The sequence below is a fragment of the Ranitomeya imitator genome, chromosome 4, assembly GCF_032444005.1.
Source record: "Ranitomeya imitator isolate aRanImi1 chromosome 4, aRanImi1.pri, whole genome shotgun sequence".
Taxonomy (NCBI): domain Eukaryota; kingdom Metazoa; phylum Chordata; class Amphibia; order Anura; family Dendrobatidae; genus Ranitomeya; species Ranitomeya imitator.
This window is the reverse complement of record NC_091285.1, coordinates 530,808,492-530,880,580: the sequence shown is the minus strand read 5'-3', so window position 1 is coordinate 530,880,580 and position 72,089 is coordinate 530,808,492. Positions and strand designations below refer to the sequence as shown.

Below are 72,089 nucleotides of genomic sequence, written 5' to 3'. Positions count from 1 at the left end.
TCACCGCTGTACTTTACGGCCGGCGCTCAGTCAGTGCGGGATGTTGAATGCGAGGGACCTGACCAGACATCGGGAATGTAAGTATGTAGTGTTTGTTTTTTTACATTTACAACGGTAGCCAGGGTAAATATCAGGTTACTAAGCGCGGCCCTGCGCTTAGTAACCCGATGTTTACCCTGGTTACCCGGGGACTTCGGGATCGTTGGTCGCTGGAGAGCTGTCTGTGTGACAGCTCTCCAGCGACCAAACAGCGATGCTGCAGCGATCGACATCGTTGTCGGTATCACTGCAGCGTCGCTTAGTGTGATGGTACCTTTAAGGTACCGTCACACTCAGCAACTTTGCAATGAGAATGACAACAATCCGTGACATTGCAGTGTCCTGGATAGCGATCTCTTTGTGTTTGACACGCAGCAGCGATCTAGATCCCGCTGTGACATCGCTGGTCTGAGCTAATAGTCCAGAACTTTATTTGGTCGTCAGGTCGGCATGTATCGTCATGTTTGACATCAAAAGCAACGATGCCAGCAATGTTTTACATGGAGCTAACAACCTGGGAGAACAATAAGTGAGTCGCCGTTACGTCACTGGATCGCTCCTGCATCGTTCTGGTGTTGCTGTGTTTGACGTCTCTACAGCAACCTAAACAGCGATGCTCCAGCGATCGGCTCGTTGTCTATATTGCTGCAGCGTCGCTGAGTGTGACGGTACCTTTATGCAGCCTCACGGACCCCACTGCTATGAATGATGTCTGGATTTCTCGTGTGGTGAATTGATCCCCTTTATGACTTACATATTCATGTTCCTTATGAACTGCTGTATAACCGTCATGTATTATATTTAAAATCACAGCAGGGAGTCGTCACCACAGGAATGTTTCCTTACCATTTGATATAACCCAGGGCCGGTCTGGCCATCCGGCAATTCTGGCAAATGCCAGAAGGGCCTGTCTGGTTGTGGGCCGCCTTGTCTGCAACGTTGTTAACAGAATCTGTGTTCTCAAGACACTCATACTGTTAAGACTTCTGACGGAGCACAAAGTCACTTACTCCGTCACTTTCCCCAGCAGGCCACGGGTATCATTAGAAATATTGGTCTTGTAGTAAATCTTCCTTTCCTCCATCCAGGGTAATATTAGTCATATATCCCATCTAGTGCTTGGGGACAGGGACAACATGGGCCTGTGTGATTTCAAATGCCAGAACTGAATTTCAGCCCCAGTCCGTACCTGATATAACCATATGTAGGTTACTGACTCTGTGAATATTCAATATCATTTGTATGTATGAGCATATACAGGGTGGGCCATTTATATGGATACACGTAAATAAAATGGGAATGGTTGGTGATATCAAATTCCTATTTGTGCCACATTAGTATATGGGAGGGGGAAAACTTTCATGATGGGTGGTGACCATGGTGGCCATTTTGAAGATGGACATTTATTTATTTTTTTAATGGGAAGAGGGTCATGTGACACATCAAACTTATTGAGAATTTCACAAGAAAAACAATGGTGTGCTTGGTTTTAACGTATCTTTATTCTTTCATGATTATTTACAAGCTTATGACCACTTATAAAATGTGTTCAATGTGCTGCCCATTGTGTTGGATTGTCAATGAAACCCTCTTCTCCCACTCTTGACACACTGTTAGCAACACCGCAGAAGAAATGCTAGCACAGGCTTCCAGTATCCGTTGTTTCAGATGCTGCACATCTCATATCTTCACAGCATAGACAATTGCCTTCAGATGACCCCAACGATAACAGTCTAAGGGGGTCAGATCAGGAGACCTTGGTGGCCATTCAACTGGCCCACAACAACCAATCCACTTTCCTGGAAACTGTTCATGTAGGAATACTTGGACCTGACACCCAAGATGGTGCACCACCACATTATGGGTGTCAGGTCCGAGCATTCCTACATGAACAGTTTCCTGGAAAGTGGATTGGTTGTTGTGGGCCAGGTGAATGGCCACCAAGGTCTCCCAATCTGACCCCTTAGACTTTTATCTTTGGGGTCATCTGAAGGCAATTGTCTATGCTGTGATATAGAATGGTTAAAATTGATATAGAAGAGTTAATGTTTTGCCTTTAATTGCTAGAATGTATTCTTATGACACTGTAGTCTGTTAGTCTGCTCTTCAAGGATTGTATACTTCTTATCTTATATGTTTTCAATAGTCAGCATGCAGCATGTTCTGGGTACGTGAGAAATAAAGGTCAGCATTACCCGGGGTAACAGGGGGAGGGCTACATGAATTACATTGAGAGTTGCATTTGTTGTAAATGGTATAAAATACTGCCTCTTGCTGCATTACATCAGATAAAAGTGACTTTGCTCACAATCTGTGTGCATCTTCCTTTTTCTCCAAGCGCGCTTGTCAATGGAGGGCATAATTCCACAATTTGGCCTCACTGGTGATCTGGCATGTCTGACATTGGGTCAGAACGCAAACAGCTACAACAGCTGTGAAGATATGAGATGTGCAGCATCTGAGACAACGGATACTGGAAGCCTGTGCTTGCATTTCTTCTGCAGTGTTGCTAACAGTCTGTCAAGAGTGGGAGAAGAGGGTTGCATTGACAATCCATCACAAAGGCAGCACTTTGAAACATTTTATAAGTGGTCATATACTTATAAATAACTCATGAAAGAATAAAGTTGCGTTAAAACCAAGAACACCATTGTTTTTCTTGTGAAATTCTCACAATCTTCCCATTGGAAAAATAAAGTTGGATCCAAAATGTCCGACTTCAAAATGGCCGCCATGGTTACCACCCATCTTGAAAAGTTTCCCCCCTCCCATATGCTAATGTGCCACAAACAGGAAGTTGATATCACCAACCATTCCCATTTTATTTAGGTTATTCCATATAAATGGCCCACCCTGTATATGTAGCTGGACCTTGTCTGTGGAGTGTTATTTTTCATCCAGATTACTGTTCTTTCATTGTCTTTCATAAATCCCGCTTATTTGTTTTTTTATAAGCTTTGAATTTTTTTAGTCTGTATATATCAAATAAACGTATTTTTTAATGAAATTTGTTTGGGGGTCTTTTTTTCTCTGGACTATTGTAAATGTGACCTATCGCTTGTTTATGGTCTTTTAGGCTCTTTAGTTATACAGATGTTCTTCATGTTCTCTGTAACAGAGTAGTGAATATATTCCCAACAGATAAATAAATGAACACTGAGCAAATGGTCATCAACAACTTAGTGGCCAACTACCAGAAACTCTTGCCAAGTTCGAGGTCATGCGTTACATAAAGGAAACGCAGTAACAATAATACCTTATGGTAAGTTAACAGTTCCTTTTGCTAAAGATTTTAAGATAGAAATATTGCAATAAACCATTATGTGTTCATTTCTATCAAGCTGAAGACTACTTTAATGAGAAAATAAAATTTTAATGTATTGTTATTTCTAGAAAGGAAATATTTACTTGCAAGCTAAATGTTATAAAAGTTATTATATTACATGGCTTCAGTTGCAAAGTTAAACTGTTCCCAAAACTTGCTAAAACTTATAAAGGGCCAAACAAATCCCCAGCCAAATTCTGGAGAGTTTCTCTTGGCCTCTTACATGCAAACTCAGGCTGATGTTCTCGTGCTTGACATTCAGATCATCATACATTGATTTCCCCAATCACTACTTGCAGCCTTCTAAATTCTCAATATTTCTAGTGTGTAATCAGAGGGTAATCGGGACATTTTATTCATCTGTTGTACCACTAACCAGGGGCAGACCCGTCAGGGTGCAGACCACATGGGCGCCATAAAGCCCAAGAGCTGGGAGGGAGCCTGTGCCGAGCAGCCTATCCCCTGTCCTCTTCTGTAGGAAATTCTTATTTCAATGGACTATGTATAAGGGCTGTGGGGCCATCATACAGTGTGGTGTGCTGTAGGGGCCATAATACTGTGTGGAGGGACTGTAGGGCCAACATACTGTGGGTGGGGGACTTGGTGCATCATACTTGTGGGGTTTGCTGGCAGTAATCATACTGTGCAAGTTGGTAGTACTGTGAGAGAAAATTATGGAGGGTACTCACTGTGAGGAATTATAATGTGTCTTGGGGCATTTGGGGTGGTGTAATACTCTATAGGGACTATGAAAGGGGTATCATAGTGGGTGAGAACACTAGGGGGTTTCGTTAGGGTCACTATTTGTGTGTACATGTCGTGAAACGTCCCTCTCCCTGTGTTTAAAAGGTGGGATATGTATCCCTGCCTACTCCACTGAATATTTATTTTTTGGGGGGAATGGGGGCTCAATCTAGACTCTTACTATGGGGCCCAATGATATGTACACCTCTGTTGCTAACTTCAAGGTGACGTATACGGATCAATAAATACTTATAAACATAGAATAGTCCTAGTCATCCTTCAGACCTGCTCAAGTTACCGCTCAAATAAAGGGGTTTAAAATAATCCAGTGAAATAACAAAAAAGACCGTAGTGCAAGAAAAAGATGCAAGTAATAAACAGAAGCGTGCATGTCAAACAGTGAAAGTCTTTTTCTCCTTCTTGGTTTTAACATTTCATCTTTGACACCTGAAGCCTATAGACATCAGCACAATGTAATTAATTCACTGACGCAATTTATTCTACAGACCACTTAGTCCAAGGCTAGAAAAATAATAATGAATGTAGGATTTATGGCTCCAGCAATCGGCCACGAGACAGTACAGTTAAAGTTATGAGTTTTATGAAACCAAAGTAAACATAAAAATAATTTGAAAATAAACTAGAACATCTGAAAGTTATTTTTTTTAATTTCATACAGCTCCATGCAAAGTTGTATTTTATTGAACTCATGCAGAACGAGAAAAAAAAGTTGCACGCACCATTAGTTGTTTACTATGGAGACCTTCCGTTCTAGAATCATTGCTAATATCTCCTAGGACTGCACGGAATGTGAAGTATCAGAGAAGTCAAATTAAATGTCATTACAATAAATTTACAATTTCATCTCTTACATAAAGCTCAATGGAGTCAGAGTGTAAAAAATATATATTTTTAAATTAACACAGAGTAACAGAAATATTGCCAAGCATGTATGTCCAACAAAAATCCTGTAAATATCAACGTAACATCTAGAACCTATCTGAAGCATTTCACTTAAATACTGTATTTTTCAGACTATAAGACGTCCCGGACCATAAGACGCACCCCAAATTGTCAGAAGGAAAATAAGTTAAAAAATTAATGTGTCAAATGGGGGTTCGTCTTACGGTCCGAATTCAGCATACCGGCAGCATTGGTGGAGTGAGGTCATAGGAGGTGTTTGGCGACCGGCGATGACCTGACTCTGGTGTGGCAGGTTCGGCTGAGCTCTGAGGTGTGGGGGCTCAACCGGCATTTTGTGAAAACCTGGATCCCCGCACCTCCATGTAATATATTTTACCAATATGATACTATTGTATAATTTTACATGTTCATTTTCCTCTTTAAAGGGAATATGTCACCATGTTTTTTCCACCTCATCTAACAGCAGCATAATGTAGATGCAGCGACCCTGATTCTATTGATGTGTCACTTAGTGTACTGCGTGCAAAAGTTGTGAAACAATCACTGTTGTATCTCCTGCAGATCTAGCAGAGCTCTGAACGCTGAGTTCTGTATAACCCCACTCCCAGCAGTTTTCTGTGTACACTGTAAATTGACAGAAAGTTGTGGGGGCGGAGTTACACAGAGCAGGACTAGGAGGCACAAGACACCTGAAGTTATTTGCAAAAGTAGCAGAACATGCAGAACATGTTTCAGTCTGTCAGTGATTTGAGACTGGGACAGAGGTTCACTTTCCAACAAGACAGTGACCTAAAGTATACAGCAAAAGCAACAGACCTTAACCTCTTTCTGACCTCGGATGGGATAGTACGTCTGAGGTCAGATACCGTGCTTTGATGCAGGGCCCTGGCGGTGAGCCTGCATCAAAGCCGGAGCAAGTCAGCTGTTTTGAACAGCTGACATGTGCCTGCAATAGCGGCGGGTGAAATCGTGATTCACCCGCCGCTATTAACTAGTTAAATGCCACTGTCAAACGCTGACAGCAGCATTTAACCGGCGCTTCCGGCCGAGTAGCCGGAAATGAGCGCATCGCTGACCCCCGTCACATGATCAGGGGTCAGCGATGTTTCTGTATTGTAACCATAGAGGTCCTTGAGACCTCTATGGTTACTGATGCCGGCCTGCTGTGAGCGCCACCCTATGGTCGGCGCTCATAGCACACCTGCATTTCTGCTGATCGCTGCTATGTAGCAGAGGCGATCGAGTGGTGCCAGCTTCTAGCCTCCCACGGATGCTATTGAAACATGGCAGAAGTAAAATAAAAAGTTAAAAAAATGTGAAAAAAATAAAAAAATCTAAAAGTTTAACCCCTTCAAGTCGCGGCCCTTTTTCGTTTTTGCGTTTTCATTTTTCACTTCCCTCCTTCCCAGAGCCATAACTTTTTTATTTTTCCGTCAATATGGTCATGTGAGAGCTTATTTTTTGCGGGACGAATTGTACTTTTGAACGACACCATAGACCATGTCTTTTACTAGAAAACGGGAAAAAAATTCCAAGTGTGGTGAAATTGCAAAAAAAGTGCAATCCCACACTTGTTTTTTGTTTGGCTTTTTTGCTAGGTTCATTAAATGCTAAAACTGACCTGCCATTTTGATTCTCTACGTCATTACGAGTTCATAGACATCTAACATGTCTAGGTTATTTTTTATCCAAGTGGTGAAAAAAAATTAAAAACTTTGCTTAAAAAAAAAAAGTGCCATTTTCCGATACCCGAGGCGTCTCCATTTTTCGTGATCTGGGGTCGGGTGAGGGCTTATTTTTTGCGTGCAGAGCTGACGTTTTTAATGATACCATTTCGGTGCGGATACGTTCTTTTGATCGCCCGTTATTGCATTTTAATGCAATGTCATGGCGACCAAAAAAAACGTAATTCTGGTGTTTCGGATTTTTTTCTCGCTACGCTGTTTAGCGATCAGGTTAATGCTTTTTTTATTGATAGATCGGGCGATTCTGAACATGGCGATACCAAATACGTGTAGGTTTTTTTTTTTTTAATTGTTTTATTTAGGATGGGGCGAAAGGGGGGTGATTTAAACTTTTATATTTTTTATATTTTTTTCATATTTTTAAAAACATTTTTTTTTTACTTGTGCCATGCTTCAATAGCCTCCATGGGAGGCTAGAAGCTGGCATAGCCTGATCGGCTCTGCTACATAGCAGTGATCATCAGATCGCTGCTATGTAGCTGAAATGCAGGTGTGCTGTGAGCGCCGATCACAGGGGCGCGCTCACAGCAGGCCGGCATCAGTGACCATAGAGGTCTCAAGGACCTCTATGGTTACCTTCATGATGCATCGCCGACCCCCGATCATGTGACGGGGGTCGGCGATGACATCATTTCCGGCCGCCCGGCCGGATGCGCCGGTTAAATGCCAATGTCTGCGTTTGACAGCAGCATTTAACAGGTTAATAGCGGCGGGTGAATAACGATTTCTCCCGCCGCTATTGCGCGCATATGTCAGCTGTACAAAACAGCTGACATGTCACGACTTTGATGTGGGCTTACCGCCGGAGCCCACATCAAAGGGGGTGCCCCGGCATGCGCAGTAATAGTACGGCGCATGTCGTGAAGGGGTTAAATCACCCCCCCTTTCGCCCCATTCAAAATAAATCAATCAAAAAAAAAAAATCAAACCTACACATATTTGGTATCGCCGCGTTCAGAATCACCCGATCTATCAATAAAAGAAAGGATTAACCAGATCGCTAAACGGCGTAGCGAGAAAAACATTCGAAATGCCAGAATTAAGGTTTTTGGTCACTGCGACATTGCATTAAAATGCAATAACGGGCGATCAAAAGAACGTATCTGCACCAAAATGCTATCATTAAAAATGCCAGCTCAGCACGCAAAAAATAAGCCCTCACCCGACCCCAGATCATAAAAAATGGAGATGCTACGGGTATCTGAAAATGGCGCACTTTTTTTTTTTTATTAGCAAAGTTTGGAATTTTTTTTCACCACTTACGGTAAATAAAAGAGAACCTAGACATGTTTGGTGTCTATGAACTCGTACTGACCTGAAGAATCATAATGGCAGGTCAGTTTTAGCATTTAGAGAACCTAGTAAAAAAGCCAATCAAAAAACAAGTGTGGGATTGCACTTTTTTTGCAATTTCACCGCACTTGGATTTTTTTTCCCATTTTCTAGTACATGAATGCTAAAACCAATGATGTTGTTCAAAAGTACAACTTGTTTCGCAAAAAATAAGCCTTCACATGGCCAAATTGACGGAAAAATAAAAAACTTATGGCTCTGGGAAGAAGGGGAGCAAAAAACGAACACGGAAAAATGGAAAATCCCAAGGTCATGAAGGGGTTAATCCAATTGAGAATCTTTGGTCAGATTTATAGATTGCTGTTTACCAGAGGAAACCATCTAACCAACTAACTTGAATGAGCTGGAGCAGTTTTGTCTTAAAGGGACTCTGTCACCTGAATTTGGCGGGACTGGTTTTGGGTCATATGGGCGGAGTTTTTGGGTGTTTGATTCACCCTTTCCTTACCCGCTGACTGCATGCTGGCTGCAATATTGGATTGAAGTTCATTCTCTGTCCTCCGTAGTACATGCCTGTGCAAGGTGCAATCTTGCCTTGTGCAGGCGTCTACTATGGAGGACAGAGAATGAACTTCAATCCAATATTGCAGCCAGCATGCAGCCAGCGGGTAAGGAAAGGGTGAATCAAACACCTGAAAACTCCGCCCATATGACCCAAAACCAGTCCCGCCAAATTCAGATGACAGGTTCCCTTTAAGGAATGGTCAAAAATTCCAGTGACAAGATGTGGAAAGCTCATAGAGACGTATCCAAAGCGACTTGCAGCTGTAATGGCCATTAAAGGAGTCTCTACAAAGTACTGATTTTAGTGGGGTAAATAGTTCTGCACACTGAAGTTTTACGTTATTTTGTCCTATTTGTTGTTTGCTTCACAATAAAAAGAAAACCAAATGTTCACAGTTGTAGGCATGTTCTTTACATGAGCTGATGCAAAACCTCAAAAAGACAAGTGAAATTCCAAGTTTTGAGGTAGAAAAATACAAACAAATGCTGATGGGTGAATACTTTCGCAAGCCAATGTAGTCCTGTAGCAATAATCTTCTGCTGATAAAACACTGATTATATACAAACAACTGCATATAGTAAGTGACACATTGCTGGAATCAGGGTATCTGCCCCTACTTTATGCTATTCTCAGATTACATAGTAAAAACCTGCTGACAGACTCCCTTTAAAAGGGTTGTCCATTGCCACTCACACATCAGGGGGTGAGCAGCACCGATGATGTTATCTCTACAGATATCTGCTTGGATACGTGTACGATCAGCAGGTATAGTGCACCTGTGCAATTTATTAGTGCAGAGAGATAAAGAAAACAAAAGTGAGCGATAGTAGTACTTTCACAAAGGATGGTAGGACCAAGGTTTTAGTAACCTTCCTTTTCTGTACAACTGTAAAAACAATTGTGGCATGTGTAAGAATGATGGACTGTTCTGCTCGGTTCCTACCCCTGAAGACATTTGCGCTATATGCACAGTGTCACGCGGTTTTACGTATAATGTGAATACTGATGTGTGTCTTTTATATTATATACGATGGTAATGTACAGCATATAAGAACATAAAGTGGTAATGTACAATGTGAGTAGTTCCTAGTGCAGGTAAGCACAGTATTAAGGTACCGTCACACTAAGCGACGCTGCAGGGATACCGACAACGATGTCGATCGCTGCAGCATCGCTGTTTGGTCGCTGGAGAGCTGTCACACAGACAGCTCTCCAGCGACCAACGATCCTGAAGTCCCCGGGTAACCAGGGTAAACATCGGGTTACTAAGCGCAGGGCCGCGCTTAGTAACCCGATGTTTACCCTGGTTACCGTTGTAAATGTAAAAAAACAAACACTACATACTTACATTCCCGGTGTCTGGTCAGGTCCTTCGCCCTCAGCTTCCCGCACTGACTGAGCGCCGGCCGTAAAGTACAGCGGTGACGTCACCGCTGTGCTCTGCTTTACGGCCGGCCGGCGCTCATAGTCAGTGCGGGAAGCTGAAGGCGAGGGACCTGACCAGACACCGGAATGTAAGTATGTAGTGTTTGTTTTTTTACATTTACAACGGTAACCAGGGTAAACATCGGGTTACTAAGCGCGGCCCTGCGCTTAGTAACCTGATGTTTGCCCTGGTTACCAGTGACGACATCGCTGAATCAGCGTCACACACGCCGATTCAGCGATGTCAGCGGGTGATCCAGCGACGAAATAAAGTCCTGATCATTCCCCAGCGACCAACGATCTCCCAGCAGGGGCCTGATCGTTGGTCGCTGTCACACATAACGATTTAGTTAACGATATCGTTGCTACGTCACAAAAAGCAACGATATCGTTAACTATATCGTTATGTGTGACGGTACCCTAAGGGTATGTGTCCACGTTCAGGATTGCATCAGAATTTGGTCAGGATTTTCCATCAGTATTTGTAAGCCAAAACCAGGAGTGGGTGATAAATACAGAAGTTGTGCATATGTTTCTATCACACTTTTCCGCTAATTGTTCCACTCCTGGTTTTGGCTTACAAATACTGATGAAAAATCCTGACCAAATCCTGATGCAATCCTGAACGTGGACACATACCCTTAGGCCGGCGTCACACTTGCGAGTTTTACGGACGTAAGAGCGCAGAATCTACGTCCGTAAAACTCGCAAAAAATACGGCACAATTATTCTCTATGCCCCTGCTCCTATTTGCCGTATTTTACTGATCAGTATTATACGGCTTTCTACGGCCGTACAAAATCGCAGCATGCTGCGTTTGTCACCGCACTGCGCAAGAAATACGCCAATGAAAGTCTATGGAAGCGTGAAAAATACGGATTACACACGGACAAGCAGTGTGACTTGCGAGAAATACGCAGCGCTGTTAGAGAGAAAAGCCGGCAATTCAGTGCGGTGTACAGTAAAATCACACTGACAGCTTACAGTCCAATAGGTAGAATAAATGTGTACACATAGAATAGGTATATATATATATATATATATATATATATATATATATATATATATATATGTCAGTGAGACACATATATGTATATATATTAATATTTATTCCAGCGCTATACAGCTTGAAAGCCGGTAATTCCAATACCGGCTTTTTCTTTCTCCTTCCTAAAACCCGACATGATTTGAGACATGGTTTACATACAGTAAACCATGTCTTCTCTCCATTTTTTTTGCAGATTCCACACTACTAATGTCAGTAGTGTGTATCTGCAAAATTTGGCCGTTCTAGCTCTTAAAATAAAGGGTTAAATGGCGGAAAAAATTGGCGTGGGCTCCCGCGCAATTTTCTCCGCCAGAGTAGTAAAGCCAGTGACTGAGGGCAGATATTAATAGCCTGGAGAGGGTCCACGGTTATTGGCCCCCCCCCTGGCTAAAAATATCTGCCCCCAGCCACCCCAGAAAAGGCACATCTGGAAGATGCGCCTATTCTGGCACTTGGCCACTCTCTTCCCATTCCCGTGTAGCGGTGGGATATGGGGTAATGAAGGGTTAATGCCACCTTGCTATTGTAAGGTGACATTAAGCCTAATTAATAATGGAGAGGCGTCAATTATGACACCTATCCATTATTAATCCAATTGTAGTGAAGGGTTAAATAAAACACAAACACATTATTTAAAATTATTTTAATGAAATAAAAACAATGGTTGTTGCAGTATTTTATTCAACGCCCAATCCAGTCACTGAAGACCCTCGTTCTGTGAGTAAAAAAACATAATAAACCAACAATATACTTACCCTCCGCAGATCTGTAACGTCCAACGATGTAAATCCTTCTGAAGGGGTTAAAACATTTTGCAGCAAGGAGCTGTGCTAATGCAGGCTGCTCCTCGCTGCAAAACCCCAGGGAATGAGGCTAAAAATAGATCAATGATCTATATTTAGCTTTATTTGCGGTGAGGCGCCCTCTGCTGGCTGTTCATAGATCGTGGGAAATTACCTAGAAAGCCAGGGAGCTTTCTAGGTAATTTCCCACGATCTATGAACAGCCAGCAGAGGGCGCCTCACCGCAAATGAAGCTAAATATAGATCATTGATCTATTTTTAGCCTCATTCCCTGGGGTTTTGCAGCGAGGAGCAGCCTGCATTAGCACAGCTCCTTGCTGCAAAATGTTTTAACCCCTTCAGAAGGATTTACATCGTTGGACGTTACAGATCTGCGGAGGGTAAGTATATTGTTGGTTTATTATGTTTTTTTACTCACAGAACGAGGGTCTTCAGTGACTGGATTGGGCGTTGAATAAAATACTGCAACAACCATTGTTTTTATTTCATTAAAATAATTTTAAATAATGTGTTTGTGTTTTATTTAACCCTTCACTACAATTGGATTAATAATGGATAGGTGTCATAATTGACGCCTCTCCATTATTAATTAGGCTTAATGTCACCTTACAATAGCAAGGTGGCATTAACCCTTCATTACCCCATATCCCACCGCTACACGGGAATGGGAAGAGAGTGGCCAAGTGCCAGAATAGGCGCATCTTCCAGATGTGCCTTTTCTGGGGTGGCTGGGGGCAGATATTTTTAGCCAGGGGGGGGCCAATAACCGTGGACCCTCTCCAGGCTATTAATATCTGCCCTCAGTCACTGGCTTTACTACTCTGGCGGAGAAAATTGCGCGGGAGCCCACGCCAATTTTTTCCGCCATTTAACCCTTTATTTTAAGAGCTAGAACGGCCAAATTTTGCAGATACACACTACTGACATTAGTAGTGTGGAATCTGCAAAAAAAATGGAGAGAAGACATGGTTTACTGTATGTAAACCATGTCTCAAATCATGTCGGGTTTTAGGAAGGAGAAAGAAAAAGCCGGTAATTGAATTACCGGCTTTCAAGCTGTATAGCGCTGGAATAAATATTAATATATATACATATATGTGTCTCACTGACATATATATATATATATATATATACCTATTCTACGTGTACACATTTATTCTACCTATTCTACTGTAAGCTGTCAGTGTGATTTTACTGTACACCGCACTGAATTACCGGCTTTTCTCTCTAATATATGTGTCTACTGACATATATATATATATATATATATATATATACAGTATATATATATTTTCTTTTCTTTTTGGGACACATGGATCACTTCTATAGCGGTATGTTGGTTTTGCTAGCCTGCGAGAAAACCACGCAGTACGGATGCCATACGGATTACATACGGAGGATGCCATGCGCAAAAAACGCTGACACACCCTGCCTACGGAGGAGCTACGGACCACTTTTTTCGGGACTTTTCAGCGTATTACGGCCGTAATATACGGACCGTATTGTTTTACGCTGTGTGTGACGCCGGCCTTAGACTAGGGATAAGATAAGTACTGTTCATATAGTTAAGTGTCTTAGCAACAGAATAGGACATAAGATAAGGGCAATAGGTTCAGGTGATAGGGTAGGATATAGTTAATGATAGCACTAGCCCAGTGGGTGGTGACTAGTGTTAGTATAAAAGGAGGGCACTTCCTGATAGCGACAGGAAATAGGGAAGTGCCTGACAAGGTCAAGTTCAGGTGCAGTGGGCTGCTAAGGCCAGCATGTCCCAGGCAGTGGGAGGCCATAGTAATATCCCTTGTAGACATTACTGCAATGTGTGGAGCTCATGGCCTCAGTCCAGGTACTAGGGAGAGTGCTTGGTCTTCTGACATATCGAGGTCCGTGGTGCACTCCTAAGAGTATGTGTCCACGTGCAGGATTGCATCAGGATTTGGTCAGGATTTTTCATCAGTATTTGTAAGCCAAAACCAGGAGTGGGTGATAAATACAGAAGTGGTGAATATGTTTCTATTATACTTTTCCTCTAATTGTTCCACTCCTGGTTTTGGCTTACAAATACTGATGAAAAATCCTGACCAAATCCTGATGCAGTCCTGAAGGTGGACACATACTCTAAGTGGACAAGAAATTCCTGAGGCTGATGGAGTCAGTGGGCTCATGGATAGTCCAGGATGAACAAGTAATAGGGCTGAAGATGCGTTGTACTAAAGAAGTAAGATACATGAAATGCTGTGCCCTATCCCTCATGTCACAACTTGATGAACTTGAGCTGACCAGTAAACATTTGCTTGTTGCAATGAACATGGTGTCCCCTCAATTGTGTGCAAGGGCACCTAAAGGTACCGTCACATTTAGCGACGCTGCAGCGATCTAGACAACGATCCCGATCGCTGCAACGTCGCTGTGTGGTCGCTGGAGAGCTGTCACACAGACAGCTCTCCAGCAACCAACTATGCGAAGTCCCCTGGTAACCAGGGTAAACATCGGGTTACTAAGCGCAGGGCCGCGCTTAGTAACCCGATGTTTACCCTGGTTACCAGCGTAAACGTAAAAAAAACCCCAAACACTACATACTTACATTCCGGTGTCTGTCCCCCGGCGTTCTGCTTTCCTGCACTGACTGTGAGCGCCGGCTGGCCGTAAAGCACAGCGGTGACGTCACCGCTGTAATCTGCTTTACGGCCGGCGCTTACACAGTGCAGGGAAGCAGAACGCCGGGGGACGCGACAGACACCGGAATGTAAGTATGTAGTGTTTGTTTTTTTTTTTTACATTTACACTGGTAACCAGGGTAAACATCGGGTTACTAAGCGCGGCCCTGCGCTTAGTAACCCGATGTTTACCCTGGTTACCAGTGAAGACATCGCTGAATCGGCGTCACACACGCCGATTCAGCGATGTCTGCGGGAGATCCAGCGACGAAATAAAGTTCTGGACTTTCTGCTCCGACCAACGATGGCACAGCAGGATCCAGATCGCTGCTGCGTGTCAAACACAACGATATCGCTAGCCAGGACGCTGCAACGTCACGGATCGCTAGCGATATCGTTGTTAAGTTGGCCAGTGTGACGGTACCTTAAGCCTGCAGCCTAGAAATGACTGTGATGAACCACACACCTGACAGACAATGGGCCTGGGATACTGTTTTCCTGTAAATTATTGAAACACACAGAGGGAGTCTAACAGTCTCCATAGACTGTAGTATAGGCTTTGTGTACATGGCTGTCCCTAATGCAGTAGAGTAGGCGATAAACTCATCATAGGGAATCTAGCACACATCATGGACAAAAAGCATTTGCTTGCCTTCTTAAACACTGAATAAAATAGGAAACTTGTCAGGAGTGCATGAAGCAGAAGCCGAACAAAATGAACAATGTAGTAGTACAATGATGACATTCAGATGAATGGACATTAAAGAAGAGTGAATGCAGCAGCAGAGACGGGGCGGCAGAACAGAAGAGGAAAAATGAAGATGAAGGGTTGTTTTCTATTTTAAACCTCCTTCCACTAACTCATGGCAGTGAGAGCAGTTTCAGTTCAGACACAATTTATTTGAACAAAGTCAAATGTCCTTTCCAAATTCGAGAAAATCTGCCTGAAACAGATTTTGGGAGATTCATTTATCTCAAGTGGCCATCCATATACATGACAAAGGGTATTTGCGAGTCATATAAGCTAGATTTAAACCTTTCTTCAACCTCCCCCATTTACCTGCTCTAATGATTATCCATACCACACGCGAATGTTGAATTTAATTGGCCACAGCAGCCTTTTATTAACAATTTATAACAAACATTGCAACCATAAAACAGCCTTATAGAGGGATGGTCCTCAAAGCCTCATACCTATAAAACAGGTCTAATATGAACACCTCGGCCCCGGTCACATCTTACCTCTAGCCACTATGCACAAGCTCGAAAACACCTAAGGGTATGTTTCCACGTTCAGGAAACACTGCGTGTTTGACGCTGCTTAGAGCTGCAGCATTAAACACGCAGCATCCAGATGTTACAGCATAGTGGAGGGGATTTCATGAAATCCCATCTCCACTATGCGGTAAAACACGCAGGCGGCAGACCCACGTAAACGGACATGCGGCGCGTCTTTTCAGAACGCAGCATGTCTGTTTACAATGCGACGACGCTCTGTCGCCGCGCTGTATATTTACCATAGACTATCATTAGAAGCGATAAAATCGCATCTAATGATTAGTTACATGCGTGGAAGCTGCATAAATGCAGCTTACTACACATGTCTGCCAACTCACCTGTCCCGCCGCCGGAAGTCCCTTGTCCACTGCAGTTCTTGCGATACCTTATCTTATCGCGAGAACTGCGGTGCATGTGACCGGGACTTATTTCCGGTCACTAGTCTGGTTCTCACAAACAGCTGATCAGCTGATTGTGAGAACGCTGCAGTGTAGGTGATCGCTGGAGAGTTATCTCCGGCGATCATCTACAGGTTCTGCTACATCCAGATGTAGCAGTGCCGGACTCGTCTAGACTGTGTGCACATACAACACACAACATACACCATACAACATACTCCATACAACATGCGACACACAACATGCAACATGCGACACGTGACATACAACATACAACATGCGACAAGCAACACACAATATGCAACACGCTACATGCGACATTCAACATGCGACATACGACACACAACATGCAACATGCGACACACAACATACGACATGCAACACACAACTTGCAACATGCGACATACAACATGCGACACACAACAAGCAACACAACATGCAACATGCGACACACAACATATGACATGCAACATACAACATGCGACACACAACATGCAACACACAACATGCAACATGCGACACACAACATGCGACATGCAACATGCGACACACAACATGCAACATGCAACATAGTAACATAGTAACATAGTAACATAGTTAGTAAGGCCGAAAAAAGACATTTGTCCATCCAGTTCAGCCTATATTCCATCATAATAAATCCCCAGATCTACGTCCTTCTACAGAACCTAATAATTGTATGATACAATATTGTTCTGCTCCAGGAAGACATCCAGGCCTCTCTTGAACCCCTCGACTGAGTTCGCCATCACCACCTCCTCAGGCAAGCAATTCCAGATTCTCACTGCCCTAACAGTAAAGAATCCTCTTCTATGTTGGTGGAAAAACCTTCTCTCCTCCAGACGCAAAGAATGCCCCCTTGTGCCCGTCACCTTCCTTGGTATAAACAGATCCTCAGCGAGATATTTGTATTGTCCCCTTATATACTTATACATGGTTATTAGATCGCCCCTCAGTCGTCTTTTTTCTAGACTAAATAATCCTAATTTCGCTAATCTATCTGGGTATTGTAGTTCTCCCATCCCCTTTATTAATTTTGTTGCCCTCCTTTGTACTCTCTCTAGTTCCATTATATCCTTCCTGAGCACCGGTGCCCAAAACTGGACACAGTACTCCATGTGCGGTCTAACTAGGGATTTGTACAGAGGCAGTATAATGCTCTCATCATGTGTATCCAGACCTCTTTTAATGCACCCCATGATCCTGTTTGCCTTGGCAGCTGCTGCCTGGCACTGGCTGCTCCAGGTAAGTTTATCATTAACTAGGATCCCCAAGTCCTTCTCCCTGTCAGATTTACCCAGTGGTTTCCCATTCAGTGTGTAATGGTGATATTGATTCCTTCTTCCCATGTGTATAACCTTACATTTATCATTGTTAAACCTCATCTGCCACCTTTCAGCCCAAGTTTCCAACTTATCCAGATCCATCTGTAGCAGAATACTATCTTCTCTTGTATTAACTGCTTTACATAGTTTTGTATCATCTGCAAATATCGATATTTTACTGTGTAAACCTTCTACCAGATCATTAATGAATATGTTGAAGAGAACAGGTCCCAATACTGACCCCTGCGGTACCCCACTGGTCACAGCGACCCAGTTAGAGACTATACCATTTATAACCACCCTCTGCTTTCTATCACTAAGCCAGTTACTAACCCATTTACACACATTTTCCCCCAGACCAAGCATTCTCATTTTGTGTACCAACCTCTTGTGCGGCACGGTATCAAACGCTTTGGAAAAATCGAGATATACCACGTCCAATGATTCACCGTGGTCCAGCCTATAGCTTACCTCTTCATAAAAACTGATTAGATTGGTTTGACAGGAGCGATTTCTCATAAACCCATGCTGATATGGAGTTAAACAGTTATTCTCATTGAGATAATCCAGAATAACATCCCTCAGAAACCCTTCAAATATTTTACCAACAATAGAGGTTAGACTTACTGGCCTATAATTTCCAGGTTCACTTTTAGAGCCCTTTTTGAATATTGGCACCACATTTGCTATGCGCCAGTCCTGCGGAACAGATCCTGTCGCTATAGAGTCCCTAAAAATAAGAAATAATGGTTTATCTATTACATTACTTAGTTCCCTTAGTACTCGTGGGTGTATGCCATCCGGACCCGGAGATTTATCTATTTTAATCTTATTTAGCCGATTTCGCACCTCTTCTTGGGTTAGATTGCATGTGACATGCAAAATGCGACATACAACATGTACCATGCAACATGTGACATACAACATGCACCATGCAACATATGACATGCACCATGCGACATGCACCATGTGACATACGTCATGCACCATGCGACATGCACCATATGACATGCACCATACAATATACACCATACAACACATACATACAGTACATACATATAGACACATAGTACATTAAACATAGAGTACATACTCACCATCACCTTGTCACCTTGATCCCCGAAGCCATTGTCACCTGTAAGGCATATTAAAATAATAAACAAACACTATACTTCATGATCCGCAGAAATCCAATTAAAACGAGTGTCCCACCACGATCTCCCGTGGAGAGCAGCAGCATCAGCTGATGTGACCGCTCTCCAGGGGCTCCAGGAATACAATGACAGAAGGTATCCTTCAGCAATATATTCCGACGCCCCTGTGAGAAATAGTCTCTAGTCTCAGTTGTGGCACTGCTATGTGGGAAAATTCCCACGCAGCTTTTGCCATAAAGTGAGACCCTGAACTAAAGTAACCTCAGTGATACATAGTAGGAGCCATTGTCTCCTGTCAGTGTGTCACTGGAGGGCCTATAGAGCAGTGACATCACCCGATGTCACTGTTCTATAATGGAGATCATCGTGGCACATTCGTTATTAATTGGACTACGGCGGACAGGTAGTATACGGTTGGTTTATTATTTTAATTTTTTTGCAGTCGATCGAGTATGGTAAGTATGGTTAAATTAAGAATATTAAAATACTTTTTTTCTGGCTGTGTGTTTATTTTTTTAACCCTTTCACTACTCTAGGATTAATAATGGATAGGCATCTTATTGACGACTCTCCATTATTAACCAGGCTTAATGTCACCTTACAATAGCAAGGTGACATTAACCCCTTATTACCCCATATCCTACAGCTACAGGGGAGTGGGAAGAGAGGGGCTAAGTGCCGGAATTGGCGCATCTTACAGATGTGCCATTTCTGGGGTAGCTGGGGGCTGGTATTTGTAGCCGGGGGGGCCAATAACCATGGCCCCTCTCAAGGCTATGAATATCCCTCTATCTTTATAGTAAAGGCTACGCAGACAGCTGCGGGCTGATATTCATAGCCTAGAGAGGGGCCATGGGTATTACCCCCTTCTCAGGCTACAAATATTGGCCCCCGGCCGTCAGCTTTGCCCCTCTGGCGCACAAAATTGCACGGGAGCCCACGCCATTTTTTTCCCTTTTTTAAAAAATTAAACGTTCTTTCATAAACATCGGCTTTGCTATTACAGAACTACTAGATGGTGGCCCGATTCTAACACATCAGGTATTCTAAAATGTGTATGTAGTTTATTTATGAAGTGGTGTTTAAATCCCGCTGCCGGGCGCGACCAATCAGCAAAGGGTGGTTTAAATCCCGCTGGCAGGCGTGACCAATCAGCGAAGCGTTGTTTAAATCCCGCACCAATTCGTGGTCGGACTGCACCTGTCGCTGATTGGTCGCGCCAGCCGCCCGCGACCAAGCAGCGACGCTAGATTTCCGTTATAGACAGACAGACCCTTAGACGATTATATATATACTGGATGTTGGCTCGATTCTAACGCATTGGGTTTTCTAGAATATGTATGTATGTATGTACGTCGCGCTGTGGGGGTTAAATTCCACGCCAATATCACTGATTGGTCGCGGCCGGCCGCGTAGTATATAGCACAGCCGCGTAGTATATAGCAGCCACGTAGTATATAGCACAGCCACGTAGTATATAGCACAGCGATGTAGTATATAGCACAGCCCATGTAGTATATAACACAGCCACGTAGTATATAGCACAGCGCATGCAGTAGATAGCACAGCCACGTAGTATATAGCAGCCACGTAGTATATAGCACAGCCACGTAGTATATAGCACAGCGATGTAGTATATAGCACAGCCCACATAGTATATAACACAGCCACGTAGTATATAGCACAGCCACATAGTATATAGCAGCCACGTAATATATAGCAGCCACGTAGTATATAGCAGCAACGTAGTATATAACACAGCCCACGAAGTATATAACATAGCCCACGTAGTATATAACACAGGCCACGTAGTATATAGCACTGCCCATGTAGTATATAATGCAACCCACGTAGTATACAGCAGTGTGGGCAACATATCCCTGTGAAAAAAAGAATTAAAATAAAAAATAGTTATATACTCACCTTCCGTCGTCCACCGAAGCTGTCCCGCTCCTCGCAGTGCGGCCGGCAGCTTCTGTTCCCAGAGATGCATTGCAATATTACCCAGATAACTTAGTGGTCTTAGCCAGAGACCGCTAAGTCATCTGTGTAATTTCACAATGCATCTCTGGGAACGGAAGCTGCCGAGAGCATCGGGAGGAGCGGGAAAGCTGCGGAGGCGATGGAAGGTCAGAATAGCATGATTTTTATTTTTTTAAATTATTTTTAACATTATATCTTTTCACTATTGATGCTGCATAGCCAGCATCAATAGTAAAAAGATGGTCCGGGATGGGGCGACACACTGGGGCTGACTGGAGGGGAGTAGCGAGGGGGCACTGACTGGAGGAGAGTAGGGAGGGGCCAATTCGCAGCCGGACTAAGCCTGTCACTGATTGGCTGCGGCCTGCTGTCCGCGACTAATCAACGACTCAGGATTTCCGTTACAGACAGAAAGACAGACAGACAGACAAACAGACGGAAGTACCCCTTAGATGATTATATAGATAGATGGATACTCTATCTATAGATATATTTATAGATAGATAATACCAAGCCCGATGTTTAGTATATCTATGTATCTATAGATACTGTATATCTATCTATCGTATCTATTATCTATCATCTATCTATTTATCTATCTATCGATATATCTATCTAGCTATCTATCAATATATCTATTGATATATTTATAGATAGATAATAGATACGATAGATTCGATAGATAGATACGATAGATCTATCTATTATCTATCTATTATCTATCCCATATCTATCATCTATCTATCGATCTATCTGTTATCTATCATCTATCTGTCTGTGTGCGTAAACATTATTCTTCAATGGAGTATGTAAATGAAGAGGTTGAGAAAGAAATGACATCACCCTTTTTTTTTGTATATCTTTATTGAGCTTGCAAAAACACACACAAATCCGCATGAAAAAAACGCATGAAAAACGCGTAAAAAAATGCATGAAAAACGCAGGTGACGTGCCAGTGACCTCAGGTGCAGATTTTGTGCAGATTTTACCTGCTTCAAATCCTGATCAAATCCTGATGCAATCCTGAACATGGAAACATACCATCAGCCTGATCAATAAACCTAAATCATTATCCATGGGCCCTCCAATCCCTTACCTGGGATTTAATCACCCATCACCACATATTTCCACCAAGTGGGGTCCAGGACCTCCCGATGTCCCTCCCCACCGATCCACCATTATGCAAATGCACCAAATTTGAAGACCTCCCACCTTGCCACAAGCATAAATGTTTTAATTCCCTCCAAATTTATGTCCCTCCACACCCTCAAACCCTTCTTGATACTTTCCTCCACCGCTAGACACCACATGTCTATGGCTACCATGTGTAGATGTACCCATTACCAAAACCATATGGCGGATCGCCATCGCTCCGTTCCTCACCATAATCTGAGTCACTACTGTATTTACCTTAATTTCCCCTTTGTTCACATCATCTACAGATCACGCCGCATGCCAAACCTTTCAAGGAACGAAATCAGACCAAATTGTAAGGACCCTGGGAAAATTGGCCCAAACCCTCAGTTTGAACTTAATGTCTTTAATCAATTCCCGACAAGGTCTTCTACCGAAATCATTGTCCCCTAAATGAAGTACCAGTATATATGACGCCCGGTTAAGCCCGACAAACTGATGAAATTCCGAGAGGTATTGACTCCACATCATTTCCCGTTTCCCAATCCATCGAAGGTTGCATCCTCCCTTGATAATACTGGTTGGCGCCCCACCTGCCGCACCGCTGTAAGCAAAGCTGCCCAGAATACAAATGAGTGACCCTTAATCCACACGTGCTGGTGACTTTTATCTGTGAAAATAAAAACATTACTTTAACTCAATAATCCAATAACATTTGAGATCCAAACTAAAATTCCCCTACTTTTAACCCCTTTTTGCCATCCGACGTACTATTCCATCCATGTGACCTGGAACTTAATCCCCATGGACAGAATAGTACGTCACATGCGACCAGCCACACTCACGAAGGGAGCGTGGCCGAGTGTCAGCTGATTCTCACAGCTGACGTCCGGCACTAAGTGCCAGGTGCGGTTACGGACTGCTCCCGGCACTTTAACCCCCAGAACACTGCGATCAAACAAGATCGCAGCATTCCGGTGGCATAGAGAAGCATTGCGCAGGGAGGTGGCTCCCTGTGTGCTTACCTGAGACCCTCAGAACAGTGCAATGTGATCGCGTTCTGAGGTTCTCCTTGCCTGCAGACCCCCGGATCAAAGATGGCCGTGGGGTCATTCTGGGTCCTGCAGGGAGGTGGCTTGTCAGTGCCTGCTGAGAGGAGTACCTGAGAAGCCTCCTTCACTGTCTATCATATCGCTGATCTGACACAGTGCTGTGCAAAGTGTGAGATCAGCGATCTGACTTTATACCGTGATGTCCCTCCCTGGGACAATATAAAAAAGTTTAAAAAAATATATTATACTGTGTTAAACCTGCTATAAATAGTAAATGAAACCCCCTTTATCACCACCTTAGTTAGGGAAAAAGAAGAAAATAAAAAAATTTATTTATTTCCATTTTCCCATCTTGGCTGAGTTATGGTTGGGGTTAGGGCTAAAGTTAGGGTTAGGATTGGGGCTAAAGTTAGGGTTGGGGTTAAAGTTAGGGTTAAGGTTGGGGCTAAAGTTAGGGTTAGAGTTGGGGCTAAAGTTAGGGCTGGGGCTAGAGTTGGGGGTTAGGGTTTGGATTACGTTTACGGTTGGGGTTAGGGTCGAGATTAGGGCTAGGGGTGTGTCAGGGTTAGTGGTGTGGTAAGGGTAATGGTTATGGCTGGGATTAGGGGTGTGTTGGGATTAGAGGTGTGTTGGGGTTAGGGGTGTGGTTAGGGTTGGGATTAGGGTTAGGGGCGTTTTCAGGTTAGGGGTGTCGTTAGGGTTATGGCTATGGTTGGGATTAGGGTTAGGGATGTGTTTGGGTTAGGGGTGGAGTTTGAGTTGGGGGATTCCACTGTTTAAGCACATCAGGGGCTCTCCAAATGCAACATTGCGTCCGATCTCAATTCCAGCCAGTTCTGCATTGAAAAAGTAAAATGGTGCTCCTTCCCTTCCAAGCTTTGCCGTGCACCTAAAAAGTGGTTTACCCCCACATATGGGGTGTCAGCGTACTCAGGACAAATTGTACAACAAAGTTTGGGGTCCAATTTCTCCTGTTACCTTTCTGAAATTAAAAATTTAGGGGATAAAAATCATTTTTATGGGGAAAAAAATGATTTTTTATTTTCACGGTTCTGCGTTATAAACTTTAGTGAAACACTTGGGGGTTCAAAGTGCTCACTACACATTTAGATAAGTTCTTTAGGGGTCTACTTTCCAAAATGGTGTCACTTCTGGGGGTTTTCCACTGTTTAGGCATATCAGGGGCTCTCCAAACGCGACAAGGTGTCCGATCTCTATTCCAGCCAATTTTGCATTGAAAAGTCAAACGGCGCTCCTTCACTTCCGAGCTCTGCCATGCACCGAAACAGTGGTTTACCCCCACATATGTGGTATCGGCGTACTCAGGACATATTGTAAAACAACTTTTCGTCTCCAATTTCTCTCCTGTTACCATTAGAAAAATAAAAAATTGGGGGGCGAAAAATATAATTTTTTATTTTTATGTCTCTACATTATAAACTTCTGTGAAGCACTTGGGGGTTCAAAGTGCTCATTACACATCTAGATAAGTTCTTTAGGGGGTCTACTTTCCAAAATGGTGTCACTTGTAAGGGCTTTCCACTGTTTAGGTACATCAGGGGCTCTCCAAACGTGACAGCGTCCGATCTCAATTCCAGCCAATTTTCATTGAAAAGTCAAACGGTGCTCCTTCCCTTCCGAGCTCTGCCATGCGCCCAAACAGTGGTTTACCCCCACATATGGGGTATCAGCGTACTCAGAACAAATTGTACAACAACTTTTGTGGTCTAATTTCTCCTGTTACCCTTGGTAAAATAAAACAAATTGGATCTGAAGTAAAATTTTGGTGAAAAAAAGTTAAATGTTCATTTTAATTTAAAACATTCCAAAAATTCCTGTGAAGCACCTGAAGGATTAATAAACTTCTTGAATGTGGTTTTGAGCACCTTGAGGGGTGCAGTTTTTAGAATGGTGTCACTTTTGGGTATTTTCTATCATATAGACCTCTTAAAGTGACTTCAAATGTGATGTGGTCCCTAAAAAAAGCGGTGTTGTAAAAATGAGAAATCGCTGGTCAACTTTTAAGGCCGGTGTCACACTTGGCGTAAGACAATACGGAACGTATTATACGTCCGTACTACGCGTTCAATACGCCAAAATGTCTCCGTAATCGACTTCCGTAGTTAATGCGTTTCTTAGGTGTGGTCGCGTATTTTGCGCATGTGCTTGTGCGTGTGTAATCCGTATGTGATCCGTATGGCGTATTTTTCACGCACCCTCACAAAATGGACATTTAACGGTTTTCAGGCCTGCAAATCATTTAAACCATCATTAACCACACTATTTAAGCCCTCTACAACACGTGGACCCCTACCATCTGCCCTATATGTTCTCTAGCATATTTTGCCTGTGTTGCTTTGACCTTACAAACATGTCTGACCATGTGTATTTAACCCCTTTACCCCCAAGGGTGGTTTGCACGTTAATGACCGGGCCAATTTTTACAATTCTGACCACTGTCCCTTTATGAGGTTATAACTCCGAAACGCTTCAACGGATCCTGGTGATTCTGACATTGTTTTCTCGTGACATATTGTACTTCATGATAGTGGTAAAATTTCTTTGATAGTACCTGCGTTTATTTGTGAAAAAAACGGAAATTTGGCGAAAATTTTGAAAATTTCGCAATTTTCAAACTTTGAATTTTTATGCAATTAAATCACAGAGATATGTCACACAAAATACTTAATAAGTAACATTTCCCACATGTCTCCTTTACATCAGCATAATTTTGGAACCAATTTTTTTTTTTGTTAGGGAGTTATAAGGGTTAAAAGTTGACCAGCAATTTCTCATTTTTACAACACCATTTTTTTTTAGGGACCACGTCTCATTTGAAGTCATTTTGAGGGGTCTATATGATAGAAAATGCCCAAGTGTGACACCATTCTAAAAACTGCACCCCTCAAGGTGCTCAAAACCACATTCAAGAAGTTTATTAACCCTTCAGGTGTTTAATAGGAATTTTTGGAATGTTTAAATAAAAATGAACATTTAACTTTTTTACACAAAAAATTTACTTCAGCTCCAATTTGTTTTATTTTACCAAGGGTAACAGGAGAAATTGGACCCAAAAAGTTGTTGTCCAATTTGTCCTGAGTACGCTGATACCCCATATGTGGCAGTAAACCACTGTTTGGGCGCATGGGAGAGCTCGGAAGGGAAGGAGCGCTATTTGACTTTTCAATGCAAAATTGACAGGAATTGAGATGGGACGCCATGTTGCGTTTGGAGAGCCACTGATGTGCCTAAACATTGAAACCCCCCACAAGTGACACCATTTTGGAAAGTAGACCCCCTAAGGAACTTATCTGGATGTGTGGTGAGCACTTTGACCCACCAAGTGCTTCACAGAAGTTTATAATGCAGAACCGTAAAAATAAAAAATCATATTTTTTCACAAAAATTATATTTTTGCCCCCAATTTTTTATTTTTCCAAGGGTAAGAGAAGAAATTGGACCTCAAAAGTTGTTGTCCAATTTGTCCTGAGTACGCTGATACCCCATATGTGGCAGTAAACCACTGTTTGGGCGCATGGGAGAGCTCGGAAGGGAAGGAGCGCAGTTTGACTTTTCAATGCAAAATTGACAGAAATTGAGATGGGACGCCATGTTGCGTTTGGAGAGCCACTGATGTGCCTAAACATTGAAACCCCCCACAAGTGACACCATTTTGGAAAGTAGACCCCCTAAGGAACTTATCTAGAGGTGTGGTGAGCACTTTGACCCACCAAGTGCTTCACAGAAGTTTATAATGCAGAACCGTAAAAATAAAAAATCATATTTTTTCACAAAAATTATATTTTTGCCCCCAATTTTTTATTTTTCCAAGGGTAAGAGAAGAAATTGGACCACAAAAGTTGTTGTCCAATTTGTCCCGAGTACGCTGATACCCCATATGTGGCAGTAAACCACTGTTTGGGCGCATGGGAGAGCTCGGAAGGGAAGGAGCGCCGTTTGACTTTTCAATGCAAAATTGACAGGAATTGAGATGGGACGCCATGTTGCGTTTGGAGAGCCACTGATGTGCCTAAACATTGAAACCCCCCACAAGTGACACCATTTTGGAAAGTAGACCCCCTAAGGAACTTATCTGGATGTGTGGTGAGCACTTTGACCCACCAAGGGCTTCACAGAAGTTTATAATGCAGAGCCATAAAAATAAAACAAAATTTTTTTCCCACAAAAATTATTTTTTAGCCCCCAGTTTTGTATTTTCCCTAGGGTAACAGGAGAAATTGGACCCCAAAAGTTGTTGTCCAATTTGTCCTGAGTACGCTGATACCCCATATGTGGGGGGGAACCACCGTTTGGGCGCATGGGAGGGTTCGGAAGGGAAGGAGCGCCATTTGGAATGCAGACTTAGATGGAATGGTCTGCAGGCGTCACATTGCGTTTGCAGAGCCCCTAATGTACCTAAACAGTAGAAACCCCCCACAAGTGACACCATTTTGGAAAGTAGACCCCCTAAGGAACTCATCTTGATGTGTTGTGAGAGCTTTGAACCCCCAAGTATTTCACTACAGTTTATAACGCAGAGCCATGCAAATAAAAAATATTTTTTTTTCCACAAAAATTATATTTTAGCCCCCAGTTTTGTATTTTTCCAAGGTTAGCAGGAGAAATTGGACCCTAAATGTTGTTGTCCAATTTGTCCTGAGTACGCTGATACCCGATATGTTGGGGGGAACCACCGTTTGGGCGCATGGGAGGGCTTGGAAGGGAAGGAGCATCATTTGGAATGCAGACTTAGATGGATTGGTCTGCAGGCGTCACATTGCGTTTGCAGAGCCCCTAATGTACCTAAACAGTAGAAACCCCCCACAAGTGACCCCATATTGGAAACTAGACCCCTCAATGAACTTATCTAGATGTGTTGTGAGAACTTTGAACCCCCAAGTGTTTCACTACAGTTTATAACGCAGAGCCGTGAAAATAAAAAATCTTTTTGTTTTCCCACAAAAATTATTTTTTAGCCCCCAGTTTTGTATTTTCCCAAGGGTAACAGGAGAAATTGGTCCACAAAAGTTGTTGTCCAATTTGTCCTGAGTACGCTGATACCCCATATGTTGGGGTAAACCCCTGTTTGGGCACACAGGAGAGCTCGGAAGGGAAGGAGCACTGTTTTACTTTTTCAACGCAGAATTGGCTGGAATTGAGATCGGACGCCATGTCGTGTTTGGAGAGCCCCTGATGTGCCTGAACAGTGGAAACCCCCCAATTATAACTGAAACCCTAATCTAAACACACCCCTAACCCTAATTCCAACGGTAACCCTAACCACACCTCTAACCCTGACACACCCCTAACCCTAATCCCAACCCTATTCCCAACTGTAAATGTAATCTAAACCCTAACCCTAACTTTAGCCCCAACCCTAACTGTAGCCCCAACCCTAACCCTAACCCTAGCCCTAACCCTAGCCCTAACCCTAGCCCTAACCCTAGCCCTAACCCTAACCCTAGCCCTAACCCTAGCCCTAACCCTAACCCTAGCCCTAACCCTAGCCCTAACCCTAGCCCTAACCCTAACCCTAGCCCTAACCCTAGCCCTAACCCTAACCCTAACCCTAGCCCTAACCCTAGCCCTAACCCTAGCCCTAACCCTAGCCCTAACCCTAACCCTAGCCCTAACCCTAGCCCTAGCCCTAACCCTAGCCCTAACCCTAACCCTAATCCTAGCCCTAACCCTAGCCCTAATGGGAAAATGGAAATAAATACATTTTTTTTTATTTTTCCCTAACTAAGGGGGTGATGAAGGGGGGTTTGATTTACTTTTATAGCGAGTTTTTTAGCGGATTTTTATGATTGGCAGCCGTCACACACTGAAAGACCTATTTTATTGCAAAAAATATTTTTTGCAATACCACATTTTGAGAGCTATAATTTTTCCATATTTTGGTCCACAGAGTCATGTGAGGTCTTGTTTTTTGCGGGACGAGTTGACGTTTTTATTGAAAACATTTTTGGGCACGTGACTTTTTTTATCGCTTTTTATTCCGATTTTTGTGAGGAAGAATGACCAAAAGCCAGCTATTCATGAATTTCTATTGGGGGAGGCGTTTATACCGTTCCACGTTTGGTAAAATTGATAAATCAGTTTTATTCTTCGGGTCAGTACGATTACAGCGATACCTCATTTATATCATTTTTTTATGGTTTGGTGCTTTTATACGATAAAAACTATTTTACAGAAAAAATAATTATTTTTGCATCGCTTTATTCTCAGGACTATAACTTTTTTATTTTTTTGCTGATGATGCTGTATGGCGGCTCTTTTTTTGCGGGACAATATGACGCTTTCAGCGGTACCATGGTTATTTATATCTGTCCTTTTGATCGCGTGTTATTCCACTTTTTGTTCGGCGGTATGATAATAAAGCGTTGTTTTTTGCCTCGTTTTTTTTTTTTTTTTTTACGGTGTTTACTGAAGGGGTTAACTAGTGGGACAGTTTTATAGGTCGGGTCGTTACGGACGCGGCGATACTAAATATGTGTACTTTTATTGGTTTTTTTTTTTTATTTAGATGAAGAAATGTATTTATGGGAATAATATTTTTTTTTTTTTTTTCATTATTTTGGAATATTTTTTTTTATTTTTTTTACACATTTGGAAATTTTTTTTTTAACTTTTTTACTTTGTCCCAGGGGGGGACATCACAGATCAGTGATCTGACAGTTTGCACAGCACTCTGTCAGATCACTGATCTGATAGGAGTGCAGGCTGCTTTACAGTGCCTGCTCTGAGCAGGCTCTGTGAAGCCACCTCCCTCCCTGCAGGACCCGGATCCGCGGCCATCTTGGATCCGGGGCTCGAGCAGGGAGGGAGGTGAGGAGACCCTCGCAGCAACGCGATCACATCGCGTTGCTGCGGGGGGCTCAGGGAAGCCCGCAGGGAGCCCCCTCCCTGCGCGGTGCTTCCCTGCACCGCCGGCACATCGCGATCATCTTTGATCGCGGTGTGCCAGGGGTTAATGTGCCGGGGGCGGTCCGTGACCGCTCCTGGCACATAGTGCCGGATGTCAGCTGCGATAAGCAGCTGACACCCGGCCGCGATCGGCCGCGCTCCCCCCGTGAGCGCGGCCGATCGGCTATGACGTACTATCCCGTCCAGGGTCAGATAAGCCCAGGGCACCTCGACGGGATAGTACGTCTAAGGTCACAGAGGGGTTAAAGGGAAGGTGCCGTGATTTTAATTTTTGTATTAATAATTATTGATTATACAATCAATTATTTTTAATACAAAATTAAATTAACTACTTTAATAGTTTTTTATTTATTGACATTTGTGTGTGCCACTGGGGGCTGCCATTTTGACTAGTGGGGGTGTGTGTGTCTGGGAACGACACTTGCACTCCTCACTTATGGCACACATGGACATAGGAGCCAACAGTCGGACCCCGACCGCATCTCTTACATTGAGGCCGCTTCTCCTGCCTCTCAGCTGTGACCTGGGCACGCCCACTGGGCTGCTACGTCACAGCTGTGAGAGGAGATCGCGGCCATTTTGTTTGCTGTGGGCTGCGAGGACAGAAGATGTTGAGGAGAAGCTGCTGGGAGCGAGGGTTTGGGGTAAGTATCTGCAGCATTAGCAGTGATCACAGCCTGTACTTATTACAGTACAGGCTGCGATCACTGCCGACCTGCCCTGTGTTGCTGAAAGCTTCCTCCCTCAGTCCAGGGGCAGGAAATCCCCCAGCAGCAGCAGTGTGTCTCCCTGTACATGGAGCGTTATGTGTGCAGCACTGATCTGTGGCAACACTTCATCACCCCACACAGTGACTGTCCCTGTAGATTGCAGCCTGGAGTCTGAAGCCCCATGATTCTCTGCAGCAGGGGATCCCTCCTGGTTACAAGGGGCGGCACCCAGGCTGGCCTGTAATGGTTAACCCTTCCCTGCAGCTGTGCATGGTGCAGGGGGATCAGTGTGCAGGCAGGCAGCAGCCTGGGGGCTTCACCTATGGATCAGGTGAGAGGTCTGCACAGTGTAAAGAGGTGGGCTATGGTTGGCACAGTAATAGTGTTCTAACATTTGGGCTATGGTTGGCACAAGGAAGAAGACCCAGGGGGTGATGACACTCAGCAAGCTCTAGCTGCTGTGTCACTACAAGTCCCAGCATGCCAGGACTGAGCTCCTAAGTGTTGTAGTCCTGCAGCTCCTCAGGTCTCCTGCCTGATCGTCCTACTATACAGTGCAGAGCAGAGGGCAGGTGGTCTGAGACTAGTGATCCAGGGAGCAGAAGAGGAAAGACTGAGACTGGGCCCTGACACCCACCCTAAGCTCACTGACCCACCCCATGCCCCCTGACACCCATCTCCTGCTCCCTGAAACCCACCTCAATCTCACCGACACCCCAAGCCTGCTGTCTTTCAGGACAAGCTGTGAGGATCGTCACCAGGGGCGTACATACAAATCATAGGGCGACATAGCATAAGGTCTAATTGCCCCCCCCCCCAAAAAAAAAAATAATAATAATAGTGGGGGTCACAGAAGGGCATAGCTCTCAACTTTCCTGCCTTTACATAATAAATATACCGCCATATATATTTATTACATAATACTGCCATATAGGTCATACATAATGCCGCCAGATATATCTATTACATAATACTGTAATATGGACGGAACGTAATGTTGCCATATATATATTTTTTGCATACTGCTGCCATATAGATCAAACATGATGCCACCATATAATGTATATTTTTTACATAATGCTGCCATATAGACCACACTTGATGCCGCTAATTATTATGTGTGACCTGTATGATGGCATTATGTGTGATCTATATGACAGTATTATATGTAATATGTATGGTTGTATTATGTTTGATCAGTATGGTGCAATAATATAAGAACTATATGACGGGATTATATGAGAACTGTATTGTGGGATTATGTGTGATCTATCTATGTGGCAGTATTATGTGAGAATTATATGGTGGTTTTATGTGTGATCTACATGGCGGTATTATGTGTGATCTTTATGTCAGTATTATATTCAGAAAGCGGACCCATTCTAGGGTGGTTCTGGCTGAGCACCTGCACGCGGGTCTGGGGTAATAGAGGGGACAGCATGACCTCCAGTTAGGTGTAGTCAGGGGAAGGCTGGTGAGGCAGCTGAAGAGAGGGGTCTCATTTTTATTGTTACTATATGGCTACATTTCCTTCCCAGCATCACCCCGGACTGCGCCTGTCGCCTCGCTTTCACACATCGCCAGGACAGGATCTGAGGAGGGGAATGGGGTCTGCATGCAAAGTCTGGATCAGAACAGGCCATCAATCCTCAGAAATGTTTCCTGGATTTCTGTGGAGCAGACGGTCCATCCAGGTGTGTATAAGACAGCGCTCTATGTACAATCCCTGGCTGCTCCGCGCACCAAACAGGGGGCCCCTATAGACCAGCACACTGCTCTCCTGAAATACTCTGTGCTGCTGTCACCCTGCTCCCTCCACCACATATCTCCCAGAATCCTTGCTGCCTGCCATCCTTGGTGACCGTCTACTTGTCAGTATAAGGCTGCTTTCACACTAGCGTCGGTACGGGCCTTTCACAGTGCGTCGTACTGACGCATGCTGTGAAAGAAATGCCCGACGTGGGCAGCGGAAGCAGTCTTGCGACGCTTCCGTTGCCCCATTGTAAGGTCTGGGCATGAGGGGGCGGAGTTTCGGCCATGCATGCGCGGTCGAAAATGGTGGACTCGACGCACAAACGTTACATGCGTCGGTAATGTTAGTCTATGGGGAAAAACGCATCCTGCAGACAACTTTGCAGGATGCGTTTTTTCTCCTGAATGACGCATTGCACCGTACAGCCAAAATCGCTAGTGTGAAAGTAGCCTAAGGTTTGCCGTCCACACTCAGTATTTGGTCAGTATTTTACCTCAGTATTTGTAAGCCAAATCCAGGAGTGGGTGATAAATGCAGAAGTGGTGCATATGTTTCTATTATACTTTTCCTCTAATTGTTCCACTCCTGGTTTTGGCTTACAAATACTGAGGTAAAATACTGACCAAATACTGATAGTGTGACGGCAGCCATACTCTGCAGTCACCAACAAAATGGCTGCTCACTGGGTCCCTGAATCTCATCCTCTCTACTCCCTTAGCAAACACCCAGAAGGGGAGGAGACATCACACAGGTCTGCAGACTCCGCCCATAATTACTGCAGTGCAGTAATGTGAGCTATTTGTACACTAGGTTTTTCTGAAATTTCAGCAGCTGCTCCCCCTAGTGTTGAAAAGTGGAAATTCCAAAACTTTTCAAATTATTTTTCATATTTTACTAAATTATAAACAAATGATAATATTTTTTAAGAAAATGTAATCATTAATTCTTTACATTTTTACAATTTCTGAAAAAAAAAAATTTTTTATGGCACCTTCCCTTTAAAGGGAGGGTGCCGTGATTTTAGTTTTTGTATTAATAATTATTGATTATATAATCAATTATTTTTAATACAAAAGTAAATGTAGTACTTTAATACTTTTTTATTTATTCATTTTTACTTTTGCCACTGGAGGCCGCCATTTTCATTAGTGTGGGTGTAAGTGTCTGGACACGACACTTGCACACCTCACTTACGGCAGCCATGGGCATAGGAGCCAACAGTCGGGCTCCGACCGCTCCTCCTGCCTCTCAGCTGTGACTTGGGCACGCCCACTGGGCTGCTACGTCACAGCTGTGAGAGGAGATCGCGGCCATTTTGTTTTTTATTTTCCTCTGTCATCGCACACACAGCTCAGTGTGTGCGATCATAGCAGGAGCTGCCAGGGAGAAGCTGCTGCTGGAAGCGAGGTTCGGGGTGAGTATCTGCAGCCAGGAGCTGTGATTGCAGCCTGTACTTAGTATTACAGCACAGGCTGCAATCACTGCTCACTGCCGTTCAGAGCAGAGCAGGGAGATCGTCACACTGCTCTGCCCTGACCATGATTCAGCACTTCCTGGGAGAGGACTGAAGGTAAGTACAGAGTTTTTATTTTCTTATGCATCTACCACTGCTACCTGTCCCTATATACCACTGCTACTAGCTCCTATATACCACTGCTACTAGCCCCTATATACCACTGCTACTAGCTCCTATATACCACTGCTACTAGCCCCTATATACCACCTACCACTGCTACCTGCCCCTATATACCACTGCTACCAGCTCCTATATACCACTGCTACTAGCCCCTATATACCACCTACCACTGCTACCTGCCCCTATATACCACTGCTACTAGCCCCTATATACCACTGCTACTAGCCCCTATATACCACTGCTACCTGTCCCTATATACCACTGCTACCTGCTCCTATATACCACTGCTACCTGCGCCTATATACCACTGCTACCTGTCCCCTATATACCACTGCTACCAGCCACTATATACCACTGCTACTAGCCCCTATATACCACTGCTACTAGCCCCTAAATACCACTGCTACTAGCCCCTATATACCACTGCTACCTGCCCCTAAATACCACTGCTACTAGCCCCTATATACCACTGCTACCTGCCCCTAAATACCACTGCTACTAGCCCCTATATACCACTGCTACCTGCCCCTAAATACCACTGCTACTAGCCCCTATATACCACTGCTACCTGCTCCTATATACCACTGCTACCTGCCCATATATACCACTGCTACCTGCCCATATATACCACTGCTACTAGCCCCTATATACCACTGCTACCTGCCACTATATACCACTGCTACTAGCCCCTATATACCACTGCTACCTGCCCCTATATACCACTGCTACTAGCCCCTATATACCACTGCTACTAGCCCCTATATACCACTGCTACTAGCCCCTATATACCACCTACCACTGCTACCTGCCCCTATATACCACTGCTACTAGCCCCTATATACCACTGCTACTAGCCCCTATATACCACTGCTACCTGTCCCTATATACCACTGCTACCTGCTCCTATATACCACTGCTACCTGCGCCTATATACCACTGCTACCTGTCCCCTATATACCACTGCTACCAGCCACTATATACCACTGCTACTAGCCCCTATATACCACTGCTACTAGCCCCTAAATACCACTGCTACTAGCCCCTATATACCACTGCTACCTGCCCCTAAATACCACTGCTACTAGCCCCTATATACCACTGCTACCTGCCCCTAAATACCACTGCTACTAGCCCCTATATACCACTGCTACCTGCCCCTAAATACCACTGCTACTAGCCCCTATATACCACTGCTACCTGCTCCTATATACCACTGCTACCTGCCCATATATACCACTGCTACCTGCCCATATATACCACTGCTACTAGCCCCTATATACCACTGCTACCTGCCACTATATACCACTGCTACTAGCCCCTATATACCACTGCTACCTGCCCCTATATACCACTGCTACCAGCTCCTATATACCACTGCTACTAGCCCCTATATACCACCTACCACTGCTACCTGCCCCTATATACCACTGCTACTAGCCCCTATATACCACTGCTACTAGCCCCTATATACCACTGCTACCTGTCCCTATATACCACTGCTACCTGCTCCTATATACCACTGCTACCTGCGCCTATATACCACTGCTACCTGTCCCCTATATACCACTGCTACCAGCCACTATATACCACTGCTACTAGCCCCTATATACCACTGCTACTAGCCCCTAAATACCACTGCTACTAGCCCCTATATACCACTGCTACCTGCCCCTAAATACCACTGCTACCTGCCCCTAAATACCACTGCTACCTGCCCCTAAATACCACTGCTACTAGCCCCTATATACCACTGCTACCTGCCCCTAAATACCACTGCTACTAGCCCCTATATACCACTGCTACCTGCTCCTATATACCACTGCTACCTGCCCATATATACCACTGCTACCTGCCCATATATACCACTGCTACTAGCCCCTATATACCACTGCTACCTGCCACTATATACCACTGCTACTAGCCCCTATATACCACTGCTACCTGCCCCTATATACCACTGCTACTAGCCCCTATATACCACTGCTACTAGCCCCTATATACCACTGCTACTAGCCCCTATATACCACCTACCACTGCTACCTGCCCCTATATACCACTGCTACTAGCCCCTATATACCACTGCTACTAGCCCCTATATACCACTGCTACCTGTCCCTATATACCACTGCTACCTGCTCCTATATACCACTGCTACCTGCGCCTATATACCACTGCTACCTGTCCCCTATATACCACTACCAGCCACTATATACCACTGCTACTAGCCCCTATATACCACTGCTACTAGCCCCTAAATACCACTGCTACTAGCCCCTATATACCACTGCTACCTGCCCCTAAATACCACTGCTACTAGCCCCTATATACCACTGCTACCTGCCCCTAAATACCACTGCTACTAGCCCCTATATACCACTGCTACCTGCCCCTAAATACCACTGCTACTAGCCCCTATATACCACTGCTACCTGCTCCTATATACCACTGCTACCTGCCCATATATACCACTGCTACCTGCCCATATATACCACTGCTACTAGCCCCTATATACCACTGCTACCTGCCACTATATACCACTGCTACTAGCCCCTATATACCACTGCTACCTGCCCCTATATACCACTGCTACTAGCCCCTATATACCACTGCTACTAGCCCCTATATACCACTGCTACCAGCCACTATATACCACTGCTACTAGCCCCTATATACCACTGCTACCAGCCCCTATATACCACTGCTGCCTGCCTCTATATACCATCTACGACTGCTGCCTGCCTCTATATACCATCTACCACTGCTACCTCTGTCTTGTGTAGCTAATCTAGTCTTGTGTAGCTAATCCTGTCCTGTGTACAGTATCACACAAGATAGGATTAGATACACGGTGCAGCATAGTATCACACAGGACAGGATTAGATACACGGCTCAGCAGTCAGTATCTAATCCTCTCCTATGCACTCCTCTCCCCCCTGCGTGTCTTTCCCCATTGTGGTTTATTATTTTTGTTGTGGGAGATGAGGGAGTCGAGGATTATGCGTTCGGTATGGTATAAAAAAGATTAATAAAGGACTTTATTCTGGCCGAGTCTTTATTTACAATACATGTGAGATCTATGTGGCGGCATTATGGGTGATCTATATGGCGGTATTATGTGAGAAGCATATGGTGGTATGTGAGAACACTGGCGGTATTATGTGTGATCTATCTGGCGGTATGTGAGAACACTGGCGGTATTATGTGTGATCTATATGGTGGTATGTGAGAACACTGGCGATATTATGTGTGATCTATATGGTGGTATGTGAGAACACTGGCGGTATTATGTGTGATCTATATGGTGGTATGTGAGAACACTGGCGGTATTATGTGAGAAGCATATGGTGGTATGTGAGAACACTGGCGGTATTATGTGTGATCTATATGGCGGTATTATGTGTGATCTATATGGCGGTATGTGAGAACACTGGCGGTATTATGTGTGATCTATATGGTGGTATGCATGTAAAGAAGCTGCGGAGACACCATCACGTGTTTCTCGACGCAAGCAGTGAATAGCAAGGCCTTTCCCCGGGAAGGAACAACCACGGGAAGGGCAGCATCCTATGAAGGAAAGCCACCTATGCCAAGCATGGTATCCATCCACAGACAGCTGTTTCGGGGTTTTTGCCCCTCATCAGTGTGGAGTAGGAATCTGGCTATTAGGAGCAGTGCCTAGTAAAAAGGCTATAAAGGCACAGATGATTGGCCTCGGGGAGACCAAAACATCCAACACTGCGGAGACACCATCACGTGTTTCTCAACGCAGTGATTCCAGAACACTGCCCCCATCCCTTGTGGGAAATATGCAGATGCATGTAAAGAAGCTGCGGAGACACCATCACGTGTTTCTCGACGCAAGCAGTGAATAGCAAGGCCTTTCCCCGGGAAGGAACAACCACGGGAAGGGCAGCATCCTATGAAGGAAAGCCACCTATGCCAAGCATGGTATCCATCCACAGACAGCTGTTTCGGGGTTTTTTGCCCCTCATCAGTGTGGAGTAGGAATCTGGCTATTAGGAGCAGTGCCTAGTAAAAAGACTATAAAGGCACAGATGATTGGCCTCGGGGAGACCAAAACATCCAACACTGCGGAGACACCATCAGGTGTTTCTCAACGCAGTGATTCCAGAACACTGCCCCCATCCCTTGTGGGAAATATGCAGATGCATGTAAAGAAGCTGCGGAGACACCATCACGTGTTTCTCGACGCAAGCAGTGAATAGCAAGGCCTTTCCCCGGGAAGGAGCAACCACGGGAAGGGCAGCATCCTATGAAGGAAAGCCACCTATGCCAAGCATGGTATCCATCCACAGACAGCTGTTTCGGGGTTTTTGCCCCTCATCAGTGTGGAGTAGGAATCTGGCTATTAGGAGCAGTGCCTAGTAAAAAGGCTATAAAGGCACAGATGATTGGCCTCGGGGAGACCAAAACATCCAACACTGCGGAGACACCATCACGTGTTTCTCAACGCAGTGATTCCAGAACACTGCCCCCATCTGCATATTTCCCACAAGGGATGGGGGCAGTGTTCTGGAATCACTGCGTTGAGAAACACCTGCACGCGGGTCTGGGGTAATAGAGGGTAAAGCATGACCTCCAGTTAGGTGCAGTCAGGGCTGGTGAGGCAGCTGAAGAGAGGGGTCTCATTTTTATCGTTACTATATGGCTACATTTCCTTCCCAGCGTCACCCCGGACTGCGCCTGTCGCCTCGCTTTCACACATTGCCAGGACAGGATGGAGAAGACAGGATCTGAGGAGGGGAATGGGGTCTGCATGCAAAGTCTGGATCAGACCAGGCCATCAATCCGCAGAAATGTTTCCTGGATTTCTGTGGAGCAGACGGTCCATCCATGTGTATAAAAGACAGCGCTCTATGTACAATCCCTGGCTGCTCCGCGCACCAAACAGGGGGCCCCCATAGACCAGCACACTGCTCTCCTGAAATACTCTGTGCTGCTGTCACCCTGCTCCCTCCACCACATATCTCCCAGAATCCTTGCTGCCTGCCATCCTTGGTGACTGTCTACTTGTCAGTATAAGGCTGCCTTCACACTATCATTATTTGGTCAGTATTTTACCTCAGTATTTGTAGCCAAAACCAGGAGTGGGTGATAAATGCAGAAGTGGTGCATATGTTTCTATTATACTTTTCCTCTGATTGTTCCACTCCTGGTTTTGGCTTACAAATACTGAGGTAAAATACTGACCAAATACTGCTAGTGTGACGGCAGCCATACTCTGCAGTCACCAACAAAATGGCTGCTCACTGGGTTCCTGAATATCATCCTCTCTAATCCCTTAGCAAACACCCATAAGGGGAGGAGAGGAGACATCACACAGGTCAGCAGACTCCGCCCATAATTACAGCAGTGCAGTAATGTGAGCTATTTGTACACTAGGTTTTTCTGAAATTTCAGCAGCTGCTCCCCCTAGTGTTGAAAAGTGGAAATTCCAAAACTTTTCAAATTATTTTTCATATTTTACTAAATTATAAACAAATGATAATATTTTTTAAGAAAATGTAATCATTAATTCTTTACATTTTTACAATTTCTGAAAAAAAAATTTTTTTGATGGCACCTTCCCTTTAAGCACAACTCAGCGGGCGTTGCTTCACTGGGTGTTGTCTCGTCGCTTTGGCCAGCCATATCAGGTCAATGTTGATCCGCGAAGGAGGAGACGAAGATTGTGGGTGCATCCTCTATTGACCCAACGCCAGAGTAAAGGACATTTCCAGAGACTATATTCAGCTTTGAGGGCACATCCTGACAAGTTTTACCTGTATAGTCGCATGTCCATTAGGACTTTTGACATGTTGTTGGAGATCTTACGTCCTGGGATCACCTATCAGGACACCTGGATGAGAAAAGCCATCTCTGCTGAGGAGCGTCTGCTCCTAACCTTACGGTATGTATTCCACATTCGCACATACTGTTTTTTGTTTGTTTTTTTCAAAACTGTGTGGTGTCCTACTATGTTTCAGTAACTTAACTTGGACATGAAGCCACAAGCACATATAAAAGAATGGTGTAAATATTCTATTATATTAAGATTGTAAAATTAACCTTTTTCTGTTGTAAATAATGTCCTAGTAAATTAAATATACACTTGTGCTTATTCCTGTTTTCGTAGTCATCATGTTAATTTTTTTTTACCTTTTTCTTGTATTGCAGCTTCCTGTCCACAGGCTTGTCCTATGCGGGTCTACACCTGGAGTTTCTGATTGGGCGTTCGACAATTTCAGCCATTGTTAGGACAACCTGTTCACAAATCTGGCAGAAACTTCATGAAGTTGTGTTGCCTGAGCCAAAACAGGACGATTGGCTCAAAATCGCCACTGGTTTCAAAAATACTTGTGACTTCCCTAACTGCATTGGAGCTGTGGATGGGAAACATATCAGGGTGCGTAAGCCGCCGAACTCTGGTTCCCAATTCTACAATTACAAGCAGTTTTTCTCTGTAGTTCTGTTAGCAGTTGCTGACAGTAACTACAGGTTTATAATTGTAGACATTGGGGCCTATGGGCGAACTGGAGACTCTAGGGTCTTCAATTCGTCCATAATGGGTCGGCGGCTATGTGACAACCAGTTGAACCTCCCACCACCACAACAACTCCCAGGCTCCAATGCGGAAGCAGTGCCTTTTGTTTTGGTTGGAGATGAGGCCTTCCAACTGACGAGGCACGTCATGAGGCCTTACCCCAGGCGCAACCTTGACCACCGGCGGAGGGTGTTTAATTTGAGACTTGCAAGGGCACGGAGACTGGTTGAGTGCGCCTTTGGGATTCTTGTTGCCAAATGGCGTATTCTTCAGTCTGCCATCCAGCTGAGTGAGGCTACAATCAATGAAGTGATCAAAGCCTGTGTAATTCTACATAATTTCACAAGAATACATGATTGTTCCTCTCCAAATTTGGAAGATCACCTCATGAACAATATTAGTAGGCCTACCCCATATGTCCCTCCTCCGCGTCGTCAACTTTCTGGTCTTAAAGTTCGTGATGTCTTTACAAATTATTTTTTGACTCCTCAAGGTGCTACTCCCTGGCAAGACTATGCATTTTTGCATGTGTAATTATTTTGATCTCTAAAGTATGTGTTAACCAATTTATAAACTCGGTCTGTTGTATTTAATTATTTCACATATGGTTGTCAGCATATCATGTGTGTGTGATGGAAGAATGAATAGAGCGCATCCAGACTTTGATTGTTAGTAATATAACTTTTTACTGTAGAACATTTGTTATGGTCTTGTTTTTTTTTTGGCCATAACCAGATTTTGGCATCTAAATGGCCTTTTTTTTGTGGCCCAAAAAATTATTAAAGGGACTCTGTCACCTGAATTTGGCGGGACTGGTTTTGGGTCATATGGGCGGAGTTTTTGGGTGTTTGATTCACCCTTTCTTTACCCGCTGGCTGCATGCTGGCCGCAATATTGGATTGAAGTTCATTCTCTGTCCTCCGTAGTACACACCTGCACAAGGCAAGATTGCTTTGCGCAGGCGTGTACTATGGAGGACAGAGAATGAACTTCAATCCAATATTGCGGCCAGCATGCAGCCAGCGGGTAAAGAAAGGGTGAATCAAACACCCGAAAACTCCGCCCATATGACCCAAAACCAGTCCCGCCAAATTTCGGTGACAGAGTCCCTTTAACAACATCCACAATAAAGACTGCTATGTAGGCACAATCTAAACGAATATTGTGGATAAAATAATATAAAAAAAAACAAATAAAAAGGGAAAAAAAAAACTTAAAATAACAAAATTACAAGTCCTGGTAGGTTGGTGCAGGAGATGTAGCTTGCTCAGGGTCAGCATCAGGTGGCCTTTGTAGGCCCAATTGTCCAGCACCCTGTGCAGATGTTGTAGTGGCCTGAGGGACATTAGCCCAGCTATGATGCTGGAAACATTGAAGAGTGGGGCGAGGATTTGGGACATACCCCTGCTGTTGCTGACCATATGGCCGGGAATCATACCCCAACCCAAAATGACCATATTGACAAGTGGCCATATTGGGATGGTTGATGATATCCTGCCATATGTTGCTGAGGTTGCCATTGTGGGTTCGTTGTGGGTTGGGGTTGAGGTGTTGGCTGACGTGGAGGGGGTGCTTCAGATCCTTGTTGACCAGCCAGGCCTTGTAATCTCTGAGGCCGCAGAATATTTTCAGGTGACATCTGCCACTGTTCAATCATCTGCAAGAGATTGGGTTATTTGGGGGGGTGCATGCGTCAATAAGGATCTGAAAACACCCTCTCACACGAAGCCTCAACTCCCGCTCTATGGACCTTAAGTACTGGGCAAGGCTCCTTGTAAAGCCCTCCTCCCCATCATCCTCTCGAACCCGTGCCAAATAGTTCATGACCCCAGCATCAACGTTTCTCCTGCTTTGGATCAGCTCTCTCCTGCAGCGTGAACGCTGTGGTCTGACTGCAGCCTGTGGGGATGGATCCAGGGCAACAGTTGGGCTGCTGCTATTTCCAGGGTCATCCTGGCTGGGTGGTGGTGCTGCTGCTGATGATGCTGCGGCGGCAGATGCAAACTGTGGGGCCTCTTGGTGTGGTTCGGATGCAGATGGAGCTGCCTGGCCAGATGTGGAGGATCCAGGAGGGATGGAGCCTGAGGGAGCAGCAGATGGATCAGCCACCTCTTCACCTTCCCCAACTGGGTCAATGACCAGTTCTGAGTCAGACCCTGTCTCCCTGTCAGTGAGGTTAGACTGAGTTCTGAAAAAGAAAAAATTTTATTTATTCAAATTTTTAATGAAAAATTGTATCAAAATAAAAAAATTAAAAAAGTGAGGGATGTTTGTACTTACGGCCTGAGGTCCATGCTGGGGTTAAGGAAGGTTAGGCGGTCGAAGTAGAGGTATTTTCGTTTTTTGGGAGGTGCCCCGGCTCCACTTCTCTCCCGCTGCTGCCTCTCCCTCCTATACTGGTCACGGATACTCCGCCACCTTGTTGTAACATCACCCACTAAAACAACAAAAATTAAACACATTGATTAGACCATTATGCAGAGTGCTCACACAAGGTGAAATTGACTACACAGATTTAAGTGAAGCATACAAATAGGCATTTGTGGAGCACATTTAATATTAAATTTAAAAACCACACACACAATTATCAAGCAAGGCCACAAGGACAGAGTCCCCTAACCTCTATCACAGAAAGGACAATTAATGGGAAACACTGTTAGTAAGGGACACCTATTCAAAACATTACTGAAATCCGTTTATCATGTACAACACCATGTATCTACTGGTGTGCTTTCTAGTTCTTTCATGAATATTTAAGACATTCTTGATGAGAAATTCAAAGTAGTAAAGGCCTGCTGTTTCACAAGAACATTACATTTCAAACATGGGTGTACTTACTTATCTGTCGCTGTGCCTCACGTGGCTGCTGGTCATAATGTGGAAAGAGGGACCGACACACGCTCCTCCATGCTGCCTCTTTTTGTGCCCTGTTGGCATAATTTGGGTCTCTTTGGTCCCAGATGACAGGCCTCTCTTGGACCAAAATTATCAGCATGTCCGTATTGACAGTGTTTGCCATGCTGAATATCACTCCGTGGAGGCGTGCAGCAGACTTCCGGGTTCACTGTCTGGCTTTTTCAGCTAATTAGCATGTCTCACCTGCCTGATTGAGTCCTTTGGAAATTTCCGGACATCTGCCAGTAAGTTGCGTATTTTATCGCAAGGCACACGCATGGTCCGTATGCATTCCGTATTATACGCTCTCCCATAGACTTGCATTGGCGTATTTTTTGCGCGATACGCTGACAAGCGCAGCATGCTGCGATTTTGTGCGGCCATAGAACGCCGTATATTATGGATCCGTAATATACGGCTGATAGGACTAGACCCATTGAGAATCATTGTGCCGTATGTTATGCGAGTTTTACGCACGTAGTTTCTGCGCTCTTACGTCCGTAAAACTCGCATGTGTGACGCCGGCCTAACACATATAACTTCCTAACAAAAAAAAATTTTGGCTCCAAAATTGTGCTGATGTAAAGTAGACATGTTGGAAATGTTACTTATTAAGTATTTTGTGTGACATATCTGTGTGATTTAAGGGCATTAAAATTCAAAGATGGAAAACTGTGAAATTTTCATTTTTTGTACAAATAAGCGCAAGTCATATCAAATTTTTTTTTACCCCTAGCATGAAGTAATATATGTTACAAGAAAATAGTGTCAGAATCACTGGGATCCATTTAAGCATTCCATAGTTATTACTAGTGATGAGCGAGTATACTCGTTGCTTGGGTTTTCCCGATCACGCTCCCGTGGCCTCCGAGTATTTGTAAGTGCTCAGAGATTTAGTTTTTTCTGATGTAGCTGCTTGATTTACAGCTGCTAGCCAGCCTGAGTGCATGTGGGGGTTGCCTGGTTGCTAGGGAATCCCCACATGTATTCAAACTGTCTAGCAGCTGTAAATCATTCAGCTGCTACGACGAAAACTATATCTCCGAGCACTTACAAATACTCGGAGACCACCCGAGCGTGCTCAGGAAAACCCAAGCACTGAGTATACTCGCTCATCACTATTTATTACCTCATAAAGGGACAGTGGTCAGAATTGTAAAAATTGGCCCAGTCATTAACATGCAAACCACCCTTGGGGGTTAAGGGGTTATCTAGGCCGATCAGACATAAGAACTGAACCTTGCGGATTCCCACCATCCAATCCTCTTCACCACTTTGTCCAGCCTCCTCCTCACTACCTCCATAGCTACTCTGATCCTGAAAGAATGGCCACTATAGTCCATTGAGGGAACATCCTCTAAATCCAGGCAATGCTTAGACAGCTAAAAATTGAAAACATGATAAAGATGAACCATCTGCGTAGACCAACAAGGTGAAATTAAGTCCCTGGTCCAAATTCACTACAGCAACAAACCGGACACAAAGTGGAACCTGCGACCATGAAAAGCACCACCTTGCAACCTTTCTTGCCTGGTCCGTTCTTGAGAATGGATCAACACCTCAATCCTGTCACTATACTGGTCCACAGCTTCTCTCAAAAGATCCCCTTTTTTAAATCTGGAACAACTAGCCAACTCTCCCAAATGTAATGCATCAAAAAAGGTCAATAAGAAAGCCAGTTTTAACAAACCTATTTCCCATGGAGACTTACAAACTGAGACAAGATACCTACCCACGAGTAACAATAAATCATAACAAACCGTCTTCCTTTTATCCATCACTTTCCAGCCTTTCTGCCATCCTTTTAAAGCTTGAAGCACCAAAAAGGATTTTGTCTCATCCTGTGCCTTGAAATCGAAAGCTAAACCTGCCATAAAACTGTTCATCTTTCAAACTGATCACCCCTTTTCCCAACAATGGCGCACTAATATTAATAACAAACTCTCTTCCTCCATCCCCTCGCCTAAATATATGCTCCAATCTGCCCACATTCTCCAAGCACATTCATATGACAACCGTGTGCTATCTTCCAGTGACAAAAAAATCAGATTCATCGCTGATACCACAACTCTGCTGGAAATAACAGGACTCTTGCACTCGCCTGAGGCGCCAACCACCGAAACTGTTCCCACTGTGAATGAGAGATAGAGGCATCAATTGAATATTTAACACCTGACCTAAATTCTGCCACCATCCACATATTCAGGGACAGACCCAACAATACCAACCATTATAAAACTTTCAATACCGGTAAAGACGAGGCCGATAATGAATTGATTGCGGACACCAAGCCTTCATTATCACACTGGAACCGGACTTTTTTATTCCTAATGCTATCACCCCAAACTGCCAGTGATAGCACACTAGGAAACAAATTGAGTAAAATAAGGCTTCCTGCCAAACCCTGAGAAAACACAAAAAGTAAATGCCAAAACCGTGTTGTCCCGCTATGACAAAAAACAATGTCAAGTCACTCACACTCACCACTAGTAGTTCAATCCAAATTGACCTGCCATTGTATGATTCCAAGAAACCTGCCCAGACCCCTAAGTCATCTCGTAATTCGTTTTTAGCCTGCCATCACCAATGACAGACGCCGGCAAAAGACTCTAACCATCAGCATGATTTGGTATGCAAAATTCAATTTTAGCAGAAGAGATTGCAATTCTCTTAGAGTAACGTTCCGCAATTTATTCTGGACACTTCCGAGCCCCCTGAAGAAGGTGTGCGACTGAAATGCGCGTCGGGGTGGGCACACGGATTCTGGGAAGGCTGGCACACTGCTTTTGACAGCGAGGTAAGATCCGCTCTGTACAGCTTTTGGTCTGTTACTGTTGTGGCTTGGTTGCCTTTGATGCTATTAGACTCAGACTGCACCCTTTCGGTGAGGCAGGGACCTTCGGTTAAGTATGACTATTTGTTTGTAGCAAGTGATTTGTACTGCCATGTATATCATGCCGGATGGTGGTTCTATATTTGCGGTCTGCCTCGTAGTTCATGTGAACTATCACATACTTTAATGCAGGTGTGTTCCTTCCCCGGTTCCGTGTGCCTGTGGAGTTTTTTACACTGGTGAGGTCTATGTGCGCACCATGTGGTTCTCTGTCCTACTCGTTCTGTTCTAGATTGTCCAGTTACTATGTTCTTAAATTAATAAAGATTTCTTTGTATATTTTTTCAAATACGGACTCTGTGGTCGTTTTTTTGGTCCCTGTGGACCATTCTTTACTTCCGCCTGAAGGTCTATAATTTTTTCCCCAGCAACTTACACTTGATCTCTACTGTATTGATTACAATCCCCAAGAAACTCAGGGATGTAACTGGACCCATCGGTTTTTCTGCTGCCAAAGGAACTCCAAACTTCTTAGCCAAGCCCTCCATCTTGTATAACAACATGGAACATTTGAGCGAATTAGCAGGACCAATGTACAAAAATTCATCCAGATAGTGGATGCAGGAGTTCAAACCCAAACCTTTAACTACCCACTCTAAGGAAGTACTAAATGCTTTAAAATAAGTTAAAAAAAAGTGAACATCCCATAGGGAGAGAGCGATCAATGAAAAAACCCTTCCCAAAAACAGCCCAACAAGTGCATACTGTCAGGATGCTCCAGCAGACACCGGAAAGCTGCCTTGATATTTGTTTTTGCCAATAACGCGCCTGTTCTAAAAAATCATAGCCATTCAATAGCTGCATCAAACGATGTGTAAATCATTGAACATAACTCTGGATTAATACTGTCGCTCATTGAGGTGCTTTTTGGAAAAGACAAATGGTGAATTAAATTTGTTTGGTTCTTTCTTAGAGACAACCTCTAGCGATGAAATCCTCAAATTACTTAGGGGAGCTAAGTCAAATGCCCTTGCCATCCTGCCCAGTACCACCTCCTTAGACAACTGTTCTGAAACAACCTCGGGAAACTGAATTGACTATTTAAAAATTTTTGTGGCTATTTGAACCTTAGTATGAACAAACAGGATACTAAAACTATCTTTATTTCTCTCCATTAACAAGACAGCAGCCTCTTTATCTGAATATTTATTTAGAAAGTGCTCTATCTCCACCAGCTGCATAGGAATCACCCATTTGTCAGCACTCTCGCCCTCTTTCTGCTTACCTCCCCTAAAACATTTCGCTGCGCTGTAACTGTCCCCACAAGCTGAAGATTTGTGTCTAAATTTGCTCTTGTTCCCAAATTCACAAGCCCCTGCTTTGTAGAGGAAACACAGTCCCTTTTGCATGGCTACCGATTGTCCTAACTGGGACCCCCGATGCTCCCTGGAAACGACTGATCGCCCTGACCAAACCTGCTGGGAGCCGTCACCCTAATCATAAGGCGATATCGTTATGGTTCCAGCGAACGCTGGACTGCATCGCCTTCCGCTAGTGAAATTGTTCATCATAGCAGAGCCATCCCTGACCTCCATACATCCTAAAAGTTTCCCTGATCACGTCCATATAACAAAAAATGCCAATTCTCCGGGGCCTTTTCAACTATTACACTAGCTACAATAGCGAATGCCTTCAACCAATTACTGAAGGTCCTCGATATTAATCGATACCTTCTCTTTTCTCATCCTATTTTTTTTAGTCATCCTCACTAGCCCTGTCATGATTAAAACGCTCTAAATGTAACAGCAAAAAAATGTCAACATATTGCCCTTTTCCAGATTTTTTCCCTCACCTCTTGTTTTAAATGAGCCCCCATTGGTCGCTCGAAAAAAAACATACACCCCCCCCCCTTTGCCGCATCATCCAGCCATACAGTATTCTCCTTTTCCCTTTCCATGCTGGCCAACCCGATAAACACACCCTGTCGCTTGCCCCAGTGGATGCTAGAGTCCCTGACCCTACGCCCGACACACCTGATCCCTGCAACCTGTCAACAAACCCACTACTAACCTCCCACCCCTAAAAGCAACACACAGATTTCCCAACCACGCCGTGGCCAGAGATGTCCCTCCCGGCATACCCCCAGACCCTAATAATAATGCCAGATCCCTTAAACCTTGCATTACTAAACCCATGCCCCAACCCCCCCCACCCCTCCAGAAATAAAGGATTTGCCGCATCTCACCTAGCTTCCTGGGTGCGGTGTTCCCAGCAGCCAGAATTTCAGAATCCAGTAGCTGATGTCCTCGGCCGGTACAGGCAGAGACAGAGCCATTGCTCGAGCAGAGCCCCCTGCCACCTGTGGAAGGGTTCAATACAAGCGCACCCAAAGGACCAGCGGATTGCTGACCCTGTGGGCCGGGCCAGCCAACTGCAGCCCTTATGAAAATGGCCTCTCTGGCTGAAGGGCCGTAACTGCCATGCTGGGGGGTGAGGCCAGCGGCCTGCTGACAGTTAACAATTATCCGCCGAGGAGAATGATACATCACAGATCTGCATAGTATAACATTGGGCCGAGTGCTAGAAGCACGTTTATACAAACTAATATGTTCCTGGCAAGACTGTTTTTTATTATTTGCAATATGCTCATTCTTTGTGCTTATACTAAACAGATCTTGGAGTGTGCACCTCTTTTTACTTATGAGTATCCTATGGGGACAATCATGTCAAATTCTAGGTTCTGCATTGTTTTGTATATTGCTGGGAGGTACAGGATGGAGCAGCGTCTTCTGACATTAGTGCCAGTGTTTACAAGATGAAAAGGGTAATCTCTTCATTTCACAAACCATACTAATTACAAGTGAACTCACGCTACAGAGGATGTGGTTGTAAAACAATGCAAACAATAAACGTCTTGATTCTGTTTTCAGAATTTATTGGCTTTCAGGACTGCAGAGACCTTTTGCATCAAGTTATACAAGTTACATAACAATTCATTCTTAATTGTTTTGAAGCACAGACTGCAAACAGACTTTAAAGGGAACCTATCACCAGGTTTTCCCAATATAAAGTATGACCAGCACCTTCAAGGTCTCTTTTACAGTATCCTAGTAAGCTCTATATACATTGGGTGAAATAAGTATTGAACACATCACCAATTTTCTAAGTAAATATATTTCTAAAGGTGCTATTGACATGAAATTCTCAGCAGATGTCGGTAACAACCCATCCTATCCACTCAGGCAAAGAAATCAAACCAAAGATTTCCATAAATTAAGCTATGTGTAATAATGAGAAAAGACACAGAAGAAAAGTATAGAACATTCTTTTCTTACTGAAACTGAATTAATACTTTGGGCAAAAGCCTTTGTTAGTGATGAGTCTGACAGCTTCAAGAAGCCTCCTGTACGGAGAAACTAGTCGCATGCATTGCTCAGGTGTGATTTTGGCCCATTCTTCCTCTCAAACATTCTTCTAATCCTGAAGGTTCAGTGGGCTCCGTCTATGAACTCCGTGCTCTAGTTCCTTCCATAAATGATCTATTGGATTCAGGTCCGGTGATTGGCTGGGCTATTCCAGCAGCTTTATTTTCTTTCTCAGAAACCAATTGAGAGTTTTCTTGGCTGTGTGTTTGGGATCATTGCCTTGCTGAAATTTCCACCCTCGTTTTATCTTCAACATCCTGGTAGATGACAGCAGATTTTTTATCAAGAATGTCTCGGTACATTTGTTCCTTTATCCATTCTTCAATTACATGAAATTTGTCAGTGCCATATACTGAAAATAGCCCCACACCATGATGTTCCCACCTCAAAATGTCACTGTTGTATGGTATTATTGGAGTGATATGCAGTTCTCTTTTGGCCTCCAAAAATGGTGTGTATTATGGCATCCAAAGCGTTCCATTTTGGTGTCATCTGACGAAACTATAGTCTCTAGTGATGAGTGAATATACTCATTACTCGAGATTTCTCAAGCATGCTCGGGTGTCCTCCGAGTATTTTTAGTGCTCGGAGATTTAGTTTTCATTGCTGCAGCTGAATGATTTACATCTGTTAGCCAGCATAAGTACATGTGGGGGTTGCCTGGTTGCTAGGGAATCCCCACATGTAATCAAGCTGGCTAAGAGATGTGAATCATTCAGCTGAAGTGAGGAAAACGAAATCTCCGAGCACTAAAAAATACTCGGAGGACACCCGAGCGTGCTTGAGAAATCTTGGGTAACAAGTATATTCGATCATCACTAATAGTCTCATCATCCTGGTAGAAAACAGCAGATTTTTTTGCAAGAATGACTTGCTACATTTGTCCATTCATCCTTCCTTCAATTATATGAAGTTTGCGAGTGCCGAATGCTGAAAAACAGCCCCACACCTCACAGACTGCAGACTGCTAAGGCTGTTGTGAATTCCGCTCTTGGGCTCCCTCCGGTGGTTGTAAGTGGCACTTTTGTGAGTTCTGCTCTTGGGCTCCCTCTTGTGGTTTCAAGTGGTATGGCTGCTCCTTGGAGTTAGCTGTCATCAGCTGCCTCCACTTGTCTTCTCTTCTGCTCGGCTATTTAGGTCTGGCTGTTCCTTCAGCTAGTGCCACTTGTAAATGGTTTCTGGTTGGATTCACATCTCCTTGGATTTCCCTGTTTTCCTGACCAGTTCAGCAAAGCTAAGTTCTTACTTGCTCTGTTCTGTTCACAGATTGTGGACTTATCCGTTCAGTGCTTTCTATGTTTGTCCAGCTTATCAATATGAATTAATTCTGTCTTGCTGGAAGCTCTGGGAAGCAGATTTACCCTCCACACCTTTAGTCAGGTGTGGAGATTTTTAGTAAACTCTGCGTGGATTTTTGTAGTGTTTTATCCTGACCGCACAGTATTCCATCCTGTCCTATCTATCAAGCTAGACTGGCCTCCTGTGCTCATCCTGGTTTCATTCTGTGTATGTCTTTTCCCACTCCACTCACAGTCATTATTTGTGGGGGGCTAATCTATCCTTTGGGGATTTTCTCTGGGGCAAGATAGTTTTCCTGCTTCTGTCTTTAGGGGTAGTTAGCTCTTAGGCTGTGACGAGATGCATAGGGAGAGTTAGGAGCATTCCACGGCTGCTTCTAGTGTTGTGTTGAGCTTAGGGACTGCGGTCAGTACAGTTACCACTTCCTTCAGAGCTCGTTCCATGTTGCTCCTAGACCACCGCATCATAACATAAGGCCTGGTTTGCACATGTGTTATAACAGGTATTTTTTATATGTTATATGAGAATGTTGTTAATTTCTTAAGGATAACCCGTTAAGAGGATCATGCTGCCCACATTTCGGTAGCATGAATCAAAGCCTGGCTGTATGGTTGCAGCCTGTTACCAGGGTGGACTGGCCATCGGGCAGTTCTGGCAAATGCCAGAAGGGCCGGTGGCAGTAGTGGGCCGCTTGACTGTGCCACTGTCGGCACATTCCCCCCACTGTCGGCACACTCCCCCCGCTCTCGGCACACTCCCCTCACTCTTGGCACACTCCCCCCGCTCTCGGCACACTCCCCCCGCTGTCGACACACTCCCCCCACTCTCGGCACACTCCCCCCGCTGTCGGCACACTACCCCCGCTCTCGGCACACTCCCCTTGCTCTCAGGACACTCCCCCCGCTCTCGGGACACTCCCCCCACTGTTGGCACACTCCCCTCGCTCTCGGCACACTCCCCCCACTGTCAGCACACTACCCCCGCACTCGGCACACTCCCCCCACTGTCGGCACACTCCCCGGCGCTCCGCATTCAACTATACCGGCGTCTATGACGCCGGTACAGTTGAATGCAATGATGGAGGAGAGAGCAGGGCTGGATTGGGACTAAAATTCAGCCCTGGCATTTGAAGTTACACAGGCCCACTTGTCGCATGGTGACTGTATAATATCTTTGTACACTTGTAGGTTACAAGAAGTGAGGGGAGTGTAACACGACTATATAACATAATTACAGCTGTATCCAGCATTACAGCTCAGTCCCCATAGAATGTAATACAGCCAGTCCCCATAGAATGTAATACAGCACAGCCCCCATAGAATGTAATACAGCACAGCCCCCATAGAATGTAATGCAGCCAGCCCCCATATAATGTAATGCAGCCAGCCCCCATAGAATGTAATACAGCACAGCTCCCATAGAATGTAATACAGCCAGCCCCATAGAATGTAATACAGCACAACCCCCATAGAATGTAATACAGCACAGCTCCCATAGAATGTAATACAGCACAGCTCCCATAGAATGTAATACATCCAGCCCCATAGAATGTAATACAGCACAGCCCCCATAGAATGTAATACAGCACAGCCCCCCATAGAATATAATACAGCACAGCTCTCATAGAATGTAATAAAGCCAGCCCCATAGAATGTAATACAGCACAGCCCCCATAGAATGCAATACAGCACAGCTCCCATATAATGTAATGCAGCCAGCCCCCATAGAATGTAATGCAGCACAGCCCCATAGAATGTAATGCAGCACAGCCCCCATAGAATGTAATACGGCCAGCACCCATAGAATGTAATGTAGCACAGCCCCCATAGAATGTAATACAGCACAGCTCCCATAGAATGTAATGCAGCCAGCCCCCGTAGAATGTAATACAGCACAGCCCCCATAGAATGTAATACAGCACAGCTCCCATAGAATGTAATGCAGCCAGCCCCCATAGAATGTAATGCAGCACAGCCCCATAGAATGTAATGCAGAACAGCCCCCATAGAATGTAATACAGCCAGCCCCCATAGAATGTAATGCAGCACAGCCCCCATAGAATGTAATGCAGCACAGCCCCATAGAATGTAATTCAGCCAGCCCCCATAGAATGTAATGCAGCACAGCCCCCATAGAATGTAATACAGCACAGCCCCCATAGAATGTATTGCAGCCAGCCCCCATAGAATGTAATGCAGCCCCCCATAACCTCACAATCCAGTTATCACTCATTGATGTATATATAAGAAAAAAAAACACTCTACTCACCTTTCCTGCTCCAGGCTCCGGTCTCAGCAGCTGCAGTCTGCTCGCCCGACACACAGCAGGTGCATGATGATATGACATCATCGCGCACCCGCAGTGTCAAAGGCAGAGCAGGGAATGATGGGAGAGGGAGCGACAGCAGACGCTCTCTCCTCCATCATTGCATTCAACTGTACCGGCATCATAGACGCCGGTATAGTTGAATGCGGGGCGCCGGGGAGTGTGCCGACAGTGGGGGGAGTGTGCCAACAGTGGGGGGAGTGTGCCGACAGCGGGGGGAGTGTGCTGACAGCGGAGGGAGTGTGCCAACAGCGGGGGGAGTGTGCCGAGAGTGGGGGGAGTGTGCCGACAGCGGTGGGAGTGTGCCAACAGCAGGGGGAAGTGTGCCGACAGTGGGGGGAGTGTGCCGACGGCGGCACACTCGAGCGACCCACTACTGCCACCAGCCCTTCTGGCATTTGCCAGAACTGCCCGATGGCCAGTCCGGCCCTGGGAGAGACCATCTGCTGTCGCTCCCTCTCCCATCATTCCCTGCTCTGCCTTTGACACTGCGGGTGCGCGATGATGTCATATCATCGCGCACCTGCTGTGTGTCGGGCAGGCAGACTGCAGCTGCTGAGACCGGAGCCTGGAGCAGCGCGGGGCAAGAGGAAAGGTGAGTAGAGTGTATTTTTTTCTTATATATTCATCAATGAGTGAAAACTGGATTGTGGGGCTATGGGGCGCTGCAATACATTCTACGGGGGCTGTGCTGTATTACATTCTATGGGGGCTGTGCTGTATTACATTCTATGGGGGCTGGTTGAATTACATTCTATGGGGCTGTGCTGCATTACATTCTATGGGGGCTATGCTGCATTACATTCTATGGGGGCTGGCTGTATTACATTCTATGGGGGCTGTGCTGCATTACATTCTATGGGGCTGTGCTGCATTACATTCTATGGGGGCTGTGCTGCATTAAATTCTATGGGAGCTGTGCTGTATTACATTCTATGGGGGCTGTGCTGTATTACATTCTATGGGGGCTGTGCTGTATTACATTCTATGGGGGCTGTGCTGTATTACATTCTATGGGGGCTGTGCTGTATTACATTCTATGGGGGCTGTGCTGTATTACATTCTATGGTGGCTGGCTGTATTACATTCTATGGGGGCTTTGCTGCATTACATTCTATGGGGCTGTGTTGCACTACATTCTGTGGGTGCTGGCTGCATTACATTCTATGGGACCTGTGCTGTATTACATTCTATGGGGGCTGTGCTGTATTACATTCTATGGGGGCTGTGCTGTATTACATTCTATGGGGGCTGTGCTGCATTACATTCTATGGGGCTGTGCTGTATTACATTCTATGGGGGCTGTGCTGTATTACATTCTATGGGGGCTGTGCTGTATTACATTCTATGGGGGCTGTGCTGTATTACATTCTATGGGGGCTGTGCTGCATTACATTCTATGGGGCTGTGCTGTATTACATTCTATGGGGGCTGTGCTGTATTACATTCTATGGGGGCTGTGCTGTATTACATTCTATGGGGGCTGTGCTGTATTACATTCTATGGGGGCTGTGCTGCATTACATTCTATGGGGCTGTGCTGCATTACATTCTATGGGGGCTGTGCTGCATTAAATTCTATGGGAGCTGTGCTGTATTACATTCTATGGGGGCTGTGCTGTATTACATTCTATGGGGGCTGTGCTGTATTACATTCTATGGGGGCTGTGCTGTATTACATTCTATGGGGGCTGTGCTGTATTACATTCTATGGGGGCTGTGCTGTATTACATTCTATGGTGGCTGGCTGTATTACATTCTATGGGGGCTTTGCTGCATTACATTCTATGGGGCTGTGTTGCACTACATTCTGTGGGTGCTGGCTGCATTACATTCTATGGGACCTGTGCTGTATTACATTCTATGGGGGCTGTGCTGTATTACATTCTATGGGGGCTGTGCTGTATTACATTCTATGGTGGCTGGCTGTATTACATTCTATGGGGGCTGTGCTGCATTACATTCTATGGGGCTGTGTTGCACTACATTCTGTGGGTGCTGGCTGCATTACATTCTATGGGACATGTGCTGTATTACATTCTATGAGAGCTGTTCTGTGTTACATTCTATGGGGGCTGTGCTGTGTTACATTCTATGAGGGCTGGCTGTATTACATTCTATGGGGGCTGGCTGCATTACATTCTATGGGAGCTGTGCTGTATTACATTCTATGGGGGCTGGCTTTATTACATTCTATGGGGACTGTGCTGTATTACCTTCTATGGGGGCTGTGTTGTATTACATTCTATGGGGGCTGTGTTGTATTACATTCTATGGGGGCTGTGTTGTATTACATTCTATGGGGGCTGTGTTGTATTACATTCTATGGGGGCTGTGCTGTATTACATTCTATGGGGGCTGGCTGTATTACATTCTATGGGGGCTGGCTTTATTACATTCTATGGGGACTGTGCTGTATTACCTTCTATGGGGGCTGTGTTGTATTACATTCTATGGGGGCTGTGTTGTATTACATTCTATGGGGGCTGGTTGTATTACCTTCTATGGGGGCTGTGCTGTATTACATTCTATGGGGGCTGTGCTGTATTACATTCTATGGGGGCTTGCTGTATTACATTCTATGGGAGCTGTGCTGTATTACATTCTATGGGAGCTGTGCTGCATTACATTCTATGGGGGCTGTGCTGTATTACATTCTATGGGGGCTGGCTGTATTACATTCTATGGGGGCTGGCTTTATTACATTCTATGGGGACTGTGCTGTATTACCTTCTATGGGGGCTGTGTTGTATTACATTCTATGGGGGCTGTGTTGTATTACATTCTATGGGGGCTGTGTTGTATTACATTCTATGGGGGCTGTGTTGTATTACATTCTATGGGGGCTGTGCTGTATTACATTCTATGGGGGCTGTGCTGTATTACATTCTATGGGGGCTGTGCTGTATTACATTCTATGGGGGCTGGCTTTATTACATTCTATGGGGCTGTGCTGTATTACATTCTATGGGGGCTGTGCTGTATTCAGAGGCGTAGCTAGAGCTTTTGCCGCCCGGGGCTGGTCCCGAGCTTGGCGCCCCCCCCCCCCCCCCTCCCCAGCAGGAATAAGACCTCAGATGTAGAACTTTAATTGTTTCGCCGGTGAATGTTACCATCACATGATCGAAACTGCAAAAAAAAAAACAAGTTCTGCTTACCTGACCGCGCTCCTGCTCTCTCCACGCAGCTGAAACGTGCACTCGCCGGCGACTGACAATGATGTCAGACGCCGGCGACATGCACACTGGGACTGACGTCAGCTGCCAGCCTCAGATTGGCTGGCGGCTGTTAACTATTTACGTGCGGGCGCGTCAATAGCGTTAAACAGCTGCAGTGCCGGCCGCGGCCCGGTGACCCACCCCCAGGGCCGGCTCCAGGTTTTTGAGGGCCCCGGGCAAAAGAGTCTCAGTGGGTCCCCCCCCTTTAACACATACCACGATTCATGATGCCCAGATACGGCAGAGAAATCTAGGTGTAGTACAATGCCAGATTTCACTTCTTACATGAGTGACAGCTATTGCAAATTCTACAGTGTATATATACAGGATAGGAGAGGTACTGTGCAGTGTATATATACAGGAGGAGTGGTACTGTGCAGTGTATATATACAGGGCAGTGGTACTGTGCAGTGTATATATACAGGACAGTGGTACTGTGCAGTGTATATATACAGGGCAGTGGTACTGTGCAGTGTATATATACAGGGCAGTGGTACTGTGCAGTGTATATATACAGGATAGGAGAGGTACTGTGCAGTGTATATATACAGGGCAGTGGTACAGTGCAGTGTATATATACAGGACAGTGGTACTGTGCAGTGTATATATACAGGATAGTAGAGGTACTGTGCAGTGTATATATACAGGATAGGAGAGGTACTGTGCAGTGTATATATACAGGGCAGTGGTACTGTGCAGTGTATATATACAGGATAGGAGAGGTACTGTGCAGTGTATATATACAGGGCAGTGGTACTGTGCAGTGTATATATACAGGGCAGTGGTACTGTGCAGTGTATATATACAGGGCAGTGGTACTGAGCAGTGTATATATACAGGGCAGTGGTACTGTCAGTGTATATATACAGGGCAGTGGTACTGTGCAGTGTATATATACAGGATAGGAGAGGTACTGTGCAGTGTATATATACAGGGCAGTGGTACTGTGCAGTGTATATATACAGGATAGGAGAGGTACTGTGCAGTGTATATATACAGGGCAGTGGTACTGTGCAGTGTATATATACAGGGCAGTGGTACTGTGCAGTGTATATATACAGGGCAGTGGTACTGTGCAGTGTATATATACAGGATAGGAGAGGTACTGTGCAGTGTATATATACAGGGCAGTGGTACTGTGCAGTGTATATATACAGGGCAGTGGTACTGTGCAGTGTATATATACAGGATAGGAGAGGTACTGTGCAGTGTATATATACAGGGCAGTGGTACTGTGCAGTGTATATATACAGGATAGGAGAGGTACTGTGCAGTGTATATATACAGGGCAGTGGTACTGTGCAGTGTATATATACAGGGCAGTGGTACTGTGCAGTGTATATATACAGGGCAGTGGTACTGTGCAGTGTATATATACAGGGCAGTGGTACTGTGCAGTGTATATATACAGGGCAGTGATACTGAGCAGTGTATATATACAGGGCAGTGGTACTGAGCAGTGTATATATACAGGGCAGTGGTACTGAGCAGTGTATATATACAGGGCAGTGGTACTGTCAGTGTATATATACAGGGCAGTGGTACTGTGCAGTGTATATTTACAGGGCAGTGGTACTGTGCAGTGTATATATACAGGATAGGAGAGGTACTGTGCAGTGTATATATACAGGGCAGTGGTACTGTGCAGTGTATATATACAGGGCAGTGGTACTGAGCAGTGTATATATACAGGGCAGTGGTACTGAGCAGTGTATATATACAGGGCAGTGGTACTGAGCAGTGTATATATACAGGGCAGTGGTACTGTCAGTGTATATATACAGGGCAGTGGTACTGTGCAGTGTATATATACAGGGCAGTGGTACTGTGCGGTGTATATATACAGGATAGGAGAGGTACTGTGCAGTGTATATATACAGGGCAGTGGTACTGTGCGGTGTATATATACAGGATAGGAGAGGTACTGTGCAGTGTATATATACAGGGCAGTGGTACTGTGCAGTGTATATATACAGGATAGGAGAGGTACTGTGCAGTGTATATATACAGGGCAGTGGTACTGTGCAGTGTATATATACAGGGCAGTGGTACTGAGCAGTATATATATACAGGGCAGTGGTACTGTCAGTGTATATATACAGGGCAGTGGTACTGTGCAGTGTATATATACAGGGCAGTGGTACTGTGCGGTGTATATATACAGGATAGGAGAGGTACTGTGCAGTGTATATATACAGGGCAGTGGTACTGTGCGGTGTATATATACAGGATAGGAGAGGTACTGTGCAGTGTATATATACAGGGCAGTGGTACTGTGCAGTGTATATATACAGGATAGGAGAGGTACTGTGCAGTGTATATATACAGGGCAGTGGTACTGTGCAGTGTATATATACAGGGCAGTGGTACTGAGCAGTGTATATATACAGGGCAGTGGTACTGTCAGTGTATATATACAGGGCAGTGGTACTGTGCAGTGTATATATACAGGGCAGTGGTACTGTGCGGTGTATATATACAGGGCAGTGGTACTGTGCAGTGTATATATACAGGGCAGTGGTACTGTGCAGTGTATATATACAGGGCAGTGGTACTGTGCAGTGTATATATACAGGGCAGTGGTACTGTGCGGTGTATATATACAGGATAGGAGAGGTACTGTGCAGTGTATATATACAGGGCAGTGGTACTGTGCGGTGTATATATACAGGATAGGAGAGGTACTGTGCAGTGTATATATACAGGGCAGTGGTACTGTGCAGTGTATATATACAGGATAGGAGAGGTACTGTGCAGTGTATATATACAGGGCAGTGGTACTGTGCAGTGTATATATACAGGGCAGTGGTACTGAGCAGTGTATATATACAGGGCAGTGGTACTGTCAGTGTATATATACAGGGCAGTGGTACTGTGCAGTGTATATATACAGGATAGGAGAGGTACTGTGCAGTGTATATATACAGGGCAGTGGTACTGTCAGTGTATATATACAGGGCAGTGGTACTGTCAGTGTATATATACAGGGCAGTGGTACTGTGCAGTGTATATATACAGGATAGGAGAGGTACTGTGCAGTGTATATATACAGGGCAGTGGTACTGTGCAGTGTATATATACAGGGCAGTGGTACTGTGCAGTGTATATATACAGGGCAGTGGTACTGAGCAGTGTATATATACAGGGCAGTGGTACTGTCAGTGTATATATACAGGGCAGTGGTACTGTGCAGTGTATATATACAGGGCAGTGGTACTGTGCACCCCCCTTCCTACGCCACTGGCTGTATTACATTCTATGGGGACTGAGCTGTAATGCTGGATACAGCTGTAATTATGTTATATAGTCGTGTTACACTCCCCTCACTTTTTGTAACCTACAAGTGTACAAAGATATTATACAGTCACCATGCGACAAGTGGGCCTGTGTAACTTCAAATGCCAGGGCTGAATTTTAGTCCCAGTCCGGCCCTGCATGTTACATTAATATAATAAGAAGAACCAGACAGGGGCCATAGCCAGAGACAAGATTAGCCAACAGTGAGATTCTCCCTGCTCCGCTCCTTGTGTTTGACAGGTCTCTCCCATAGCAAAAGATCTTTCAATCACAGGAGGCAGTGCCGGTCACCTGGACTAGGCTAGATCCCTCTATGGCTTTGGTCATGGCCAGATCTTCTAACTAAATTTCCTATAAAATACTCACGCAATTGTGCAGACAGGTTTTGATTCATGCTGCATGTGGTTTGGGCAGCATAAATCAAGTGATAGGTTCTCTTTAACATTTGTGATAAGGTAGTTTGGCAGCAAAGTACCCTGTCAAATTATTTTATCATGGATTTCACATGAACAAAAAATTTTTTATGCCCCGTTAAAGAATAAGAAGGTACAGCATGGGCTCATCGGTGTCCAAGGTGCTGGGTTAGGGGTGGGGAGTGAGGCGGGAGGTCTTACGAGAGTGAATTGTATTAGAGCCATAAAGGTAAATGCAGGAGGGCAATGAACAATTAATTATAACATTTACGGTATAGAACTTTTATGTGTGCAGGTTGGTTTTACTATTTTGGAAAAGATAAAGTTCTAATATAACTAGAATTAATCAGAACAATATTAATAATGTACATCATCCAAATTACAGATATGACTTCACGCTCCAGTGACAAACAATAAGTAGTTTATAAAGAAAACTCTTTAGAATATTCTGGACTGCAGCCTTTCATAATAACCTCCCTTCCAGCTCTGCAGAAAATGTATCTGACATGTTGCCTTTGTAATATACATCCTAGAACATGATGTTCCAACATTTCTGGAGACCACATGAGAATTGCTCATTCCGGCTAAATAAAATAATGGATGAATTGTGTTCACCGAAACCTTGTAATTTAAGGACAGAGCTGAGCGATACATTTACCGTATGTCCTTTTTATATATGTATACATGGATCCACTGAGGATAAGAAGATACAAACAATGACATACACAGCAAAAATCTGGGACCCAAAGTTAAAAAAAACAAACAGACAAACCCAGAATTCTTGCAATTTTGTTTGATATATTTTTGTATATTATTATGCGCCAAATTTTTTATTTGGCATAATTACATTACATAATGAGATTTGCCTCCATCCATTATTAGCATCACTTTAATAGATTTTGTTTGCATGTTTATAAGAAATTATCCTGTAACTGATTTATCTTTAATTTGCTAAGATATTTCACAAAATTGCAAGCAGGATTGATTGAGCAGAGCAGCCGGGCTCCCGCAGCAACTGCAGGGAAGACCACGTGACAGCCTCCTCTCTGATTGGTTGACTCCATTTGCAAACTGATTATTTATTATTTCTGTATTACGCTTACTTATAGAGAGCCATTATATTTTGCAGCGCTTTACACACATTATCATCACTGTCCACATTGGGGCTTACAATCTAAATTTCCTATCAGTATGTCTTTGGAGTGTGGGAGGAAACCAGAGAATCCGGAGGAAACCCACCCAAATACAGCGAACATACGTAAACTCCTTGCACATGTTGTTCTTGGTATTTTATTGGCACCAACATTATGATCACATTTGATATTTCAATTTTTGGAGGAGGTGAGGAGACCCAAAAATTCTGTCTTTTCTCTCTTTATGCCTTTTAAAGTATGAGTTAATTAATTTTCAATGTTCCTAGATTGGAATTTTAAAGATATAGTGATACCAAATACAATATATGCATTTTTTTCCCTTTTTATTTCTTTATTTTTGAACTGGGAAAAGGAAATTAGTTATAATTTGATTTTATCTGTTTTTTTCTTTTTTAATTCATTTTTACTTTACTATTCAGTTCCACTAGAGTGCTTGAACCTACAATATACAGTAATGTATTGCCTCAGCGGGGGTGGGGTGATTAAGTGGTTAAAAGCAGCAATAAGTGCTAATTTCTGCTGTTAGAGACGGGTTCGAGCAGCATAACACAGTCATATATGGAGAAAATTCAAGCTATCAGTCTTGTCAATATAACCACACCAGATGTGCGATATTGATGTACATCACATGTCAGGAAAGAGGTAAGGGGTAATGAAGTTGTTAATATTTATCATCTAGTTATCCAATAGGTAATGATGCTGCTTGATAGGAAGTATGGAAAGACCCAAGGGTTGTCCCATAGTGTCAGTGTCCAGCTGGGATTTGGCCTCCTGGGGGAATAATTCGGAGGGTCAATCCCCCACATGTACAGAATATTCCATTGCAATCATTTTCATTGCTCATACAGGATAAGTCATCAGTAAGGCATAATGAATTATTCCTGAATCAATCCATGCAAAATTAAGTTAATACTAACTTGTTGACACTAACTGTGGTTGTCTTATGGGATACACCTTTATCTGCTGCGTTTCACTGCTTTCATGCTCTCTAAGGAACAAAATCATATTGTAATATTTTCTCTAATTTACTTAAAATTGCACTCTTTAATTCGTTGTGTATTTGGCAAGATTTCTTTGCAGTGAAGGAAAGTAATTTATTACATGGACTATTTCATATCTAGTCCCACATTATGTAATCTTTGTATTTCATACAAGTGTGATACAGATTTGTATATAAATATGTCCTTGCCGTTTACCAAAATCTCTACAACACTTTACATCAACTTTCACAGCTATGGTATAGTAAATGTGTCTTTAATTAAATGCTCCATTGTAACAAAGTGAAGTATTAAATTACTGTCCAGTTGTACAGTGCAACTTGTTGATTGACTTATAAGCAAAGTTAAACTTGGCTTCCTAGTGAAACACTGTTGTAGCCAAAACCTAGCTTGGAAAAGAGAAAAAGAAAAAAAAACAGCAACAGAATGGACTTTGGTTCACCTTTGGTTCCTTACTTTTACCCCAAATCATACATTCACCCTGAATAATCTGCAACATGATATAAAGGTAGTGGTTCGTGAAGGGGCTTATTAAATCAAATCTTTCTTTGCATACAAATAAATCAATTGAAGGTTAGATATGGTCTAGATTCGAAGCCCCATTGAAAAGCAATTGTCACATAGTAACTATGGATTGTGGGTGCCTACCCAATCCCTCGAACTAGAGGCGACTAGTCTATGCCTGTCCCCCAGATTACTTCTGAAGGTGGAGATGCCGGGGTCACGTGCATTGCTATGCTCCTATATTAACCATTATCTGTTCCCTCCCCCACATAGGGAGGTGTGAGGCTGAAGTGTATAGGATAACACTAACCAAGCAAACAAGGGAAGACAGACCGGGATAAATGAAAACTACAATCATACAAAATACACTCACCAAACAACAGAGTGGAACACAGGGGAGGTATACGAAGGTGAAACCAAATAGGAGAGGTTCAGGATGAATGTTGTGAATTCCGCTCTTGGGCTCCCTCCGGTGGTTGTAAGTGGCACTTTTGTGAGTTCTGCTCTTGGGCTCCCTCTTGTGGTTTCAAGTGGTATGGCTGCTCCTTGGAGTTAGCTGTCATCAGCTGCCTCCACTTATCTTCTCTTCTGCTCGGCTATTTAGGTCTGGCGGTTCCTTCAGCTAGTGCCACTTGTAAATGGTTTCTGGTTGGATTCACATCTCTTTGGATTTCCCTGTTTTCCTGACCAGTTCATCAAAGCTAAGTTCTTACTTGCTCTGTTCTGTTCACAGATTGTGGACTTATCCGTTCAGTGCTTTCTATGTTTGTCCAGCTTATCAGTATGAATTAATTCTGTCTTGCTGGAAGCTCTGGGAAGCAGATTTACCCTCCACACCTTTAGTCAGGTGTGGAGATTTTTAGTAAACTCTGCGTGGATTTTTGTAGTGTTTTATACTGACCGCACAGTATTCCATCCTGTCCTATCTATCAAGCTAGACTGGCCTCCTGTGCTCATCCTGGTTTCATTCTGTGTATGTCTTTTCCTCTCCACTCACACTCATTATTTGTGGGGGCTAATCTATCCTTTGGGGATTTTCTCTGAGGCAAGATAGTTTTCCTGCTTCTGTCTTTAGGGGTAGTTAGCTCTTAGGCTGTGACGAGATGCATAGGGAGAGTTAGGAGCATTCCACGGCTGCTTCTAGTGTTGTGTTGAGCTTAGGGACTGCGGTCAGTACAGTTACCACGTCCTTCAGAGCTCGTTCCATGTTGCTCCTAGACCACCGCATCATAACAGTACAAGTGGCCAAAAATGAATTAAATGCAGCTCAAAAGAAGGAAAAGAAAGTTCTGAACCATTTTTTTTCTGTGCTCTAGTTTGTCTCTTTTTTTTCCTCTTGATATCTGGGTGGTTCAGGATATATGCTTTGGCATGGATGTTCAGGGTTTGTTTTCTCGTGTGGATCAACTTGCTGCAAGAGTACAGAATATCCAAGATTATGTTGTTCAGACTCCGGCTTTAGAGCCTAGAATTCCTACTCCTGATTTGTTTTTTGGGGACAGATCCAAGTTTTTGAACTTTAAAAATAACTGCAAATTGTTTTTTTGCTTTGAAACCCCGTTCTTCTGGTGATCCCATTCAGCAAGTAAAAATCATCATATCCTTGCTGCGTGGTGATCCTCAAGACTGGGCTTTTTCTCTTGAAACAGGGGATCCGGCATTATTGAATGTAGACGCATTTTTTCAAGCACTCGGATTATTGTATGACGAACCTAATTCTGTGGATCATGCAGAAAAAACCCTGTTGGCCTTGTGTCAAGGTCAGGAAGCAGCAGAATTATACTGCCAGAAATTTAGAAAATGGTCTGTGCTCACTAAATGGAATGAGGAGGCTCTGGCTGCTATTTTCAGAAAAGGTCTTTCTGAAGCCCTTAAAGATGTTATGGTGGGCTTTCCTACGCCTGCCGGTTTGAGCGAATCTATGTCTCTAGCCATTCAGATTGATCGGCGTCTGCGCGAGCGCAAAGCTGTGCACCATATGGCAGTGTCCTCTGAACAGAGTCCTGAACCTATGCAATGTGATAGGATTTTGACTAGAACAGAACGGCATGAATTCAGACGTCAGAATAGGCTGTGTTTTTACTGTGGTGATTCTACTCATGTTATCTCTGATTTCCCTAAGCGTACTAAGAGAGTCGCTAGGTCTGTTACCATTAGTACTGTACAGCCTAAATTTCTCTTATCTGTGACCCTGATTTGCTCATTGTCGTCCTTTTCTGTCATGGCATTTGTGGATTCAGGCGCTGCCCTGAACTTAATGGACTTAGAATTCGCCAGGCGCTGTGGTTTTTCCTTGCAGCCTTTGCAGAGCCCTATTCCTTTGAGGGGTATTGATGCTACACCCTTGGCCAAGGATAGACCTCAGTACTGGACGCAGATGACTATGTACAGTCATGGCCAAAAGTATTGACACCCCTGCAATTCTGTCAGATAATACTCATTTTCTTCCTGAAAATGATTGCAAACACAAATTATTTGGTATTATTATCTTCATTTAATTTGTCTTAAATGAAAAAACACAAAAGAGAATGAAGCAAAAAGCAAAACATTGATCATTTCACACAAAACTCCAAAAATGGGCCAGACAAAAGTATTGGCACCCTTAGCATAATACTTGGTTGCACAACCTTTAGCCAAAATAACTGCGACCAACCGCTTCCGGTAACCATCAATGAGTTTCTTACAATGCTCTGCTGGAATTTTAGACCATTCTTCTTTGGCAAACTGCTCCAGGTCCCTGATATTTGAAGGGTGCCTTCTCCAAACTGCCATTTTTAGATCTCTCCACAGGTGTTCTATGGGATTCAGGTCTGGACTAATTGCTGGCCACCTTAGAAGTCTCCAATGCTTTCTCTCAAACCATTTTCTAGTGCTTTTTGAAGTGTGTTTTGGGTCATTGTCCTGCTGGAAGACCCATGACCTCTGAGGGAGACCCATCTTTCTCACACTGGGCCCTACATTATGCTGCAAAATTTGTTGGTAGTCTTCAGACTTCATAATGCCATGCACACGGTCAAGCAGTCCAGTGCCAGAGGCAGCAAAGCAACCCCAAAACATCAGGGAACCTCCGCCATGTTTGACTGTAGGGACCGTGTTCAACCCGTACTATTTGAATGAAAAGGGACTGTATGGCAGGAGACCCAGGAAGACCCCACTTCTTACCGCGAGACATAAAAAAGTAAGGCTGGAGTTTGCCAAAACTTACCTGAAAAAGCCTAAAACGTTTTGGAAGAATGTTCTCTGGTCAGATGAGGCAAAAGTAGAGCTTTTGGGGCAAAGGCATCAACATAGAGTTTACAGGAGAAAAAAGAGGCATTCAAAGAAAAGAACACGGTCCCTACAGTCAAACATGGCGGAGGTTCCCTGATGTTTTGGGGTTGCTTTGCTGCCTCTGGCACTGGACTGCTTGATCGTGTGCATGGCATTATGAAGTTTGAAGACTACCAACAAATTTTACAGCATAATGTAGGGTCCAGTGTGAGAAAGCTGGGACTTCCTCAGAGTTCATGGGTCTTCCAGCAGGACAATGACCCAAAAAACACTTCAAAAAGCACTAGAAAATTGTTTGAGAGAAAGCATTGGAGACTTCTAAGGTGGCCAGCAATGAGTCCAGACCTGAATCCCATAGAACACCTGTGGAGAGATCTAAAAATGGCAGTTTGGAGAAGGCACCCTTCAAATATCAGGGACCTGGAGCAGTTTGCCAAAGAAGAATGGTCTAAAATTCCAGCAGAGCATTGTAAGAAACTCATTGATAGTTACCAGAAGCGGTTGGTCGCAGTTATTTTGGCTAAAGGTTGTGCAACCAAGTATTAGGCTGAGGGTGCCAATACTTTTGTCTGGACCATTTTTGGAGTTTTGTGTGAAATGATCAATGTTTTGCTCTTTGCTTCATTCTCTTTTGTGTTTTTTTCATTTAAGACAAATTAAATGAAGATAATAATACCAAATAATTTGTGTTTGCAATCATTTTCAGGAAGAAACTGAGTATTATCTGACAGAATTGCAGGGGTGTCAATACTTTTGGCCATGACTGTACATGGCTCCAGCACATCAGGAAGATTGCCGTTTTCTGGTGTTGCATAACCTGCATGATGTTGTTGTACTGGGTTTTCCATGGTTACAGGAACATAATCCGGTGCTGGATTGGAAAACTATGTCTGTGACTAGTTGGGGTTGTCAAGGGGTACATAGTGACGTTCCTTTGATGTCAATTTCCTCTTCCCCCTCTTCTGAGGTCCCTGAGTTTTTGTCGGATTTCCAGGATGTATTTGATGAGCCCAAGTCCAGTTCCCTTCCACTGCACCGGGACTGTGATTGTGCTATTAACTTGATTCCTGGTTGCAAGTTCCCTAAGGGCCGACTTTTCAATCTGTCTGTACCAGAGCATGCCGCCATGCGGAGTTATGTTAAGGAGTCTTTGGAGAAGGGGCATATTCGGCCGTCTTTGTCACCATTGGGAGCGGGTTTCTCTTTTGTTGCTAAGAAGGATGGCTCCTTGAGACCCTGTATTGATTATCGTCTTCTTAATAAGATCACGGTCAAATTCCATTACCCCTTGCCTTTGCTTACTGATTTGTTTGCTCAGATTAAGGGGGCTAGTTGGTTTACTAAGATTGACCTCCGAGGGGCATATAATCTTGTTCGTATTAAACAGGGTGACGAATGGAAAACTGCATTTAATACGCCCGAAGGCCATTTTGAATACCTTGTGATGCCATTTGGGCTCTCTAATGCTCCATCTGTGTTCCAGTCTTTCATGCATGATATTTTCAGCAATTATCTTGATAAATTCATGGTCGTATATTTGGATGATATTTTGATTTTTTCCGATGATTGGGAGTCTCATGTGAAGCAGGTAAGGATGGTGTTCCAGATCCTTCGTGATAATGTTTTGTTTGTGAAGGGGTCTAAGTGCCTATTCGGAGTTCAGAAGGTCTCTTTTTTGGGTTTCATTTTTTCTCCCTCGTCTATAGAAATGGATCCTGTTAAGGTACAAGCTATTCATGACTGGATTCAACCCACATCTGTGAAGGGCCTTCAAAAATTTTTGGGCTTTGCTAATTTCTATCGCCGTTTCATTGCCAACTTTTCCAGTGTGGTTAAGCCCCTTACTGATTTGACAAAGAAAGGCGCGGATGTGACGAATTGGTCCTCTGCGGCTGTTGAGGTGTTTCAAGAGCTTAAGCGCCGATTTACTTCTGCCCCTGTGTTGGGTCAGCCGGATGTTTCTCTTCCTTTTCAGGTTGAGGTTGACGCTTCTGAGATTGGGGCAGGGGCCGTTTTGTCTCAGAGGGAGTCTGATGGTTCTTTGATGAAACCGTGTGCTTTTTTTTCCAGAACGTTTCGCCTGCGGAACGCAATTATGATGTCGGCAATCGAGAGTTGTTGGCTATGAAGTGGGCGTTTGAGGAATGGCGACATTGGCTTGAGGGAGCTAAGCACCGCGTTGTGGTCCTGACCGATCATAAGAATCTGATTTACCTCGAGTCGGCCAAGCGGCTTAATCCTAGACAGGCTCGATGGTCCCTGTTATTCTCCCATTTTGATTTTGTGGTCTCGTATCTTCTGGGATCTAAGAATGTTAAGGCTGATGCCCTCTCTAGGAGTTTTTCACCTGATTCTCCTGGAGTCCTTGAGCCGGTTGGCATTCTTAAGGAAGGGGTGATTCTTTCTGCCATCTCTCCTGATTTGCGGCGGGTGCTTCAGGAATTTCAGGCTGATAGGCCTGACTGCTGTCCTGTGAGGAAGCTGTTTGTTCCTGATAGATGGACAAGTAAGGTCATTTCTGAGGTTCATTGTTCAGTGTTGTTTGGTCATCCTGGGATTTTTGGTACCAGAGATTTGGTTGCTAGGTCCTTTTGGTGGCCGTCCTTGTCACGCGATGTCCGTGCTTTTGTGCAATCCTGTGGGACTTGCGCCCGAACAAAGCCTTGCTGTTTCCGCGCTAGTGGGTTGCTTTTACCTTTGCCGGTCCCTGAGAGGCCCTGGATGCATATTTCCATGGATTTTATTTCGGATCTTCCTGTTTCCCAGAAGATGTCTGTTATCTGGGTTGTTTGTGACCAGTTCTCTAAAATGGTCCATCTGGTACCTTTGCCTAAGTTGCCTTCCTCCTCAGATCTGGTTCCATTGTTTTTTCAGCATGTGGTTCGTTTGCATGGCATTCCGGAGAATATTGTGTCTGACAGAGGTTCTCAGTTTGTCTCTAGATTTTGGCGGTCCTTTTGTGCTGGGATGGGCATTGATTTGTCTTTTTCTTCGGCGTTTCATCCTCAGACTAATGGCCAAACTGAGCGAACTAATCAGACCTTGGAGACCTATTTGAGATGCTTTGTGTCTGCTGATCAGGATGATTGGGTGTCTTTCTTGCCTTTGGCCGAGTTTGTCCTTAATAATCGGGTTAGTTCAGCTACTTTGGTTTCTCCTTTCTTTTGTAATTTTGGTTTTCATCCTCGCTTTTCTTCTGGGCAGGTTGAGCCTTCTGATTATCCTGGTGTTGATTCTGTGGTGGACAGGCTGCAGCAGATTTGGACTCATGTGGTGGACAATTTGACGTTGTCTCAGGAAAGGGCTCAACGTTTTGCTAACCGCCGTCGGTGTGTTGGTCCCAGGCTTCGTGTGGGGGATTTGGTTTGGTTGTCTTCTCGTCATGTTCCTATGAAGGTTTCGTCCCCTAAGTTTAAGCCTCGGTTTATTGGTCCTTATAAAATTTCTGAAATTATTAATCCGGTGTCGTTTCGTTTGGCTCTTCCAGCCTCTTTTGCCATTCATAATGTTTTTCATAGATCTTTGTTGCGGAGATATGTGGTGCCCGTTGTTCCCTCGGTTGACCCTCCTGCCCCGGTGTTGGTTGAGGGAGTGTTGGAATATGAGGTTGAGAAGATTTTGGATTCTCGTTTTTCGAGGCGGAGGCTTCAGTATCTTGTCAAGTGGAGGGGTTATGGCCAGGAGGATAATTCTTGGGTTGTTGCCTCCGATGTCCATGCCGCCGATTTGGTTCGTGCTTTTCATTTGGCTCATCCTGATCGGCCTGGGGGCTCTGGTGAGGGTTCGGTGACCCCTCCTCAAGGGGGGGTACTGTTGTGAATTCTGCTCTTGGGCTCCCTCCGGTGGTTGTAAGTGGCACTTTTGTGAGTTCTGCTCTTGGACTCCCTCTTGTGGTTTCAAGTGGTATGGCTGCTCCTTGGAGTTAGCTGTCATCAGCTGCCTCCACTTATCTTCTCTTCTGCTCGGCTATTTAGGTCTGGCGGTTCCTTCAGCTAGTGCCACTTGTAAATGGTTTCTGGCTGGATTCACATCTCTTTGGATTTCCCTGTTTTCCTGACCAGTTCATCAAAGCTAAGTTCTTACTTGCTCTGTTCTGTTCACAGATTGTGGACTTATCCGTTCAGTGCTTTCTATGTTTGTCCAGCTTATCAGTATGAATTAATTCTGTCTTGCTGGAAGCTCTGGGAAGCAGATTTACCCTCCACATCTTTAGTCAGGTGTGGAGATTTTTAGTAAACTCTGCGTGGATTTTTGTAGTGTTTTATACTGACCGCACAGTATTCCATCCTATCCTATCTATCAAGCTAGACTGGCCTCCTGTGCTCATCCTGGTTTCATTCTGTGTATGTCTTTTCCCTCTCCACTCACAGTCATTATTTGTGGGGGGCTAATCTATCCTTTGGGGATTTTCTCTGAGGCAAGATAGTTTTCCTGCTTCTGTCTTTAGGGGTAGTTAGCTCTTAGGCTGTGACGAGATGCATAGGGAGAGTTAGGAGCATTCCACGGCTGCTTCTAGTGTTGTGTTGAGCTTAGGGACTGCGGTCAGTACAGTTACCACGTCCTTCAGAGCTCGTTCCATGTTGCTCCTAGACCACCGCATCATAACAGATGAACACACAAACTCCATGCAACAGTCTTTTGAACAACTCTCCAGATGCCTACTCCAAACACGAACTTCACCTCCAACTCCTAAGCAGGCAGTAAAAACAATCACTGGCAATTCCCAAGCATATATAGCAGGGTGGAGTGGCCAACACTGACCAGCTGACCATGTACTCGTGTGCCTTGTTATCTGCTCATGTTTAATGTATTTGTCTATATTTGCCCCGTATTCACATGTAAAGCGCCATGGAATAAATGGCGCTATAAAAATGTATAATAATAATAATAATAACACACAAACTCCATGCAACAGTCTTTTGAACAACTCTCCAGATGCCTACTCCAAACACGAACTTCACCTCCAACTCCTAAGCAGGCAGTAAAAACAATCACTGGCAATTCCCAAGCATATATAGCAGGGTGGAGTGGCCAACACTGACCAGCTGGGGATATATTCACATGCAGGAGTCTGCTATAGACTCAGTCTGCTGCAAATCATCTTTTAACTTCCATCTTTTAAATTACATCTTTTTAATTATGATTCTGAATTAGACTGAATTCTAGAATGCATTTGGCTACTCAGCACTACTACAATATTATCATCATCTGCACCATCTAATCGAGCTGTTCTCCTCTTCCCACAGGTATGCACTGACTTTACCCAGCTCTCCCTGGCTCCAGAATATCTCTGTATACTGCATTGATTTTCCATGGTATGCACTGACTTTACCCAGCTCTCCCTGGCTCCAGAATATCTCTGTATACTGCATTGATTTTCCATGGTATGCACTGACTTTACCCAGCTCTCCCTGGCTCCAGAATATCTCTGTATACTGCATTGATTTTCCATGGTATGCACTGACTTTACCCAGCTCTCCCTGGCTCCAGAATATCTCTGTATACTGCATTGATTTTCCATGGTATGCACTGACTTTACCCAGCTCTCCCTGGCTCCAGAATATCTCTGTATACTGCATTGATTTTCCATGGTATGCACTGACTTTACCCAGCTCTCCCTGGCTCCAGAATATCTCTGTATACTGCATTGATTTTCCATGGTATGCACTGACTTTACCCAGCTCTCCCTGGCTCCAGAATATCTCTGTATACTGCATTGATTTTCCATGGTATGCACTGACTTTACCCAGCTCTCCCTGGCTCCAGAATATCTCTGTATACTGCATTGATTTTCCATGGTATGCACTGACTTTACCCAGCTCTCCCTGGCTCCAGAATATCTCTGTATATTGCACTGGCTTTTCTCTGCTTCCCCTGGATCTGAGTGTCTTGGTGCAGCACATATAATCCTTTTAGTATGCTTTCTCACCTATGAGCTTGTTTCCACGACCTGTTTTCATGTCTCTCATTGTGTGATCC

At 44.3% G+C, this 72,089-nt stretch overlaps 1 long non-coding RNA gene across 1 annotated transcript; it reads left to right on the top strand.

Annotated features, from left to right (window-relative positions):
* Window positions 1-30,405: 30,405 nt before the first annotated feature.
* LOC138674242 (uncharacterized) lies at window positions 30,406-71,480 on the top strand. Its single transcript, XR_011320545.1, has 3 exons — window positions 30,406-30,481; window positions 32,086-32,241; window positions 71,357-71,480. It is a non-coding gene; the product is annotated as an uncharacterized lncRNA (long non-coding RNA).
* The last annotated feature ends 609 nt before the right edge of the window (window positions 71,481-72,089 follow it).